This window comes from Phaseolus vulgaris, chromosome 1, assembly GCF_051622355.1.
Source record: "Phaseolus vulgaris cultivar YP4 chromosome 1, ASM5162235v1, whole genome shotgun sequence".
NCBI lineage: Eukaryota > Viridiplantae > Streptophyta > Magnoliopsida > Fabales > Fabaceae > Phaseolus > Phaseolus vulgaris.
The window spans coordinates 23641481-23713569 of NC_143498.1; the positions used below are offsets into that span (position 1 = coordinate 23641481).

General features: G+C 36.8%; 1 protein-coding gene across 1 annotated transcript; it reads right to left on the bottom strand.

The window, feature by feature from the left end:
- Positions 1 to 34240: 34240 nt before the first annotated feature.
- Positions 34241 to 35285, bottom strand: LOC137815467 (uncharacterized). Its single transcript, XM_068618586.2, has one exon. It carries the CDS (start codon positions 35179 to 35181, stop codon positions 34486 to 34488), a length of 696 nt encoding a protein of 231 aa, XP_068474687.1. The 5' UTR covers positions 35182 to 35285; the 3' UTR covers positions 34241 to 34485.
- Between the last annotated feature and the right edge of the window lie 36804 nt (positions 35286 to 72089).

The following is a 72089-nucleotide window of genomic DNA, read 5'->3' on the forward strand; positions in this document are numbered from 1 at the left end:
AATCAACCCCTCCCACCTTTAAAAGAGTCAAAACCAGAGCTGTAAGGTCTGGAGGAAGACTTGAAAGCTGGTTTTCTGGTGACACCGATCTCATTGAGAAGTATAGGTATGAAACAAGTGTCAAGAAGATAAACAACCCCAAGGTTGTGTGCTTTGATTGGCTGAAAATTCAAAAGCTTGACAAAGTGAGGAGGCTTCTCAAGGACCAATCACTCAGAAAATTTCTGGAGCTAAAAGGGAACATATATCTAGATTTGGTGAGGGTATTCTACACCAACTTGAAGTTTGAGGGAAACAACTTAGTCTCTCATGTGAAAGGTGTGGAGATGGAAATAACTCGTGAGGTTTGGGCAGCTGTTGTTGGGCTTAAGTTCTCTGGATTAAGAATCAACAAGGGAAACCTTGATGTGGTGGAAGATTTCAACAAAATCCAGTTCTACAAAAGTTGCTTGAAGAACAATCAATCTCAAGTTAGCACATGCTCGGTTGGAGGTTTGAAGCTTGATGAGAGGTTGCTTGCTCTCATTGTAACTTGGATTCTAACTCCAAGGGGGAGTAATCACTCTGTGTTGACTGAAGAAGATCTGGTTTACATCTTCTGCATCACCAAGAAAGTGAAGATCAATTGGATTCACATAATCAAAGAACATATGCAAAAAGCCATGAGGTTAAGCGATTACCACTATCCCTATGTTGTTTTAATATCTAAGTTTCTACTCTATTTTGAAGTTAATCTTGAAGATGAAACTTCTGAGCTGGTCAAGTCAACTCAAGAGTTGAACAATGGATCACTCAGCAAGATGGGCTTTACAAAAGTAGGTGGAAAGTGGATAAGTAAGGATGGTGATCATGGTGCCTCATCTAGTGGTGCTGCTCATCTTGAACAAGATGAACCTGCTGATATGGATGTTCAACATGAAGATCCAGTTGAAGATTTTCAAGATGCAGGACCCAGTGCTGATGATGGACATCAAGGAGAAAGAATGCAAACCATGTCTCCTTTTGAAAGACTCATGGTGAATAGGCTAGATAGCTTTGCTGAAAATCAAAGGAGCCTTCATGATCTGTGTGTTAGTAACTTTCAGAGGATTGACACCAGGTTTGACAACATGGATGCGAGGTATATGACTCTGGACGAACATATTAAAGCTGTCCAGAATCAAATCTTTGATCTTCAGTTTGCTGATGAAGAAGATTGAAAGAAAAACAACCGATTGGTCATCAAAACAATCGATTGTTTTTTAGCTGTTCTTTTCTGGTTTTAAAATTTCTTTCCTTCTGCTGTTGCTGGTTTATTCTGATGTAATGGAAACAATGTCTTATTTTATCTCTTATCTTTGTCTATTTGTGAAGACAAATAGGGGGAGATATATGATGTGTTTCCAATTTGTTTTAAGTTTCTGTTTTTCAAGTTGTTAAAAACAGTTTGGGTGATGTTATTTGGTTCTGATATTAGATGTTTTAAGCTTTAATTGTTTATCTGTATGCTAACAGAATATCAGAAGTTCAATGTATTGCTCAAAGTTCTATTGCAGGAATTGCTTCAGATTTAATCAAGAACAACAGAAGCATCAGGGATTTGTCTTCATCAAATAGGGGGAGATTGTTGAACCAAGTGGTGTTCAATGTTTTGAAGAATCCAAATCCTTTGAAGGATGATGAAGCCTCTGCTTTGCTTGATGCTGTTGTGCTGGTTTAAGCTTTGTTCTGGGGTAGTTTAATGTTGTAATCAACCCTTAGATTAAATCTCAAAGCAATTAGTATCTCAATTTTAATAAAGCAAAATGTTTTTCAAACTAAGTTGAAGCAACCGATTGTTTTGTCGAAACAACCGATTGTTTACACTTAGGTGTTTTGAGAAAGTTTGAAAACTGTTTTTGAATGGTGAATTTTGTTAAGTAACAAAACAATCGATTGATTTGAGGAAACAATCGATTGTTTGTTTTGAAACCATAACAGAAAAACTGTTTTCTTTGACTGAGCTTTAAATGCTTTAACTGAATACGCTCCAGTCATTAAATGCTTTGACCAATCTGTTTTAAATGCAATTAAGAGTTTGTTAAGATTTGATAACAAACTATATTCTTAGATATATTCTGAAAAACTGTTTTATGTTTTAAGAATCTTGAAGCAAAGTTTTGATCTAAGAATTTTTCAAAGAGTTCTGAGATTGCTTAAGAGTTGAGAGATTGATCAAGGTGCTGAATAGGATTCTACTTGTATTGATTTCAGATATTCATCTGTAACAAGTGAAATCTTTGTAAACTGCTGAACAATTCGTGTGTGTGTTTTGCTGAGATTGGTTGTGTGTTCTTGAGGTGTTCAAGATCAGCAATCTTAGTGTTGGCCAAGGAGAGTGTGTTTCTTGAGGTGTTCAAGGTCATTCTCTTGGTTGTGGTGTAAGTGAACAAGTGGTGATTGCTTAGTGGATATCCTCAGGTTTTCTGAGAAGACTGGATGTAGCTCTTGTTTGGAGTGAACCAGTATAAACAACTGTGTACAATCTCTCTATCCCTAACTCTTTAATTTCAGTTTGTTTGTTGTTTGCTGGTATAAACAACTGATTGTTTCGAAGAAACAACCGATTGTTTTTTTTTCTAGTATTACAGTTTTGCTTGTTGTTTTGGCTAACTGAATTGCTGAATCAATTGGTTTCTGAAATAAGTTCATTCTAGCTTTGAAAAGTTTGTGAAAACCTCTTTAAACAATTCACCCCCCTCTAGTTTAAAGCCATCTTTTCTATCACTTTTAAGATCAATCTTTGAAATTATTTTTGAACCATGTAATTCATCCAACAAATCATCTAGTCTAGGTATGGGATGCCTATACTTAATTGTAATGTTATTGATGGCCCTACAATCCGAACACATTCGCCATGTGCCATCCTTTTTAGGCACTAATATGATAGGCATAGCACAAGGACTCATGCTATCTTGAACCCTCCCTTTCTCAATCAAAGCCTCAACTTGTTGGCGAATTTCCTTGGTTTCACTTGGATTGGTCCTATATGCTGGACGGTTTGGTAAAGAAGAGCCCGGTATCAAATCAATTTGGTGTTCAATCCCTCTCAAAGGTGGAAGTCCTTTTGGAGGATCTTGAAACACATCTTGAAACTCTTCTACCAAATTTAAGCAATGAGGACTATCAACAAGTGATTCTACTCTAAGAGTTCTAGGGATGGCTAAGAAAAGAGGATGATGAGCCACTATTTCCCTTTCAATTTCATGCCTAGACACAAGGAGTGTAGGCTTAGAACTCTTATCTTTTTTATCTTTTTCACTCTCCCTCTTTTTCTTCATTATGACTTGGTCCTCATGGACTTCTCTAGGAGAGAGAGATTTTAAAGTAACCTTGTGACCATGGAATTCAAAAGAAATTTTGTTGGTAAAGCCATCATGTAAAACTTTTCTATCAAATTGCCAAGGCCTTCCCAAAAGAACATGAGTGGCTTCCATGGGCACAACATCACATAATACCTCATCTTTGTATTTTCCAATTGAGAAATGGATGAGGACTTGTTTATTTACAACTATTTCTCCTACTTCACTAAGCCATTGTAATTTGTAGGCTTTGTATGAGAGATAATAGGCAATCCAAGCTTATCTACTACTCTTGTACTAGCCACATTTGCACAACTACCCCCATCCACTATCAAAGAACAAATGTTGTTTTGAATAAGACATCTTGTATGGAAAATATTTTCCCTTTGACTTTCATCAAAAGGTTGTGAAACTTGGCCAAGAAGTCTTCTCACAACTAACAAATCCCCTTCAAGTGGACATTCACTCTCTTCCTCACTAGATGCACTAGAATGCAATGAATGCTTAGGAGAATCCGAATCATGCTCACTCACTACAATGCCTTCATGCATGTACATACTTCGTTTAGAAGGGCAATTAGCAGCTATGTGACCATAACCCATACATTTAAAACATTTAGTATTAGACGTTCTAGTGGGTAATTTAGGCCTAGAAGTAGATGGCTTAGTTTCCTTGGGTTTGAAAGAAGAATCTTTGGAAGGAAATTTAGAAAAAGACTTTTTGTTTCTCCAAGACTTGTTGTAGTAACCATCATTGGAAGCATTTTTGAAATAATTTTTCTTAGCAAGTTGGGCTTCCACCTTCATTGCAAGATGAACTAAAGAACCCAATGATGAATACTCTTATAACTCAACAATATCTTGGATATCCTTCCTTAGACCACTCACAAACCTAGCAATCAAAACTCTGATACCACATGATGTGATTCCACTAGTAAAATTAGAATGATTCTTGACATTCTTAGGAATCATCTTGAGTTGGTTATGAGATAGGCACTTTATCATAGAATTGGATCAAGGTTCTATGAACAAGAACTCACCAAAACTAGTGCCAAAACACAAACTCATATGGAAGTTCCACATATTGTCAAATTGAACCGATTGAATTGAAAGAAAAGGCAAAGGCACCGATTGAACAACACAAAAACTAAATTGCACCGAACAAAAGACTTGAATTGAAGAAGAAGAGATGAAGAACAACTAAGAACCAAAAGCACCGAAGCAAAACTAAAAGAAAGCTGAAAAAACCGAACAGAATTTCAAGAGAAGCAAACTAAGACATGAACAAATAAAGAGAAGGAAGGAAGGAGAAGAGAAAGCTCATGAAGATGGAGGAATGGTTGGATGATCACGCCACTAGGAGGATGGAGACTCCAAGATAAGTGTGCAAGCCGCCACTTGAGGTAACCATGGAACCATCAAGATAAGACTAGTGAAGAAGGCACAAAGCTCTCCAATGCTCTATCAAAAATTGAGTATAGTTTCTCTAATTAAAATTCAAATCTAAAATGTACAAGGGCAGCACCTTAATTTATAGCCTAGAGGTGCTGAAATGCAAGCTAAAAGAATTCAAAATTCCCTCCTAAATTCAAATGCAACCGGCACCAACTAACGCACCAACCGGTGTGACCTTCTTTCTCACTTTGGCACCTCCCTAGTTACTCCTACACCTATCTACTAACGCACCCCCCTCTAATACTCCTAACTAAGGACCTAAAGATGCTTTAACAAAAGAGGTTTCTAATGTTTCCCTCTTAAGCACCTTCACACAAAGAAATTACAAAAAGAGAAAATAAACGTCCCTTAGCTCCTAAAGCTTTGAACATGCTTCTTGTAAGCCTTTGAGGTGGGCTTTGACCTCCATGGGCGTCCTCCACTTGAGCCTCAACCTCTTCTTGCTCTTGATGATTGGCCTCCATGTCCACTTGAGCTTGATCTCCATCAATTTGCCACATAAAAATAATGTTCTTAGTACTTTAATCTTGAAAAGTGAATTGCATTCAAATTGTTTTTGTATTTTTTTTTATGGATTTAAAATGTCCACATTCTTGACATGCATATTTTTACTTCACTTTCAAATTTTCATAAATATAGTTGGATTCAATTCATATGATCACTTGAATTCTTTATTTGAAACTAAATCAACTACCACTGAAACAAATTCTAATTACTTTTAGCTATTCATAAGTAAAGTTAAAATAAACGAAATGGATTTTAAAGACTCCTAGAACACAAAGAACGTAAGACTCAAGCAAGAAAAGTAAGGAAAGAATAAAAAATAATAATTCAAAAGCATAATTCAAATTGCTTAATGAATAAAAAGGCAGAATGGTAAATGACAAGAATATAAAGGTGGAATTGAAATTGGTTGAAGATAAAAGCAATAATTGAAATGTGCTAAAATTTAAAGGCAGAAATCAACTCGGAAAAGATAAGCACATATTAAAACCATGCTCTCAATACCACATGATGATTTTAGATTGGCACATTTTAGAGGTCACTCTTTGGTTTATGATTTTTGAGATTAACAATTTAAGGTGGGAACCCAAAGAAGACTCCCACTGGACACGAACTTAACCAAGTGGTTAAGTAAGTGTGAAGGTTCACTTCTAGAGGGCAAAGGAAAAAACACAATATGGTGATTATGATGATGAAGGTAAATTGCGGAAATGGAAAGAACATAAGATGAATAATGAAAGTGATAACCAAAATTAAAAGATAAACATGATATCATAAAGAGGAATGAAATGGATGGCACAAAAAGGAAGATAAAAAGAGGAAGGGATGAAGAAAGCTTATGGAAAAAGAAGGGATGTCACACCACTTGGAGAAGGAGGTACTCCTAGATGAGTAGTGAAAGAGACGCCACTTGAAGTGCTCACACACTCAACATAAGATCCACCATGAGAACTCTGAAGTCTCACAAAAACATTGTTGCAAAGTTATTCAAATTCAATGTGTTATTTACAAGACGGGAAGCACCCTATTTTTATATATGAGTGCCTTGGAGTGGAAAAGAGGAAGGGTAGGGGTGTAAATGACTACAAGTTTCTATAAACAAGGTCAAATGTGAGCACATGGGGGAGTCTTCTAGAATCTAGGTTAAAGGTGAGCACATGGGTGAGTTTCTAGAAGCTAGGTTAAGGTGGGCTTTGGCACAAACTCAATTTACTAAGTACACCCTCTTCTAGCTTATTTTTCTAATTGAAGCTCAAAGTAAGCCCAATTTATTTACTTAACTGGTCTTGTAAGAAGACTAGAAAGAAGAACAAATGATATTCTTGTTCTTGTCCAGTTCTCCCTCTGTTGAGGCTCTTCTGAGATTTAGTGGGGCTTGGCCTTGTATATTGAGATGACTCACCTAATTGTGAAGTGCCTGCTGTGTCTTTAGTCATCTGCTTGCCGATATGGTTTGTATCAAACATGCATCAACAAACAACAATAATTCCAAAAATATCACATTGTAATCCAATCCCAACAATATAGATTTAACAACTCATAATAAAATCTTACAGTAAAGCTTAGGATGAGAAGCTAAACACAACAAACATGGATCCTTGAATATTGTTACCATCTTAGCTTCAAGATTCCTTTATCCATAGACTGTTTTCACTTCTTTTGAGGTTTTGGTCTTATAGGCTTATTAGATTATGAAGTTTAAGACTCTTTAAGTCTAAATCAACAGAGTCTCTTTATCTAAACCTCTTTTTAGATCTCACTTGATCCTTCTAACCTAAGTGTCTTAATGTTTCTTCATTTCTATAATGCCAAAGCTTCTCAGCACTTTGTTCTTCATTATTTTCACTTCTCCTTTTTGGTCTTTTTCCTGTTTCCTAAATTTTTTTTCAAACAAACAAAGATAGCATAAATAAACAATAGAAAATATAAACAATATTGGTTTGCCTCCTAACAAGCACTTGTTTATGTTATTAGCTTGACGCCTTTTCAGTTATAGGGAGATATAAGAGTAAGACTCTCCCTATCTGTTATCTTGAAGAAAGTCCTTTGAGGTTGTGGTTGATGATGATTGTTCCAGAGATGTAGTACCAAAACTTCATTTTGTATTTGTAATTTGACCTTCCCTTTATCCATATCTATTATCATCCTTATTATTAGGAAAAGTCTCGCTAAGATCAGAGGGGCTTCTTCGTATTCTTCTATATCCATGACCACAAAGTTTGTAGGAAATGTAAACTTATCAACTTTCATTAGCATGATTTCAATGATTCCCAATGGTTGTTGTACACTTCCATTTGTCATTTTCAAGGTTATTCTAGTGGGATTCATGGTCATCTTTCCTAATCTTTTCATGAGATAGGGGTATTAGATTGATACTAGCCCGTAAATCAAGTAATGCATTTTATACTTGAAGGTTTCCTAGAGTCACAATGATTGGGAAGCTCCCAGGATTCTTTTCCTTTCTTGGTAGGGGATGTACCTTCTCATTGTGGTTTGCCCTTGTCTCTCCCACGCTTTTCAATATTTATTTTATTTTATTTTTTCAAAAAAATTTCCCAGATAAAACCTTCTCCTTCAGGATTAGATTGCTGAAGTTTTTTCCCCTCAATCTCCATACCTCGAGGTTCTAAGACATTGCATTTCTCTTTAAGGCTTACCTTTATGTTGATTGTAATCCTTTATCTTGATGTTTTGATAGTTGGTTGACCAATTGCCCCATATGTGTTTCCAAGTTTTTTTTATAGAAGCTTATGTATTTTTTTGATTCATCGAGGAGGCCTGCATAAATTTCTCCAACGTATCCTCTAATTTTGATGTTTTGTCATAGAGTGAAAGATAACACAATTGTTGATATGGCAGGTAGGATTGATTATTTTTGGCGGAAACATTTTGTTTGTACCAAAAGTTTTGGTTTAGGTTTCTCCCTTAGGCTCTTTGATTATTCAAATACTGAACTTCTTCTGATGTAGTGTCGCTATAGGAATTTGGGAATTGATTTTCCCCAAAGTTTTCACATGTCTTTGGCTGATTAGAATGTTGGGGAGGATTGATGGGATGTCGTTGTTAAGGCAACTTTGACATTTTGTTTTTCTTTTATCTGGTGGTTTAGAATCTTGCTTTGTGCCAGAAATGTGTCAATTGTGTTTAGTTCTAACACTTCTTTCTTGTTACCAACAATTTTCATGTTGAGCTTGATAGTCCGTAGAAATCAAAGTGTTTATGATTCTTATTGCCTGCTCAGCATCAACATTCATCATGGTTCCCCCTGCAACTGCATCTAGGATCATTTTTGTTTCAGGCCTCAAACCATTATGAAAGATACTTAGTTGAGCCACGTGTTCAATACCATGATTAGGGCATTTTCTTAATAGGATTTTGAAGCGCTCGCATGCTTTGCATAAATGCTCGTCTAGTCCTTGCCTGTATATGGAGATATCATATTTGGATTTAATAAAATGATAGAGTGGAAAAAATATGTTTAGAAATTTCTCCTCAATATCATTCTAGTTATCCAAGTCGTGATTAAGGTAGGATTTAAGCTATTCTTTTGCTTTTCCAACTAATGAGAAAGGGAATAGTCTTAGATACACTGATTCCATATCACTTTCTTCAAATCCCATTGTACCTATCAATTCATAAAAAGATCATAAATGTGTATAAGGATCCTAATGATCCATTCCTGTGAATTGATGGTTATTGATTAAAATAAAAAATGTTGGCTTCATCTCTAATGATCTTGTTACAGTGGGCATGACTATGCTTGAAAAATGTCTTGGACCTTGTTGAATAGCATAGTCTCCCAACATTCTTCTCGAAGGATTAACAATCCTTTTATCTTCGTTGTTCCTGTTTTCAACCATCTTTTCTGTTTGGGTTGTGTGAGACTGAGAGTTAAGTGAGGTTTGATTCTCTTTTTTTTCTGAATCTTCTTGGTTTTGTTTGAGCTTCTTCCTTTCAAATCTCAAATTTTTTTCAATGTTTTGCTCAAACAACAAATCTTTTGAAGATGGCTTGGCTTTTGTTAACATGCAAGTGCAACAAAGAGATTTTTTTTTTCAAAAATAAAATAAAAACATAATTTCAAGTAAAAAAATAGAGAGTTAGTGGTTAGAAAAAGGTTAGTCTAATCTAAGAAATAAAAAATCAAACCTAAATGTACAGTTAAAATGTTAGTTATTCACATAGTTTACAATATATACTTCTTCAAAATAAAAGATACAAATACCTGATACCAATTAATTCCCCGACAACAACGCTAAAGAACTGGGTGGTGGGCTAGGATATATCAATTTTAGTTCAATCAAATCCCCACTCTTTTACTCGGCAAGCGTACTGAGTCAACTGTAGTACAGTTGAGGATTGTCGTATCCACGAGGAATTAATTATTAAAGTATAATTATATTTTACAATGAAGTGGTGTCTGATTTTGAGATGATCTTCATATAATATTTATAGATAATAACTATAGTAATAATAACACTAATAGATATTTAGATCGAGAGGTGAAGTGTTAGACAAATCATTGAAGTACGAAAGTAGCAATTTAGCACAAATGTTGGAATTGGAATAACATTGTGAATCTCCTTTGTTATTGTTATTTATATATACAATGTTTTGTTCAAAAACCATGTTCTTGATTTGGCCAAACCAAGTCAATTCCTTCCGCAAGGTTATCTAGAGCAACAATAAGCCATTGTTATGACTTACCTATGCATTAATATGGAACAGTTCACTAAAGTCTCAACTTCGTGCTTTGCGACCATTGAATCCTATGGCTAGCTTAATAAGGTTCAAAAACATGAAATCATCTTCTGATTTTATTCATGCCCTATGGACAATCAATGGTCATTCCTCACCATTGAACATTAAGCACACTACCAGCCCCAAGGAATTTGAATATAAAAGAGAAACATGCACCTATAAACAATAGTAATTCCAGAAATATCACTTTGCCATCCAATCCCAACAATATAGATTTAGCAACTCATAATAAAATCTTATAGTTAAGCTTAGGATGAGAAGCTAAACACAACAAACATGGATCATTGAATGTTGTTAACAACTTAGCTTCAAGATTTCCATCTCCAGAGCTTAGTGTTCACTTCTTCAGAGGTTTTGGCCTTGTAACCTTATTGGATTATGAAGTTTAGACTCTTTGAACCTAAACTAGTAGAATCTCTCTATTTAAACCTATTTCTAGATCTCACTTGATCCTTTTAAGCTTTGTGTTTCTCTATCTTTTGATACCTCTCTATTTCTCTTCTTCCCTCTTGATCCTCTTCTTCCCTTTTAATGCTTAAAACGATGCCCCCAGTTCCTTATTTATAGATTTTAGAAATAGGATTCATAAGGATTCAATGAGATTTTTTATTTACTCAGTGCAGGCCAATCCGTTGAGCGGATTAGCTTTCTTCATTCTTAAACTTTCTTTTTGGGCTTCAATCTTTAATCTTTGGGGTTCATGAGATTTTAGAGTCAAGGATTTGTTAGAGATTTGCTTCAAATCTTGCCAAGCACTACTAAATCTTGTCATGAGTTATAATTGGCTTGCATTAGGCTCCAAGCGAAATTCTTTTGATCCCAACTTTGGTGCAATTTATATTAAGCCTTTGAGTGAATATAGGCTTTCTTCATGGTTAAGAACTCTATTTGCTTAGCCCTTTTGGTTTCCCTCAACCCTTTGGTCTCTAGAATTCTTTGATGGTTTGCCCTCAATTCGCTCAACATATCCAAATGCGTTCAACATTTTAAGTATTTTCAATCTGCTAAACCCTTTTTCACGAAGTGGGAAAATTGTCTTTGATGCTTCATCCTTGTTTGTTTTCTTTTCTGCACAACTCTCTACATTTTCCTTTTTATCTTCATCTTCTTCATGTGCAACTGTGGTTGGAGTGTTTTAGTATGCTTTTTACTAATATTTGTACATATTCTTCCTAATTTACATGGATTTTTATCTATGAATTCTATTACATTTAGACACTTATCAGGGAATAAACCTTATACTGTTAATCCTTCACTGGGTGAAGATAATCCTGTGAGGTTTTACTGATTGCTCTCTGTTGAGGGTGTTTCTCAATTGTGAGAGATCTTGGTCTCAGAAGGAGATTATGACTATTTTTCTATAGAGATATTCAATATTTATTACCTGGAGAGGTGAATAATAGTTGTTACTTGGAGAGGTGGATAATACTTGTTAATTGGAGAGGTGGATAATACTTGTTACCTGGAAAGGTGGATAATATGTACCTGGAGAGGTGAAGAATACTTGAGTTGATAAAGGCTCTTAAGCGGGTAGCTTAAGGGGACTGAACGTAGCTCAAGTTATGGGTGAACTAGTATAAATTATGTGTGTAATTTTCTTTCTATCTTTTATCTTTTATATATTGCTTTGCTTTGAAATTTTTGCAAGTACCAAATTATAGTTCTTGCTCTATTCAACCCCCTTCTATAGCCAACTCTATCTTCATGAAAACTTTAGATACAATATTTCAACGTACTTATGCTTTGAATTTGCCTACAGAAACAAAACAAAAAAGCATTTGCAATATATGGTAGTTAATGCACTTAACACAAAAAAAGATTTTGTTTCCATTCAAAGAGGATCATTAGACCATTGGCTATTAAAATGTTTTTAAAACTAGATTATATATTTGTTGAATAAAACATTTTCAGAACTTGTTTATTTGTCTAGAAAAGCGTTTAAGCATGGCATATTTAACTTATCAAATTAGTTTTAGCTTATAAGAACTTTTAGTCTAATAGACTGTCTAATTTGAGATATGGGGAGGTGAGTTGATTTTAGAATTGCACATTTTAAGATTTGAACTTTTTTTATGAGTTTTTTATTTAAGCAAAATATGGTGAGAAACCCAAAGAAGATTTCCACTGGACACGAACATAACCAAGTGGTTAAGAAAGTATGAAGGTTCTCTTCTAAAGGGCAAAGAGAAAAACACAATTATGTGGTGTTGATAATGATGAGTTGTGAAATTAAAACATATAATGGAAAGCAACAAGATAGAAAAACCTAAAAAAGGAAAAGAAGAACACAAGAATATAAGAGGAATGGAAATGGCGCAAGGAAGGAAGAGATGAAGAGATAGAGGAAGCTTATGGATGATGATGGTGGTCACGCCACTTGGAGTGGAGGAAGACTCCAAGATGAGTGGTGAAGAGCCGCCACTTGAAGTACACAAACACCCAAGATAAGACCCACAAAAAGAGAGCACTCAAGACTTACTCAACACTCTGACAGAGTTTCTTTTCTATTCAAAAATCAAGGTCCACTACATGAGGCAAGACACCCTATTTATAGGAGAGGGTGCTTTGGTTTAGGGTAGATGAGAGGAGAGAGGAAAAGAGAGGAGAGAGGGGTGGCCTAGAGGTTGACTCTAGGACAATGCCGCCCCCTTAGGCCTAGTTTCTAAAAAGTAGGTTAAAAACCTTAATCCTAGGTGCATTGTCATGAAATGTGGGCTTTGGCACAAACCCAAAATATACTAAGTGTACCCTACTCTAGCTTATTATTCTATTTGGATCCCCAAAGTGAGCCCAATTTATTTACATAAACTTATCTTTTAAAAAGACCAGAAGAAAGAACATTGATGCTTTAGCCTATGTTCAGTTCTTCTTTTGTTGAGATCCTTTTGAAGTTTGATGAGGTCTTGTCTTGGATGCTAAGATGACTGACTTAATTGTGAAGTGTTTGTTGTGTCCTTAGTCATCTTCTTGTCGAGGTGGTGTGTATCATATGATGTAGACTCTGTATGGTCTACTATATACTACAATTTCACAAAATACTATTGGGACGTTTAGATGATATAACCCACATTCAATACTTGAAGTTATTTTTTTATCATCAAAACTTCATAGACTTCATAGATGATCTATTGTCATCGGATCGTCTAGTGGGGTATAGATTGTCCAAGGTCTCAACAAAGACCAAGGGGTACATGTTAAAGGGGAGTTATTAAGGAGAAATGAAATCAAGTTCAGGGGAAGCAATGTTGCTTGAAGATCTGAAAAGCTGAATGGTTCAAAAAATTTGTTATTTTGATCCTTTTTTCCGCATGATGAGATGTAACAAGTTAACATTTAAACTATGGTATTCATGTTTGAACAAAATAGTAGGTTTTTTATATTGTATTTGTTGTAATCATTCTTGAACTTCCCTTGTAACCAAATGATTAAGATTGTATCTCCTTTATATGCTCAAGCTAATGAGAATTCAAGTTATGATTCAACACTTTGATAATCCATCAAACTCGCTTTTTAAATGTTCATATATATGTGTGTGAGAGAGAGAGAGTTTGATGTTAAAATTGTTTTGTGAAAATTTGATTTGTTGAACCTGATTTTGAAAATATAGTTTTTAAATTGTATTATATTAAGCACTATAAAAAGAGGGACACTGTTATGGAAAATCTCAACACCTATAATTTTGATTAAGTGCTTAAATACTACAAAGCATAAAACATGGTCATGCATTGAGACAATGCTTTGTTCAAATTGTAGATCGTGTAAGATACATGTATTTCATGTTTCAGGCGATACAACACTATGCAATCTTATCTTTATGTCTAATAAACATAGGTTGATGCTCAGACGATACACACATATTTTAGGGTAACCGCGTACCTCTCAAATATTTATGCACTTATTCTATGTTATAGGTAATGTTTGTTGCTTTCATCTCTCAAAAAGAGATATGTTCAAACATAAATCACATCAAGTGACCTCTTGGATAAAGAGTTAAAGTTTCCTTCTTCAACAACAACCTAACACAAGTGTTGTTGAACTTTATCTCAACTATCTACCTAGTACAATGTGAACTCTTACCATAGTTTGATGCAAAAGGTTATGCTACCTTGGGAGATAAGTATTGTCATCTATATAGGATGTTGTGTAAAGAAGAAATAGCATTTAAAGTTGCATAAAGTTCATTTAATGCACAATTCACTATCAAACTCGTCATACACAAAAAAACACATTCAAGTGAGGTGTAGAGGCACAATGGCTAGAAACGGTTTTGCAATGGCTATCTTTTTTTAATGCCTATATAGAGTCTTTCATCAAGAAGAAAAAAGAAGAAGAAGAAGACTACAGTGGATAATGCAAAAACATTGTTAAAATTTGTGTACCCTAAAAAGCTTCTTAAGATAACATCGTTCGTGTTCAACAAACAAACTAGAAGAGAGTGCACAAACCTTGTATATGTCACAAATGATATTTCTCTCTAGTGAGAAACCTTGTGATTTGTTGATAACTACTCGGATAATCTTCTTATCTTACCTGAGTGGCTGTTTGGAAAATAATACTTGGTTAAACCATAAGTGACTTGTTGAAAGAATTATTGGTTAAGATAGAAGTGACTTGTTGAAAGAATTCTTGGTTAAGCTAGAAATGATTTGTTGAAAGATTATTTGACTTAGCCAAAATTGGCTTGTGCAAAGAATGCATGGATAAGGCAAAATTGACTTGTTGAAAGAATACTTGGTTAAGCCAAGAATGACTTGTTGAAAGAATACTTGGTTATGCTATAAGAGTGATGAGAATCAAAACGATGTTATCAATAGAAGAAATGGACAAGGGTCAAAGCATTTAAAGTTCTTCTTATTAGTCTTTGCAAAAGATGAGGCCCAAGCCCAAAGGCCAAGCCCAAGTCCAAACCATGAGGGGCACGACCAAGCATTAAATAAAAGAGCATCATTTGAATTACTTTTGTATAGTTGTAGGAGGTGTGAATATTAAATAAAGAGTGTGAATAGTTAGGGGGGTGTAGACGCAATTTTAGGAGGTGCTAAAAATAGGAAGTGGATCACACTTACTTCATGACTAGGTGGCACCAATTTGAATTAGATTTAGAGGGAAATTTGAATTTCATTAGCTTTACATTTCAGCACCTCTAAAGGTTATAAATAGAGGTGTGTGCTCTTGTAAAACTCAGATTGGAAAAATAGAGTAGAGGCTTATTGAATTGGCTTAGTCAACTATTAAACCTATCGTATGACTACGAAGTATTAGACGATACTTATGAAAAATTATGAATTTTTCTAAACACAGTTCAAACCCTCTATTCTTGTGTTCTTCATGTTTTCACAATTTTCTTGTTAAAATTGTTATGACTGTTTTTGTTGTTATTGTAAAGCATTGTTATTTCTCATTTGATATTAGTCCGGGTTTTCTTCACCAATGTCAAGATGATAATTTTTAGGTGAATGTGAAGAAAGAAAAATTTATTGACATTTGTCATAGTTATTTTTTTGTTATATACAATTACCCTTTTTTTATCATTTTATCTGTTAATAATTGAGGATTTCGTTTTTCTAATGTTAGCTATGTTAGCTTATAAAAAATTTATAAAATCATCCAGTCAACATCATAAAAATAATTTAGATTGATGTGAAACTTAAATAATTATAGTTATAGAAAACAATATGAATTGATCTTAATTAAGAAAAGAACTAATGACTTTTTTTATCATTCTATATGTTTATAATTTGAGGATTTCGTTTTTCTAATGTTAGCTTATAAAAAATTTCTCCAAGATATTAACTAAGATTTTCTACCATTATCGAGAAATTTGTCAACTAACATCGATAAATAAAATACCCAGATAAAATCCTCCAATCAACATCATAAAAATAATAATTTAGATTGATGTCAACTTAAATAATTATAGTTAATAATCATATAAAACAATATGAAATGAATTTTAACAAATATGTTGGAGATAGGGTTTAGGGTTTAGGGTTACATCGACTAGAGATTATGACATGTCATTGTATATAAGTGTGTGCAAATCTCACCTCATCAGCCGGTTTTATGGGGTTGAGTTAGGCTTAAAGTCCACTTTGTAATATAATATCAGAGTCATTTAAAGTCTATCCTAGTGAGTATTTGTTGGCTTATCAGGCCACCACCCATCATATGTTATCTCACGTACGAGTTGCACCGTTATCGGACCACCCATAATATCCTGTGAAATAAAATATTTGAAAAATAAAAGGAGATGTATTGGAATATCTCCGAAAGTGTGAAATATCTTATTCAAATACAATGTTTAATAAGGCTTGCTATTATTACTCTCAGTGATGAGTCCAAGTGAGCAAATATGGAAAGCATGTGAGAAGAATGAGAAGAGTGATTTGTTTGAGTGAGAGTGGTCACTTTCTGCGGCAAAATGCCTTGGACGGTTGCGCAAGTGTGAAGGGTGAAGGAATGGGTTAGTGGTTTCTCCGGTTTTGTTGGGTTGGGGAGCACAAATTATCTTCATGCTGGGTTTTTCCCATGCCATTAGCTCCACAATTTACTTCTTCCAAGACAATTGGTCTCACATATGTCACTTCCATGCCCTTCTTCATTCTCATTCTTTCGCCCTAAACATGGGGGAACATGTATATCACTCACCACTCATACCTAAACCTAAGGGTCATCACACACTCAGATAAACCCAGCACCATATATGATAGGAGACACCTACTATCAAAATTAAATTCATCCAACATATATAGTAAATTTTTAGTAAAAGATATAAAAAATGCATTTGTACACAGATAAATTAAAATGTATTGCCTACACCCATAAATTAATCGGCATATTTAAAACAAAATTAATCTTCGACCATGGGACACCCTATGTAACCTATTCATCATGTCTTTCTCCAAGCAGTTTTTCGCTACACCTCTAGGCCTTGAGTCTTCGTTTTCACTCTGATATTTAGGGATTGGTTTTGGTAGGGTGTACCTTAATTGGGAAAAAAAGTTTAAAGAACAGCAAAATTAAATTACCTATGTTATGGAACCACATCTTACTTATCAAAAACGAGGTTCAAGTTGCATGATTGAACCATTATGGTAAATTCAAGAATAAATACTTATATACGTTGACTTTTATTGGTTTAATATAGCTCAAGCGTCAATATCATTCAAATATCAAGACTCATAATTATACACGAAGTAGATAAATATTTCCTTACACGTAAATAACTTAATATATATATATAATCATAATTATATATATTCATATCATAGCTAACTAGATTTTATTAATTTTTGTATATATCAAGCCGTCTAGTAGACATAGGAAACCAACAACGCATAGTAAATTTATATTAGTTCATGTTGTTATTAATTCAGATTTTATTATTATTAATTCTGATTTTATTACCCTTAAACTATTTTACCGTTATATTGCATTAATGGTCAGTTTACAAGCATGGTAGTATTCCTATTTTATACCTTCCAGTAATTGTAATTTTATTACATATGTGATTGAGTAAATCAAAATGAATAATATCAGTTTTGCAATTTTGTGCAATTACGTTCAATGAGTTGCTACAATATTTTGCCTTCTCTTATTTCCTTCAATTAGTTCCTACAACTGGTATCAGAGCTAGTCTGTTATCATGAACTCTACCCAATTATCAGTCTCTATCCTTGATGGAAGAAATTACAATCGGTGGTGTGTGCAAATGAGAGTTTTGTTTGATTATCATGAGTTATGGGATGTCGTTGAGAGTGGAGTGTTTGCAACTGAGACGCAACGAGTAGCGCATCATGATCAGAAGAAGAAGGACAATAAGGCTTTGTATCTCATCCATCAAGGGATGAATGACGAGACGTTTGAGCAAATAGAAGGAGCAACAACTGCCAGTGAGGCTTGGACAATTTTGTCAACCAATTATAAAGGTGATGACAAGATCAAGAGGGTGCATCTTCAAACCCTAAGACGCCAATTTGAACTATTGCAGATGGAAACCACAAAGACTATTGATGTCTATATAAATAAAGTTTTTGCCTTGACAAATCAAATGAAGACCAATGGTGAAACACATTCGGAGCAGGCAAAGGTGGAGAAGATTTTGAGATCTTTAACTCCCAGATTTGAACATGTTGTTGCCGCAATTGAAGAGGCCAATGACATTTCAAAAATGACAGTAAGGTTATTATCTGGTTCTCTACGAGCGCATGAGCAGCGGATGAATGACAATAAGATTGAAAAACCAATTGAACAGGCTTTACAAGCACAAGCCTCAATTGGTAGCTCCTATCATAAACATGGTAGCTATTTCAGCAAAGGTCGTGGTGGTCATAATCATGGAGGCGCTTGGCGCATGGAATGTGGTCGTAGAGGACGAGGAGGCATTTATAATAAATCAAATGTTGAGTGTTATAATTGCCATAAACATGGCCATTATGCAAATGAGTGCAGATCAAAAGGTGATAATCATGCTTCCAATTGTGCTCAAGAAGATAGTAATCACGAACAAGATGAAGAGGATCATGAAGTATTAATGACAACCACATCAAATGAAACTCCAAACAACCAGACTTGGTATTTGGATACAGGTTGCATGAATCATATGTGTGGTCAGAAGGAGCTGTTTGCAGATTTGGATGACTCATTTCGCACCAAAGTGAAATTCGGTGATGGCAGGTTCGTTCCGGTGACTGGAAAAGGGCGAATTCTTATTACATTGAAGAATGGTAATCACAGGTACATCTATGATGTTTTCTATGTACCTGACATGAAAAGTAATCTGTTGAGTGTGGGACAACTGGCCGAAAAGGGTTACGTGATGCACATAGTTGAAAATAAATTCTCAATTTTTGATAAAAAAGGTAATTTGATTCTTAAAACCTTTTTATCAAAAAATCGCATGTTTCCAGTAGATATTCATATGGGTGATTTCAAGTGCTTGAATGCAATAGTGAATAAAGAATCGTGGTTGTGGCATTTACGCTTTGGACACTTAAATTTTCAGAGTTTGGAAAATCTCTCCAAACGAAACTTAGTAAATGGTTTACCCCATATTCATCACCTTGATCAATTGTGTGAGGCTTGCATTTTTGGAAAGAATCACAGGATACCATTTGTTAAGGAGCCTTGGCGTGCAAAATTTCCTTTGGAGCTTGTTCATACAGATGTTTGTGGCCCGATGAACATATCATCAGTTAGAGATAATAAGTATTTTTTAACCTTTATTGATGATTTTTCAAGGAAAACCTGAATTTATGTATTGAAAAGCAAGGATGAGGTATTTCACTGCTTTAAAATATTTAAAGCATTTGTTGAAAGAGCGAGTGGCAAACAAATTAAGATGGTGCGTAGTGATGGAGGAGGTGAGTACAAGTCTAATGAATTCAAGAGGCACTGTGAAGAACTTGGGTTGCAACATAACATAACTTGCCCCTGCACACCTCAACACAACGGAGTTGCTGAGAGAAAGAATATAACAATCATGGACATGGCGAGGAGAATGCTTAAAGCGAAAGGTATGCCAAATTATTTTTGGGCTGAGGCCGTAACATGTGCGGCATATTTGATAAACAGATCACCCACTCGGAGTGTTCCTAACACAACTCCGATTGAGGCATGGAGTGGATTCAAACCCAATGTGTAGCACTTGAAGGTATTTGGGTCTATTACTTATGCTCATGTTCCCAAGGCACCAAGATCGAAGTTTGATGATAAGGCAGTGAAGACCATTTTCATTGGATATAAGCATGGGGGATACAAACTGTACAATCCAATGACAAAGAAGGTGATTGTTAGTCGTGATGTTACATTTGCCGAAGATGAGGAATGGCAATGGAATGCAGCAGTTGAAATGGATTCAAAAAAATGATATATTTACGTTTTGAACGATGATATGGAAGATGGAGTCACTCTTGAAGCACTTACAGTTCAACCTGAAGTTGTAATTCAACCTGAAGTTGCAACTCCAATTGCAACTATGATGGAGCGACCAAGAAGGCAACAACGACAATCTGTACATCTTCAAGATTGCGAAGTAAATCTTGATGATGAAGTTTATGACAATGAAAATTTGGTTCACTTTGCTTTTCTTGCAGAATCAGAACCTGTGAGACTTGATGCCATTCAACACCCCAAATGGCAAAAGACTATGAATGAAGAATTGATGGCGATTGAGAAAAATAATATCATGACTCAAATTGGGAAAGTTTCCAAATCAGAATTAAGGGAGGATGTTGGTTATTAATTCAAATTTTATTATTATTAATTCTGATTTTATTACCCTTAAACTATTTTATCGTTATATTGCATTAATGGTCAGTTTACAAGCATGTTAGTATTCCTATTTTATAGCTTCCAGTAATTGTAATTTTGTGCAATTGCGTTCAATCAGTTGCTACAACCTTTTGTCTTCTCTTATTTCCTTCAATTAGTTCCTACAGTTCACTCATACTCACAAGTTACGTCCAATTCTCCCTTAAAATAACTTTTTAAGGGGTTCCACTAAATTGTTAACACATCTTAATCTCCCCTTTATACTAAGACCTCAAAACAAGTAACAAGAAACTCTTTAAGAGATGATAATTTAAGCTCATTCAGTTGATTCACATAGTGAAGTATCGCAAAGGTTTCACTCAACAACAAAGAACACATAAAAGCTTATGAACAATAGAAAGTTGTATAACACTTGTGTGTGTATCTGTTATTCTTCTTCTTCTTCTTGATACCTTTATGTAAGACTTTGAAGGTTGATGCTCAGATTATTTAAATCTCAGCAAGCGGACCGAGTCAACTATAGTACAGTTGATAAGGGAGTTGTCATATCTACAGGAGTTAAGGAATACCAAAATAGTAATTTCTTTGAATATGAAGTGAAAACACAATAAAAGTTGAGTGCATATGTGGTGTAGAATAAATATGATAATTCAATAGTAACTAATATATTTAGTGAGATTGAAACTTGATAAAAACAAAGTAAAAGAATGACAATTCAGAACAAGTGTTGCCATTGAGTAACTTTGTAACTCTTTTTGTTGTTATTTGTAAGATCTCTTTCTATTTAATTTTCTGTTTCAACAAACTAAATTTTTCATTCTGAAATTCTCTGCCATGATCATTGCGATGACACATATGTTACTGCCGTTTTTATTTTGTAACATCTTAGCAAGCTGCAAACAAAACTATCACTCTTGGATTCAAGAAATAAAGTTCATGTAAACTTTGAGAAATCATCAACAATAACAAGAGAATATATTAGACCCCAAATTATTGTTGACAAACTAATATTTAATATCAAATAAGTATGAAATGTATTTATAAAATCATAGATAAGAATAAAATTATTCATAACTCTTCATAATGATAATAACACTGTAAAATACAAAACTATTTAAAAATAAACAACTGTCACTAAAATGTTTTATTTAAAAAAGAAAAAAAAAATATCATCTTTAGAAAAGCAACACAAAAATATAAAATATAAAAAAAATACTTAAATACATATATTCTAACTAATATATTTACTTTATATAAGGTTAAAAAAATCAGGAAGGCCAACGCCCCTACAGCAAAGCGTGGTTTCGTCTCTACTAATTTTGGTCGAACTGAGTATGTTTTTAGAATTGAAAGAAATCATAATAGACACTTCTTTACGTTTTATTAGAAATCTGTGAAGGACTTATTATTTATTGATAAACATATATAATTGTTTTACAAGTGACATTTTTACATAATGAAATATAGCATAGTTTCTTCCACAATTATTTTATCTCCACACAACACGTTTCAAAATATTGTGGAGTCAATGCATTACCAATATAACAATCATCCACCAAACATAGTCATGATGCTGAACTACTTATAATATTCTATACAGAAGAAATCACAATTATGAGAAGATATAGTTTTATAACTAAATTGGTTTCATGTTCATCAATTCTCTTATTAAAGAACATAATTGCAGAAAGAAATTAGGAAGTTAAGAAGGAGGATTTTGCTCCCTACACTATATCATTTTGCAACATGCACTTATCACTTAGGTAAAATGAGAGGAATACCTTCATAAGTTTGTTCTTTTCCTTTGCACGTTGGGGAACACTCTTTCGGCGGCTATGGAGTGCAAGTTTTGGACATATGAATTATGAGTGTTGGTGGTGGTTCATCATGATTTGCGGTTGTTTTCCGATGGTTATCGGATGTATCAGACAAGGTTTGTAAGGAGAAGAAAGGTGATATACAACTTTTTTTTTGTTTTTGGATTTTGATGTTAAAAAATTTACCAGATTTTGGTATCATAGTCTTATTTGAAACCGGTATCAAATTATATTCCAGAATATGGTTTTTCATAATACATTTTTTCATTTTGATGTGCAAAAATTTCTTGGACTCTAGTATCCGTAAACGTATTTGAAACTGATGCCAACTTTCCTCTTTCAGAATTTGTTTTCCAAATTCATAACTAACATTCCAATTATTTTTTTCCAAAATACCATTATAAAATCACTTCCGGATTTACACTTTTGGAAAGAAAAATCAACCTTCCCATTTTTCCGTTGCAAATCAAAATTTCAACAATAATTTAGACATTAAAAAAAGTTATATAGAGGTCCCAAATAATAATATAGGGTAAGAAGTAAAAGCCTAAGAAAGAAGGTCACATGAAATCCAAGGATATCTTTGCAGGCTTTGGTCTATAAGTCCACTCGTTAAATGGTCCTTTTTATAATAAGCTTGAGGCAATTTCTTCCTGCACCCAACACTTTTGAACCTGCATCCAACACAATTTTAAAAAATTCGAAAATACCCTTTATTCTGGAAATTAATGCATTCTGGAAAAGTAGATCCAGAAGAGATTATTGTGTTCCGGATATAAAAATCCTAAAAAAAAAAATGAAAATTCTATTCTGGATAAAAAAAATTCATAATTGAAAATAATACATTCCAGAAAAATTTATCCAGGAGAGATTATTGTGTTCCAGAAAAGGAGGTCCGGAATATAATTTTATATGTACCCATTTATGATTTAGAGTTTAGGGTTTAAGGATATTTTTGTCTTTTACCATGTAATTGGATACAAGAATATGGTGCAGGAAGCAATTCCCTAAGCTTGAGTATTGTTCTTCCTCTAGCCCTTGTTTCTTCTTCCACTCTAATAGTTATAATGAATTTATTAAAATACTTGTCTATTATTTTAAATAAAAAACCTAATTTCTTTTCAGATACGCAAAGATATTTTAGATTATATGCATAGGTAAGTTATGTAAACTATGGAAGAGTCTAAATGGAAATACATTCCAAATTTTTTGTTTCGATAAACTTGCATCATTGTTTCAAGAATGGTTTACAGACTAATTAATCTCGAATAGTCTTTTCGAAACTATATTCTAAATTAAGTAATCTATAATTATATTTCAGACTTCATACACAATCTAAAATATTTCTAAATTACACAGTTTAAAAAATTTATGGATTATATAATTTAAAAATATATTTAATTTAGTTTTTATAATTTAAATTTATATTTTGTATTATATATATACGTAAAAAAATGGATTTATTTATGCTAAATATTCGTAGGTAACTACAAAAGTTCATAAATAAAAAATATTTTAGTTATTTTTTATATTATTAGGTGGAAAAAGAAAGAGTTTGCAAAGAATGAAAATGTCTAAAACTTAAATGTAAAATTTTACACACAATTTATTTGGTTAAACCCTTAGCAAATAAAAGGAGTATTAAAAAAATCCATAGCCACCCAAAATTTCAGGAGTAGTTATGACATGTGATGTAAAAGTCGACATTTTTATGAATAAAACCCTTACTAGTGAAAATGTAAGTTAATTATATTACACTTTAATGCAAATCATTTTTATTTTTATGAAATTCAAACAGCTTTATTATTTGTTTTAACTCATCATACAAAAATTATTTTATTTTACAAATATAATGTAATTAAATCACTTTTGTGACACCATGATTTTGATTTTCAATATCATATCAATTAATAACATTTTTATTTTGGTTTACCATAAGATGGATAGATTTAGATATGGAATGCTTCACCTAAATTTTGTAAATAAATTGTCCCGACCAGTTCTCGATCATCGACCTAAAGACTGACCTCAGACATCGCGCATCGATGCTTGGTAATGGAAGGAGGAGGCCACGTGAGGTGGGCCCCAGATGCACATACCAGGGGATTGGTTAGTCTTTGGATATTGGTATGCTAAGCCCCGATGTTGGAGATCGATATCGGACATCGATGGTTTGAATGTTGCAGAGGGCCACGTACAGTGGGCCCTAGAGTTATGCTAAGTTAACAGTCAAGACATGAGATGTGTGGGAAGCCTAAGTCACGAGGGATCATGCACGTGGTGTGTATAGCGCATGAAGGCACAACACGTACAAATAATCCTGGGAGGCGTTAAAGCCCATTAGGGTTAGGGTTTCCAGGGAAGCTGCATGCATGGCACATGAATACTTAGGGCACCCACGAAGCAGATGGCGCTAGAGAATAGGTGCACAAGTTGGTACCCAAGCGACCACTCTGTTATTCATTGGACTCCAGTTAAGGAAGGTTCCATGTGCTAGATACGCTAAGATTACCTAAGCGGTGCAGGGAAATTTTCCAAGGAACCCTAGATGAGGGTAACAACGCAAGGTAAACCCTAGTTTCAACCTATATAAAGGGTGCCAAGAACCCTAGCAAGGTACGCAGTTTCGAAGACTGAAACTATCTTATACACTTGGTGTTTCTTTGACCTAATACTGACTTGAGCGTCGGAGTGCAAACGACCGCTAGGGCGCCCCTTTATCTTTGCAGGTGAGAGGTTTCTTGATCAAGAAGGTACGATTCTCAGTCAAGATTGAAGGGTCAAAGCAGCTTTTGGAGTCAACCGGCGAAGCAAGTCAACCGATAAGAACATAAATTATAAAATTTGATTTTCATTACTAATCTATATTTTTTGGTTGAACAATTTACTTCTTTGTTCCGGTCGGTCGATACATGTTTTTTCTTTCACTTCTCAGATTTGTTCGGTTTACTCTTCCTTTCTCTGCTTTTATTCCTTTACTTCAATCAGACTATCCTCCTTCGTTTGCTCTCGATTAGAAAAATACCTGCAAAAGGTACTCCGACGTTCAAGTGAGTATTTGGTGCAATAAATGCATAATAATGACGTACATTTTTCTTGGAAGTTGTGTTTATTTATATATTTATAATAAACTATGTTATTGTTGGACTGAAATTAACATATTGATTGTGATGAAAGACGTATTACCTAATTTTTCATACGACTTTAATGCATTTTGAATATGTTGGTCAATTAGAACTCGATGACATTTGTGAGACTTGCCTTCTGATCATTACATTTTCCTTTCAATTTTGGTGTGTAATGTATTGAAGTTAAAAAAAACACTCTTTACAATCCTAGTAACAATTATTTTTTAAGTCATAAAAATACACCCAATGAAATAATAATACTATAAACTCTTTTAATAGTTATAGATTTTATTTTTAAAACAATACTAAAAATTATTTGAATTTCCAATAATTTTTTTTCTTCGATATAATCCCACTTGTAAGAACAAATTATTTATTCAACAACTTGTTTAGTAATTTAAACAATAATTTTTGGCCGTGTCAATCGCAATACATGCAATCTCAATATTTTTAATTATCAACTATCATATTTATTTTTCCTCTATCTTTCTTTAAATCCTTTGATTTTGGTCTATAAACAAAGTTATTTATCTGTCTAAAAGTTAAAACCAATATTTATTGTCTTATAAAAAATAGGTAAATTTTAATTTTCGTTTCCATAAAACATTTTTATTGATTTTCACCCCTCAAAAATTTGAAATTTTATTTTCTGTATTTAAAATTCATGGTAGTTATATTTTGTAAAACTAACTTAAAAATTGCTTGAAAGCTGAAAATTTACTTGAAAGTTGATTTTTTTTTATAGAAGCTACGGTATGTTAACATATTCAGTTTTTTTTTAAGTTATTGGGCTTTGTTTGTTTGACCCAACTTTCCTTTTCTGTTTCATCTAGGTCTTAATCTTTTTCTTATATATACACCATGTATTTTACTCTCTAATATACAAGTAAATAAGAATTTATTTTGTATTTTCTTTTCTCTGCTTTTCTCTCTTTTATGCTTAAGTCATTGTCTCTTTTTCATTTGCAATTAGGGTTCATCAGAACCTCCCTTTCTCCATTGCGATTTCGTACGCTCCATTTGATGCACCACATCTGACAAGGAATATTCATCTTCATTAACGGTAGTATGGTATCTTTTTTTGTTCTCTTTCAAAATCTTTTAGGCAATGTTTAATGAAAACCCTAGTCTTCATAGTCTTAATAGTAGCCACACCATTACATGCAATTTTTGTGGTAAATATGGTCATACTGAGGCTGTTTGTTTTCGCAAAGTGGGTTTTCCTTCTAGTAATTTTAAAACCTCAAAGTTTTCTTCTACTAGAAAAGTCTGCACTTTTTGTAATCGTCTTGGCCACACTGTCAACACCTGTTATAAAAAGCATGGTTCCCTCCTGGCTACAAATTCACCAATTGGACATCCCAAGCCAATAATATGATTACTACTGACACTTTTTATGAGCTTTTTCCTAAAGAACAAGATGTAAAGAGGATTCAACTTACATTACAACAATGTCAATTCCTTACCAACATTTTGCGTCAGCAAAACCTTGAGGATCTTGCCTCTCACACTCAAATTAATCAAGTCGGCACCTTCTTTGCGGATGAAATCCCCAATACTGAGCATTCTTCAACAGGTAAGTTTCTCTCTTCACTATATGCTATAAAAGAATCTTGGATTATTGATTCTGGTGCCACGGATCATGTTTGTCACAATTTGAACGTTTTTACTACTTATACTAAAATTAAACCTGTCTTAATTAGTCTTCCAAATGGCCAAACTGTTTATGCCACATACTCTGGTTTAGTACGTTTTTCTGATAAGTTTTATTTGTCTGATGTGTTATATGTGTCTCATTTTCAATTAAACTTAATATCTGTTTCTAAACTCACACACCAACTTAAATGCACTTTGACTTTCACTTCAATCCACTGCATTATACAGGACAATCTCACCCAAGAGAGGATTGGTACAGTTAAAGCCACCGCTGGCTTGTACATTGTCACTACCTTGCCTGCTTCTAGTCGTTCTAAACCGCATTGTTTTGCTCCTTTTATTAATTGTAATATCACGGATAAAACATTGTGGCATTATAGACTATGACACCCTTCACTTGAAAGATTACATGTCTTAAGCAAACAATACTCTTTTATTACTGTTGATACTCATCATGTATGTGACACTTGTAGTCGTGCAAAACAGAGAAAACTTCCTTTCACTTTTAAGTAATACTGTTACCTCTGCTATTTTTTATCTTGTACACTTTGATATTTGGGGACCATGTTCCATAATTTCTATGCAAGGTTTTCGTTATTTCTTGACTATTGTTGATGATTACTCGCGTTATACTTGGGTTATTCTGCTACATAACAAATCTGAAGTGCGTCAGCACATCATTAACTTCACTGTTTTTGTTCAAAATCATTTCAAAACTAATATCAAAACGATTCGTACTGACAATGGTGTTGAGTTTGCTATGTCAAATTTTTATGCTTCAAAGGGAATTATACATCAAAATCTTATGTTGAAACACCACAACAAAATGACATTGTAGAACGTAAACATCAACACATACTAAATGTAACCCGAGCTTTACTTTTTCAAGCAAATCTTCCTCCAATTTTTTTGGAATTTGATGTAAATCATGTTGTTTTCTTAATAAATGTTATTCCTACTCCATTACTTAATAACATCACTCCTCATGAAAAGTTGTTTGGAAAACCATATGACATTTCCTTTCTAAAAGTGTTTGGTTGTCTCTGTTATGCTAGTACCATTACTGCACATAGGAAAAAGTTAGATGATAGATCTATCAAAGGTATTTTTCTTGGCTTCCCGTAAAATACAAAAGGTTATATTATCTTAAATTTAAAGTTTCATAGCATAGAGATATCAAGACATGTAATCTTTCATGAAAACCACTTTCCCTAACACTTTATCTCTCCCTATTTCTAACGCATATAATTCTTCTTTTGATTTTTTTTTCTGATACTGCACCTCCTGCCGAGCCATGTGCTTCTACTCCTGCACCCAATATTGTCCCTCCACCAGCCTCATTATCCTCTGATCTTCCAACAAATAGTGCCTTTGCTCCTGCATCCAACATTGCACCTCCACCAGAATTATCACTGCCTGCATCTCCAGGAAGCACCTCACCCCAATTTCCAAAAGATCAGCTTGTCCTCACCGACAACCTGCCTATCTTGCGGATTTCCACATTGCAACCAACACTGTAAGTAGTAGATATCCTATTCATAATTACTTGTCTTACAATTCCTTATCTTCCAATTTTAGAAATGTTATTTCCTCAATCAATTCTCATCCTGAACCTCGGACATATAACGAAGCCTCCAAACATGCTTCTTGGCAATCTGCCATGCAAGATGAGCTTCAAGCTCTTGCTGCTAACAATACTTGGCAACTTACCCCTCTCCCTCCAGGAAAGAAAACTATTGGTTGTAAATGGGTATATAAAATCAAATACCATTCTGATGGCACTGTTGAGTGCCACAAAGCTAGAGGAGTTGTTGGCAAAGGGTTCACCCAACTTGAAGGACTTGATTTCTTAGACACTTTTGCACCTGTTGCTAAACTCACTACCCTCCGCCTTCTCCTTGCTATTGCCACTACCAAAAATTGGATTTTAAAACAACTTGATGTCAATAATGCCTTTCTTCATGGTGATCTCCATGAAGAGGTATACATGACCCCTCCACCTGGCCTCTCTCTTCCTTCTCCCCAGCATGTTTGCAAGCTTCAACGGTCTTTGTATGGCCTTCGTCAAACTGGTCGTCAATGGTACGCCAAACTTTCTACTTTTCGTTTATCAAATAATTATTCTATTTCTGCTGCTGATCATTCTCTTTTTCTTAAATATAATAACGATAAACTCACTGTTATTCTTGTTTATGTTGATGATTTGCTCTTAACTGGCGATGACACGGAGGAAATCAATACAATTACTGCATCCCTTCACCATCACTTCAAGATAAAAAATTTAGGTCATTCTTTTTGGGATTGGAAATTGCTCGCAACAGTTCTGGTCTTCATTTAAGTCAACGCAAGTATACTCTTGATCTTCTTCACGAAACTGGCATGCTTGACTTTGCACCTGTGGCCACTCCTATGACTCATACCTCCCATCTCTCTCCCGATCAAGGCTTCCCTCTTGATGTTGATGCAACTTCCCAATACAGAAGACTCCTTGGACGTCTAATCTACTTAACCAACACGCGACCTGACATCGCCTTTGCTGTCCACAATTTAAGCCAATTCATATTTGCACCCACAACTCATCATCAACAAGTTGTCTCACGTCTTTTGTGTTACCTCAAGGGCACCCCTGGTGAAGGACTGTATTTTTCTCATACTAGCTCACTTCACCTCTGTGGATTTAGTGACTCTGACTGGGCAACATGTCCTACCACACACAAATCTGTCACTGGATATTCCATCTACTTAGGAGACTCCTTAATATCATGGAAATCAAAGAAGCAACCAACTATCTCCCGCAGCTCCTCCGAAGCCGAGTATAGAGCCCTTGCCACCACCACATGTGAGCTGCAATGGTTGTCTTACCTCCTTTAGGATTTACATCTTCCTCTCTCCCAGCCTGCAACCCTGTACAAATATGCCCTTCAAATAGCGTCCAATCAAATCTTTCATGAACGCACCAAGCACATAGAAATTGATTGTCACCTCGTTCGTGAAAAACTTAACTCTGGTCTCCTCAAACTGTTGCCCATTACTTCTGCCATGCAAGTTGCTGACATATTCATCAAGCCCCTTGCTTCCGCACAGTTCTCTACTCTCAAATCCAAGTTGGGCCTAACGAATATCTACTCCCCAGCTTGAGGGGGGTGTTAACATATTTAGTTTTTCTGTTTTAAGTTATTGGGCTTTGTTTGTTTGGCCCAACTTTCCTTTTCTGTTTCATCTAGGTCTTAATCTTTTTCTTATATATACACTACAAGAAAATCATGAAATAGAAACCAATTTGTAGAAACCAAAATAATTAGTTGCAATAGTAACTAAATAAGAGACCATTTTAGAAACTAAAAAGAAATTTGATTTCCAAATTAGTTTCTATTATTTTCTATTATTGTTAAATAATTTCTAAATTGGTATCTAATTAGCAACCAAGGTTTTTGCTACCAAATTTAGAAACTAAATAATTGGTAGTTAAAACCTTAGTTGCTAATTAGATACCAATTTAGAAACTATTTAACAATAATAGAAAATAATTTAGAAACCAATTTTTTTGTTAGTTTCTAAAATGGTCTCTATTTTAGTTACTATTGTAACTAATTATTTTGGTCTCTAAAAATTGGTTTCTATTTCATGATTTTCTTGTAGTGATACACCATATATTTTACTCTCTAATATACAAGTAAATAAGAATTTCTTTTGTATTTTCTTTTCTCTGATTTTCTCTCTTTTATGCTTAAGTCATTGTCTCTTTTTCATTTGCAATTAGGGTTCATCAGAACTTCCCTTTTTCCATTGCGATTTCGTACGCTCCATTTGATGCACCACATCAAACAAGAAATATTCATCTTCATTAACGGTAATGCGGTAGTCGAAAAGTGTTAAGTAATTTGTTATATATTAAGTGTTTAGTAAAATATCTATTATAGTAGGTAATAATTATAAAATTACATAAATAAATTTATTGTAATTTTTTTATTTATAAACCAGTCGTTACAATTATATATTTTACTTTTAATTATTATATTTTTATATAATATATTTTAATACTCATATATCCTATATTTTAAGATATTTTCATTCAGATAAAAAAAATAAATTATCACAATCTTAAGTAATCAGTATACTTATGTTAATTAGTATAATGGTTAAAAAGTGTAATATAAAAAACTACATATATCAATATCTAAAAGTTTGATATTAAAATATAAAATAAATAGTATAAGTAATATAACGGCTAAAATAAATAATATCATCTAAAATATAAAAAATAGTTATTATTTATCATTATGATATTTTAGAAAAAGAAGAGAATAATTATTAAATAAGTTAAGAGTTTCAAACTCTACTTTACGTAACTTTTCAAAAAAAAAATTAAACTTCTTAAAAAAAACCTGTTTCCAAACACTTATAATAAAATAAAAATAATTATTTTAGCTAGTAAAAAGTATTAGAACTATCTTAAACATATTTATAATATAAATAAATAAATAAAGTTTATTTTAGATAAAAAAATTTGATTAAAAGTATTATGTATTGACTAGTGAGAGCACTTCAAATAATTATCTAACTTTTCATACAGTGGATAAACAATAATTTTTAAATTTAAATAAAAATTATTTTAAAATTAAAACTGCTCATTTTATATAGATTATAGATTTTAGAAATATATTTAAACCAAAATTTCTTATATCTTTTTATCATTCAATTTATTTTATACTTTTCCAAGCCTTTATTATAAAACATATTTTAGAGAAAACTGTTGCTTTCATAAGTATTTCATAAATTTTATATAAATTTAGATTTATTTATTTTTACTTTTATTAAATATTATGTATTAACGAATAATGAGAAAAAAAATTGTAAATATGAAATTTAATTTAATTCATTGGTGATGTCAATTAAATTAAAGTAATTATAATCAATAGTGATTATCTTATAAGTGTCCTGTATTAAAGAAAAAAAAAGTTGTTATTTCTACCAATAATCTCTCCAATTTGTAATTATATTTAGAACCATATGTAATTATATTAAGAACCATATGTAATTATATTATATTAGAAACTAGAAGGAGTGGAAAAACTTAGCAACAGAAGCTTGACTAATTGAAAAACATTTGCCCGCACTTTTTTCACAATTTTATATTTATTTCCCCTAGCATTTCCTTTTACTGGAACCCCTTTTGTGAAAGATTAGAACAAAAAAAATTCTTAGGAAACATGGGAATAATATAGTTATTGCATATGATTTAGAATCTCGTAATGACGTAGAAAAAATATTTATAGTAGTTTTTGCATAAGAAAAAAACTTTTTTAAGCATTTAATTAAGAAAAGAAAAAATATCCATAGAGATATTTCATCAAAATGGTGCACTTTTTTTTCATATTTACCTAAATGGAAAAAAGCAGACAAAATTACGGCAATTCTTGGTCAAAGTTGTTAATGATATAGGCAACATCAATTAAATATATTAATCAGCCTACTCTTTATTTTTTTAATTAAAGTTTCTAATTGGATTGACAACTTCAGTTTAAATAAAATTGGACATGAGATTGACAATTTCTCTCAATTAAAGTTGTCAATTCGGTTGACAAGTTGAGTTGATTTTTTTTTTAAAAGAAATGACAATTAATATTTTTGAAAATAAAAATATATAGTTAAAATTTTTATTTTAATTATAATATTAAAATTTAATTTTGTTTTATTTAAGAAAATATAAAGTTGAAGAATTAAAATTACTTTTTTATAATAATTTTAAATAAATTGGGTTAAAAATGAGTTGTGTGATAAATTAAAAATATTCACTATTTTCAAATATTGTTAAAGTTAAAAATATACTTATAAAAATGTGATATGATTTATGTATAAATTTTTAGATTATATAATATATGAAAGTATAAATTATATAATATGTAAAAAGTAATAATATACATGTATTTATGTAAAATAAATGTATTAAAAAATAAATGAAAATATTGAATAGAAATCATTAAAAGAAGATGATATTAAATATTTGATGAGAACAACATTACAAAGGATAATTCTACTGTCTAAATGGACAATTTTCTCTGTTATGACCTTCATTGTGATAGCAAGAACATTTTTTTGGCTTGTTTTGAATTGGTTGATCCATTTCATTATGCAAACTAGTTGTAATTGGTTGTCCCAAGTTTTTACGTCGCATGTGGGGTCAGGTATGAAATTTGGTCTAGTATAAGTAGACCAATAATCCTCGTTTCGAACGGGATAGAATTCAACTTAATATGTCTTTCTAATCGTGTGGATGTTGTAAACCGAATCAATGAATGTCGTCATTTGTAAATGACAAGAAGAACAAACGACAATAACGTGACGACAGGAAAGTCGAAGAGCTTGGAAGTGGTCACAATCACACCACCAATCATTTAATCTAATTGTATATGATTGATGTCGTCGACCATGTTGGGGGTGACTAATTCTTGGACATCAAATTTAGATTTTTCTACATTAAACCTTTCTACAAAACACATAGTCGAATCTTGTTGATTTTTTCTAAATAAGGCTGTGATATCTTCTGGATAATAATGACCTACATGTAACATGATATCTATTTTGAAGGCTCGCTCAACAAATCGGTAAGAGCGAGCTCCCGAACATAATTTCAATTTTTTAAAAAGAACAAAAGTATTTTTAATTTTAACATTATTTAAAAAGTACTAAACATTTTACATTTATTACACAACCTATTTTTTATCCAACTTAATTTTGGATAACTTTATTTCTTGAAAAAAACGTTTAATTTTAATTTTTTTTTGTTTTAATTAAAAAATTATTATTACATAAATTTTTTAATTTTAAAAATATTAATTATTTAAAAAAAATTAACTGAAGTTGTCAATCGAACAACTTTAATTAAGAAAATTGTCAATGTCCAATTTCATTTAAACTTAAGTTGTCACTCCAGTTAAAAACTTTAATTAAAAACTAAAAAATAAAGATTAATAAATTTAATTGACGTTGGATACACATTGTAATTTTGACCTTTTTCCCAATTAAATATGAAAAAAACTGACCTTTTTCCCAAGTAAATATGAAAAAAAAACTGAACGGGTAAAATATCCTATCTCTACACATACTTCTTGATGTATACAGTTAAAGAGAGATTAAGGGTGGGTTAAATATGATTAATATAATGAAATGAAAAATAAAATATTCCATTTATATATTACATAGTTAAAAAATTTGGATGTAGTATGAAGGCGAAGTTTGAATTTGAATTGAAAAACAAGTAACTAAAACACAGCACGTAAGTTTAGTTGGTCCGTAGTGGTGGAAAAACACCAGAAAGAAAAGAAAAGTAACGTAAAATGATGGTCATTATATTCAGCATTTTCTCGGAAGTGCAAACTCACCCAACGTAACACTCTGGAAGACAAACCCAGGTTTCCCCATTCACGATCCCAAAGTGTGATTCCACGACCCAAATGAGAAAACAACAAAACAACAAGTGAGACGCTCACACAGAGACAGACACACACAAAACTCGAAAAACTAACTATTCTAGTACACAGCATGCATCATTATTGTTTCCTAGAATAAAGTCTCAGAGGAAATAGGAGGAGATGCCCAACTCAAAAACTTGAGACTCTGCACCCACATTCTCTGACACTGTTGACATTGCGCTAAACATTGGACTAGCCTCCCAATAAAATCCACCACTCTGATGTTCCATCTCGTAACCCATGGAACTTGTAATATCCGGTGGCAATGGAGGAAGCTCCACTGTGCTCCCACTCTTCTCATTATCATTGTTATTATTATTATAATAATTATTGTTATTATTGTTTTCGAAAAACGATTGTTGGCTGAAGTGGGAAGCGGCCACGCTGGCCGAGGCATTTTCATCGTAGGAGGAAGAACCGGAGGGAAACCCGAGGAGGGAAAACGGGTCGACGGTTAGAACCGGGTCGGGTTGAGGGAGGGGTTGTTGGTCGGGGGAGATGATGGGGGTGAGGGATGAGCCGGGAGTGGTGTCAGCGTAGACGAAGTTCGTGCGTGCACGTGAGCCGCGCATGGCACGTGCAGCTCTGTCGTAGGCGAGTGCGGCCTCGTCGGCGGTGTCGAAGGTGCCAAGCCAGTGTCGCTCCTTGGTGGAAGGGTCGCGAATCTCCGCCGCGTACCGTCCCCACGGCCTCCGGCGCACGCCGAGGTACCTCCCGCCCCATGCCGTTTGGTGCGGCTCTGGTGCCGTTTGCTTCTTCTTCGTCTTCGACGATGACGACGTCGTTCGCGGGTTCATCGTAGAAGGCGAAAGAAACTGAATGAATGAAACGAAGCGTTTCGGTGTTACGGTTTTTCTCTCTTTTGGTACGGTGGGTTTGTTTTGTTGTGGTCGAGTCCCGTGGTTTAAATAAGACACACCGGGGTGAGCAAATTCTCGTTTCTGCCCTCGTTTTCTTCTGTTTTCCCATCTTGCCCTTCCCTCTATGAACCAGTGTTAACACATGCCTTTTCTTTTTATCTTTTGGAAAATGATCAGTGAAAATCTTAATTTTAAGATGTGCAGATCGATGATTTAAAGAGAAAAATAGAGAAGAAAAAGGAAAGCTACGAATGCAGTTGAGTTATAAATAATGTAACGAGTAGAAGTATTTATTATACTTTCTCTTATTGTTAAAAGTTATTAAATATATGTCAAGATCATATATAGGTAGTCTAATAATAATAATAATTAATTTGATAAAAATAAAGAGAAATAAAAAATATGGAAGAGAAAATGAATGAATCAAAATAATTAGTGTTACTTTTTAAGCTTCTTGAAGCTTTATAGCTTTATCCAGACATACATAAGTTATAGCTTTCATAATCTGCCATACAGTGGTCTCATAATTGAGTAATCTAATGTATGGCTCAGAAAGGGAAAAGGAAGCAATGAAAGGGCATACTGAGTGGCAGAATCCATCACTCACTCTTAAGGGGGCTTCAAACATTCACAAAAGTTCGTTTTATTAATGCAAAATGCAGCTTAAATTAAACATTCCTAATTTTTAATGAAAATTATTCAATTTAAAATATTTTTTATTAATGATTGCTATTTCATTTAAAATCTTGATAAGAAAAACTGTTTCTCTAGAAATGAGTTTCAAATGATGGGAGAAAAACAGGAATGAAAAATAATAATTAATAGATTATTTTTAGGTCAGAAAAGAGAGTTATATAATTTAGTGGGTGGCATAATTAGAAATCTAAATGGCTAATGATAAGCATGTTCTCCTAGATACCCCATTTCATGATTATTTCTCCAATCAAATTAGTTGTGCTTTGTTTAGAATTAGCCAAAATAAAATTTAATATTGTGTAGGAATAAACCCCATATAGTCCAAAGTTGCTGCATGTGACCCTTTGAATCAAATTATGGGATAGTACATGAACGTGGAACTTATCACAAACAAACCCTCTACACAATCTATTAAGATCTAGAATCCACATATAATTTTATCTATTAGACTTTCTCATTATTCTTGATGAACCCAAAGTTCATACGAATTGATCAGTAGCACATTCTGATGATGATTACAGGTGGGAGGAGCTCCATGTCCTTTTTTATGATTAGCCTAGAAGCTAAGATCTTTAAGAATAAACTACTTAGATTTATCATTAGTAATTATGTGGGTGTGCTATCAGTCATTTCATTCTTCATTTGGCTGCAAGTTTAGGAAGCATGCTGCTTCTACTTTTTCTTTTTAATTTAATACTCGGGAAACAAAATTTCAACTTATTTGTTTGGTAAAAAGAAGTAGTATAATGATCAACTAATGAATGGATTTTTTTTTATGTGAAGGAAAAATGAGAAAATCATGTAAAGGATCAATTAGCAATTATTTATGTATGTTAAAAAAGTTTTTTTTAATTAAAAATATAAAATACATTTTAAACTAGAAGGTAAATATACACAATAAAATTGATAAGTATAAAATTGTATATCTAGCTTAGATTTAGTGGAAAAAATATCTAAAACAACAAACAAAGTATAACCATGACTGGATTTAAAACACAATAAGAAAATAATATCTAATTAAAGTTAAGATTATGTTATTAATTAATGATTAAAGTAAAAAAAAAACTATTTTGTGACAAAAGAAATGTACTCTACAAAAAAAAAAACATTAATAAGCTCTTTCTATTGCATAAGCTTTTTGTTTACATTGCTACGTATATAGGAAATATGTCTCATTTTAAAAATTAAAAATTAAAAATTAAAAATTAAAAATAAATACTGATATTGTGTCTGGTCCTTTTTTTATCCACATAAGTTAAAATTGTGTCACTACTTTCGATGATAGAGTTTCAGATGAAAGGCAGGTTAATTAAAAGCCATTTTAGTCTAAAATAACGTCAATAGTTTATCAACTTTCTTGTAATAAAAAAAAAGGGCTATATCATACATTTGCTCTTTAAATGTTTACATTTTTACAAATTATTTTAGCATGGGAATATAGGGCTCATTTATGATGTTTTATTATATTGTTTAACGTATAATTACACCAATAATAATTACACAGATAAATAGTAATAGTCAGTTAGAAAATTGATCATTTAGTGGAATTAATTTACCAATGGCATTTATATTTCTTTTGAATGTCTCATTATTGTCATTCTTTACTTTTTTCAGTTTTATTTTATAAAATGTTGCTTTGCCATGATAATTTCATTGGCAGTTACAAAAGTGCTTACTCCATTTTGATTTCACTCTGAAACATTTACTTAATTAGCCAATATTTTTTAGTAAGAAGGTGATGATTTTCAAGGGAAATTTTAGTAGTTCATAAGATTATTATTGTTCAAGTCTAACTCATATAATATAAGCTTTTATGTATATAATAAGGTCTTTAAGGAATATCATTACTCACCCCATGTGCAACCAATTTGAGCCATAAAGTCAATGATAAGCTCCACAGTCTTCCCTTCTTTTTATCAACAAATTAATTAAAGTTCACTTTTTAGTATAATCATAATTAATTATTAATATTTCTTTCGATAATTTTGCCAAGTTTGGATTCTACCTTCAGTCCACATGCATATTATTTAAATTTGATTTCAAATGAATTAGTGAATGGAAGAAAATTGAACGAGGCAAAGCTTTGTTGGGCAGCATGTGAAAAAAGAAAAACACATAGGGTTACCTTTCTTGAGGAAAACAATGGCTAGCTAATTCTTAATTATGAAAAAATTATAATTGCAACTCCACGTAGAGGGACTTTGACCAAATGTCTGATCACCTAACAAGGTTTGCTGAATTATGTCACTCCAAAAACTAAAAAATATTAATGGATAAATTTTTTTGTCCAATCTTAGGATTTTCTATATCAGCATAACTTTCGTTAATAGAAATTAAATTATTAATATTGTTAGTTTCATTAATTAATAATAAATTAAAATTACATTAACGCTTCATAAATTTTTTGAAGTTGGCTCTAGAATGGAGCATGAATGAAGTATGAACTTAAATGGTGAAATATAAAAAGAATAAAGATAATGTTTGATATAATATAGAATAGAGAAAAGTAAACACACATTTATCATGGTTCCTACAATCTAAGTTACACTCAATCCCCTTCAACAAACTGTTTAAGAGTTTCTCACTAATTGAGTTTTAACACCTCTTTTAGTACACGGGTTTTAATACCTCTTCAAGAACGAGTATTATACACCTCTCCAAATAACTAATCATAATGATGGAGATTCATCTAAACAAAGTTAGCCACCACAACTCAGGCTAAAAGCAAAGACATAGAAGAATACTTTTTCTCACTCTAAGGCCTTGTATAAATATATAAACAATATATTAAGGAATTTCCTTCTTGACCTTGTATTTTGGATCACAAGTAAAGCAAGAATAAACTCCAACCCTAGGGGACTAGAGGCACAAAGGAAAGCTTTTAGTAACCCTAACTTTCTATACAAGAAGTTTAGGCAACAAGACAAGCTAGGGTTTTAGAGAAGTTTGGGCAGCAAGACTCAAACTCTAACCCTAACTTGCAATGCAAGCTAGGATTTGGGTAGCTTCATGAGCACGATACCTTCTCCATCCATGGCTATAAATAGAACCCCTCCCTTATGTAAATTCAAACTTGCATTGAGTAATGAAACTCTGTCTAAATTTAGACTCATTTACTTTCTTGTCTTAACTTGTTCCTTACTAGTGTTCAAGCTAACCTAGCCTAGGGATTTTTGTGTTGAGCCATTACATCCACTTCTTCATTATAAAACCTTCCCATGCCTTTCCAACTCATTTCATTACTCACACTTCCATCAAGTGGTATCATGAGCTAAGCTTCCAGTCCAACTAAGTTTTAGTTCATTTTCAACCTTTTCACTGTTTATTTCTTCTGTTTTGTGTTGTTCTTTGATGTTTGATGTATTTTAATTCAATTTTACTGATTAAAATCAAGTTTCAAACAATTGGAACTCCCTGAATCATTCACAACAGTCATGGTCTAAGCTGTTCTTGCATGTGATGTTGCGTTTTCAATGTTTTTTAGTTTCTTGCAATTTCAATGGGTGAAATTTGTTTAGATTGAGATAATTTTAAGTTTATAATCTGACCTAGTCATGTTTAATGTCATGTGATTTCAATTTTTTCACAAATTTATCTATTTTGCTCGACTATATGACATGTTTGATAAAATGCCTAAATAAAATATGCTAGGTGTTTGATGAATTGCTTATGTGATTTTTTTTTGTATAATTTTTTTGTGTGTTTTTCATTTTGAGTGATTTGTGTCTCTGACTTGTTTCAGTTCATAATTTCTAATACATCAAATCATATAATGTCTTGAAGTATTGTTCAAATTTACTTGAATTATATAGGTTTCCTTTCGTGAAATCGTGATTCACAAGTGCACATGAATGGAAAATTTGTCATGAACAATTTCTATTGAATTTAGTTGTTAAATTTTAAACCTAGACATTTCAAGACGTTTAAAATATTGTGTTAAAAAGGTGCATTGAAATTCAATATAGAAAAAAAGTTATAAATTGTAAATTTTGAGTGTGTTGTGACTTTTGTGCTCTCGAAAATTTATTTTTTGTAATTCCCTCCGTGATGGAAGAGGCCCCAACACCAATCCTTTGAGAGGCCACCAAAATGTCACTTTGAGGAAACCACTAGAGTCATGGTCAAAGAGGGGTCAATAGGACACATTTTTACATGTCATAAACTCTAGTGTGGAATAGCTTTTTAATTCTTGTCAAAGTAGTATAGGAATTTTCTTTTGTAAAATTGTTTAATTTGTAATTAGGATGAATTTTGGCTCCTAAAAAACCAACCTAAGTTAGATTAGGGTTTCTAGAAACTCCTAATCTAACTAAGGCCGGTCACTTTAGGCCTAATAGCATCACATGAGACACACCATGTCACGCTTGTCATGTGTGCTTGCATTAGGCACCAACTTCATTTCATTTGGTTTGAATTTCCTTCCCATTTGGCTATTCATTTCCGATCCTCCTTAGGCTATAAAAGGAGGAGTCTACCTCATGTTTTGACAAGATTAATTGAATAGTGAAATGCTGCCAAAAATTTTGTCATTCTCACTCCTTGCCTAAACTTTCTTAGGAATAGGCTTTTAATCTTCAACCGTCACCTACAAAGGGAGTTGGCCGAACCACTCCTACTCTTCATACTTCTCATGCACCTCCAAGGCTAACATCACTCTTAGGAGAGCCTTGTTCCACCATCAATCCATGGAGCTTTCACATTCATCAATAAAAACCACAAGAAAGGAGACACAAATCCATCACTCTGTCTGTTTCTTGACCTAGAATTTGGAACGCTACTTCCTTATTGTAATGCACACTTGTGGTTAAAATTTGGGAGTCAAATTTGTCCTAGAAAAATTTACACAAATTTTAGATTAACACTTGCTAGTGTTGTAACTAGTCCTGAACACTTGTGATCTTGATTGCAATTTCGCCTAACTTCACTGATTTGCTAAATTTGAGTTTCTTGATCTTTGTTGAATGGATTCCTTTAAATTTTTTTTGAAAAATAAGTTGGTTATGAGAAATTTTAGGTTGAATCTTTTGAGATAGACTGTTCCTGGTGAGTTTTTTTGCCTTGATTGATAGACCATCTAGCAGATCGTCTAATCGTTCGTCTGATAGATCGTCTAATTCTCCTTTCAGCTCTCAACTTTTGCCTACATTCCAAAGAAAAAAGACCACAACGACTTGAGAATTAAAGTATGACAAATTGAAAAATATTGTTACAAAATTTTGTTGCATTACTTATATTTTTCTTCAAACTCGGAAAATGCCTGAAAGGCAGTCCTCTTGAAAAAAATTTGTAATAGTATTCACGACCACTTAGTGTGAAAGCATGTCAATTGGATCTAAGTGTCAGTTGCTTTTTCACTTAGGTTTTCATCTAGACTTTATGACTTTATCACTTGCATTACTTTGTTTTTATTTCCTTTCCTCCTTGTATATTTTTTTGATTGCTTTCTAGGTCTATGTGAATCTAGGAAAGATTCACAAAGTTAAGTTGGGGAGAAGCAAAGAGTTAGGTCTCTTGCACAACTTTGCTTGAGAAGAAGCAAATAGTTAAGTTGGGCGGAGATGATAAGTGCTAAATTGTAGAAAAAAATTGTAATCAAAAGGAATGTAAAACATGTAGAATGTATGCAAATACCAGCAAGGAAGCATCCCAAAGCACTACAACTCAAGTTGCACAAGAACATGAATAAAACATGGAATATGCATAAAAGTGAAAAAAAGAAGACAAAAAAGGAAGGAGCTGTAGAGCCAATTCACCCAGTGCATGAAGAAAGGCATAGTACAATGAAAAATAACAAAACCCTGAGCAAATCTCCATCCGCTTAGCGAATTGGGCCAGTACCAAAGAAGCACCCAAAGACCAAAGCGTTGAGCGAAACGAAAAAAAAGGGCTGACCGAATAGAGTACTTAACTATGAAGAAAGCCAAAATTTGCTAAAAAAGGGGCTTAAAGCCAAAATTAGTGAAGAGAGGACAATGAGGATTTCACTTAGAGCCAAGGCTAAGCCTAACCTACCTCATGAGTAAGATTTGGCAGGGATTTGCAGGATCTAGAGTGAATCCCTGACAAATCCCTAAACTTGAAATCTCAAGAAGCCCAAAAAATGAGGATTGAAGCCCAAAAAGAGTGCTTAAGAATGAAGAAAGCCAATCCCCAGAGTGAATTATCCTACGCTGAGCGAATCACTAATTCCCATGGACCCTCTTTAGTCATACTTCTAAAAACTATCAATAAGGGCCTTGGGGTAACATTCAAAAGCATCAAGGGTGTCAAGAGACATTGAAAACTGTTGATCAAGAGTTATCAAGTGCTTTGAAGAATTCAAATTGTGCTTTAAAGAATCCAAATCCTATGTGTTTGATGCAAGGCTGTGTTGTTGCTGTGTTTTGGGAGAGTTTTGGGTAGTTTTATTTCTAATCCAGTCCTTTGTTGAATCTAAAGCTAATGTATTTTAAATCCTTTTTGAAATAAAATGTTTTTCCAACTAAGTGAAAAACAACTTGTTGTTTTGTCGAATCAACCAGTTGTTTTACTTTTAGGAGTTTTTGAAAAGGTTGAAAACTATTTAAGTTTGGTTGACTTAACTGCCAAACCAAACAATCGGTTGTTTCGTGGTTTCAACCGATTGTTTCTTTGAAAATCCTAACAGAATTCTGTTTTGGTGGTTGAATGTGCTTTAAATGTTTTCCAACTGAATACGCTCCTTCATTAAATGCTTTGACCAATCTTTGAAAAATATAAATAGTTTGTTTATGTTTTCAAACAAGTAAGAGAAACAAATTTGAGTTCTTCAATTGTGAAAGAGTTGATTCAAGATTTGAACATTCAGATCAAAGCTTTGGGTTTTCTAAAAGAGTGGAATAGGATTGCAATTGTATTGATTTCAGATTGTTCTGTAAACAAGTGTAATCTCTTCTCAACCTTCTGTATTTCTGGTGTTGTGTTGCCAAGGAGTGTTGTGTGCTCTTGAGGTGGTCAAGATTAATACTCTTGGTGTGTGATTTGCCAAAGTGAGTGTGTTTCTTGAAGGGTTGAAGGTCACTACTTTGGTGGATTGTGTGTTGTAATCTGGTTTGATTACTCAGTGGATTACCAGTGGTTTTCTGGGGACTGGATGTAGCTCTTGGTTTAAAAGTGAACCAGTATAAACTGTTGGTGTATCTTTCTCCTACCCTTAAACTCATTTAAATTATGTTTTAAGTTTTACTGGTATAAACAACCGTTTCGCAAAAACAACCGATTGTTTTTTCTGTTGCTTTGCTGTTTTCTTGCTTTTATTATTTGCTAACCTGATTTCTGTTCTGGATTCATACAAAGAATTTTGTTAAACTTTAAAAAGATTTTAAAAACCTCCCTTAAACAATTCACCCCCCTCTCGTTTAAGGCCATATATTCTAACAATAACTTCTTGAGCAATTAAGAGAAAACCTTTTAAAAGACATTTTGGTAGTTTAGAAGGATCAAGTGAGATCCTTAGAGGTTTAGATAGTGAGGTTCTGCTGATTCAGGCTTAGAGAATCTTAACTTCAAAATCCAATCAGGTTAAGTAGGCAAGAACCTTAAAATAAGTGGAAATCAATATCTGGAGAAGGGAGTTTTGAAGCCAAGCTGGCCACAACATCTAAACGATCCTTGTTGTTGTAATTTAGCTTCTCATCTTGCTTTGTACTATAAGATTTCAATGAGTTGCTAAATATATTTTGTTAGAATTGGATGACACTATGATATTTTTGGAGTTATTGTTGTTCTAGATGCATGTTTTTCTTTTGGAGTTATTGTTGTTCACCTTGGGTATGTGATAAATGCCTAATTTCAGTAATATTTTATATTAAAATATAGGCACTTATGAGTATTAATTGCTAAATTACATATAAAATAATCCATAATTTATGAATTTATACCTTTTTACATATTTTATATCTTTATTTGAATAAGAACATTTTATTTCGAAATTTGGTGTTAATTTCAGGTTTCTAAGAATGGAGATGACTGGGTTAAAAATGAATAATATAAGTTACAAGGAGAAAGATGGAAGACCCAGAAATGTACAAAAGTACAAAAAGCCCAACTCAACAGCAAAGCAACTTGCTTAAGGTATCCCATTCTCGCTTGAGCAAGAATGCTCTAGTGGCAGTGCTAAAATCGACGCCTTTCTCGCTCAAGCGAGAAAGCGCCAGAACCATTGGGCCATTTTATGTTATAATCAACAAGCTCATTAGCTCGACACAAGAAGTCACCTAACCCTAGCAAATTAGGTTAAATAGGGGGCTTGAGGCTCGATCCTTGTGTGCAAGGTTGAGAAGAAAACACCATTGAGTTAATTGTAACCCAATTGGGGGAATAAGAGGTGTTAAAAACATTAGAGGAGGCAATCGTCAATGAGACACATCCATGATTTTCTTTTCTTGCTCTCCTTTCTAGTAACAATCATCATGTGTGGCTAGTTCTACCTTTGGGATTGAGATTAATTTGTTCAAACTCTTATGTATTGAGGTGATATCTAAATACAATATTTTGTTTTTGATTGATGATTGATATTATTGTTTTGCTTATAATGCTTGGTTTACCATGATCTAAAATTTTAGATTTGATTGGAAAGTACTTTTATGGTTCTGACCTAAATGATAATGCTTAACATATTTGAATGTTGGGAATAAATTTGAAATATTAATTGCTATCAACGTCTAATCTTAATGATAAGTTATTTTTATAAATATGCGATGAATCAATATTTAGGAAACATCTTAATAATTTTATATGCGAGGAATCAATATAAATGACTTTTATGCGGGCATCAATATTGTCATGCTAATCAAAATACAAAAGAGTGAGAAAGATGAAAACCAATCCCTTCTGGGTTTGATATCTCTCCTTAGGGACATGTACCGCCCTGGTAGTCGGAAGTGATGACGTGGCATCCAGCTACAGTATAGGCGTGTTGACAAGACGCCAGGTTGGCAGAAGGGAAGGAAGTCGGGGGACTCGTGTAGTCGCCAGTTATTAAGTTGGCGTGCTCCGATCTCCAGCATACCAGAACCGGCGATCACCGGGTTAAGGATGAAGTCGCCAGATGTAAACTCAGGCGACCAAGTGATTGGAGATCGCCGGAGTAAGCACATCGCCAAAGATGAAGGTGGTGCAAATTATGAAGGCGGCCGGCAAGACCACAGGGAAGGTGTACGAAGGCACCCTAACTCGCCAGTTCTAGTAGAGATCGCGCTCCCAAGTTAGCTATGCACTGGGCAGCACCATGCATAAGTAACTTAGCCAAAAGAGAGTCAGAAGCAGCGCCCAAGTCAAGGAGGCTCCAGATGATGGCACGTGTACGACTGGATGCGAGCCACGTGTCTAGCTGCGTAACTGCCAGGAGAGAGAAAGTGACCAGGTATTTAAGGGTTTCCCAACGAACTTTCGAGGTACGCACGTTCAGATTATACTCTTTACGCTTGCGAGTTCTTGAGCATACTGTGAGAGAGAACATTGCACGGTTCCTTGAGAGTTCTTGAGTGTTATTGCTCTTAGAATTTGGTGGTTCAGTCACTGACTTGGGCGTTGGAGTGCGATCGGCCGCAGCGGTGTCGCTCTGTTCTTTTGCAGGTTCTTGAAGTGGATCGCGACGAAGGACAGAGGTAGAAGCGGTGCACACGTCGATCCATTGACGAGGCAAGTTCCAAGGTTCTGGTCAACAGGCAGGATCATCAGGCGCCCACCGTGGGGCCGTGTAAAACCTGTTCCCATCCACAGCGTGAGTTCTTGGAGGTTTTCGTAGTTTTCTGCGTGGTTGTGTGCTGGAGCAACCATTGTTCGCTGTTCGTTTAAGATTTGTTCGGTGATTTCGCGTTTTCCTCCGATCGTTTGGGTTTTTGTTCGGTGAAGTGAAGTTTCCTGCTGTTTACGCGAGATTTGTTCGGTGAAGTTTGAGTTCTTTGGCTCGTTTTGTTATCCGTGGGAGAAGCGGTGGTTTCTGGTGGAGTTGCAGGTCTCTGTGGAGGTTCGCTGTGTTCTTGAGTTTTCTTGCGGAGTTTGGCGCAGTTTTTACCGATTGATCGCTGAATTGATCGTAGCTGAAGTAAGTGTTGTTCGCTGCATTCTGTGATTCGTCAAGTTTCATGAGAAAAATGAGAAGCAATCGTTCAAGTCCAGTTGCGCCCGTCGCTGCTGAAGGCGCCGCCGCCATGACCATGGCGCAGATGGTAGAGATTATGCGCTCGTTGCAGGCCACTGTAGAAGCCTCGCGCATAGAACAGGCGAGAATGCATGAGGACCTGGCCGCCTCTCGGGCCAGGAATGATGAGCTTAGCAAGGTGACTGAAGAGCTGCGTCAAGCTCTTCAGGAGCAGCAGGGGCGTCCTATTGCTGAAGAGGTCGCGCCGTCGTCGCCACCTCGTGTTTTTCCTATGCCTTTCGCTCAGGCGATTACTGACACGCCTATTCCTACGAGTGTGGTTCCTGTCAAGGCTGTTTTTACCGGCGTGGAGGATCCTGAGGCTCATCTCACCACGTTTCATACGCAGATGATGCTGTCAGGAGGGTCAGATGCTGTATACTGCAAGATGTTCGTGAGCACACTCCAGGGAACGGCGTTGGAGTGGTTTGTGAGCCTGCCTAACGGTCACGTAACCAATTTCCAACAGTTCTCGAAGATTTTCGTCGAGCAGTACATCGTGAATAAGGCACCGCCCAGGGTGTCTTATGATTTGTTTGATATAAGGCAGTATCAGGGAGAGTCCCTCAGGAACTACCTGAATCGCTTTGGGGCGCAGATGGTCAGATCGCCGGCCAAAGACGAGGAAATGCTGGTATATGCATTTAAGAAGGGTGTGCTGCCAGGACCATTCTGCGAGGCACTGATCAGGGCTCACCCCGCCACGTTTGCTGAGGTTAGGCGACTTGCGGTGGCCCACATCGCCGACGAGAGTGAAGTCGCCGAGAAGAGAGGAAGCGTGGCTCCCACTAGGCCACGCGCCCAGACCAGGATCCAGCCACAGAGGGTGCTAGAGACAGCGGCGGCCAGAAGGGATCAGAGGACTCGCCATCCTTATGATCCAAGGAAGAACAAGGGCAGAAGCCAAGGGCGCCAGCAACCAGCACGCCGGGAATACAATCGCCCGCCTAAGCACAACTTTGTCATGGGATTGGCGGACCTGATCGCCATTCCCAATATATCTGCTATGTTGAAAGCGCCAGAGAAGGTGGGCGACAAGGTGCTGGGACCAAAGCCAGATGCCTGGTGTGAGTTTCACCAAGGCTTTGGCCACACCGTGGATTCGTGTTTAGCTTTAGGATACCAGCTCGACGATCTGGTGAAGAGCGGGTTCCTAAATGACTATTTGCTGGACAGAAGGACGGGGGGCGCGTCGAGCTCCCAACCAGCAGGTGGAGAAGCCCAGCAGCACGAGATGCCTACGCACAGGGAAATCCACACCATTGCGGGAGGTTTCTCAGGTGGTGGATGCACCGCATCACAGAGGAAGAGGTACGCGAGGTCTGTGATGATGGTAGATATGTTTGAAGACCACTCGCCGGAAGTGGACATTACATTCACCAAGCAAGATCTTCGGGACGTTGTGCCTCATGACAACGATCCCATAGTAATCTCGTTGATCACAGCGGGAAGAAAGGTCCACAGGGTGCTGGTGGACCAAGGAAGCTCGGCAGACATGATGTTCTGGCTGACTTTCACGCAGCTGGAGTTGCCCCTTGACCAGCTGAGGCCCTATGGAGGGTGTTTGTATGGTTTCGCTGGTGACCAGGTGGAGGTCAGGGGGTACATAGAGTTAAGGACTACGTTTACAGATGACGCGGGTTCGAGAACGGAGAAAATCAAATACCTTGTTGTAAACGCTCCTTCAGCATACAACATCCTGTTGGGAAGACCCACGCTCAACAGGATAGGCGCCATACCGTCGACTCGGCACATGAAGGTGAAGTTGCCGTCTATGGAGGGGGTGGTGATCACCATCAAATCCGATCAGAAAGAAGCAAAGAAGTGCTATGAGAATAGCCTGAAAAACAAAAGATCGGTGAGTTACGTAACAACCACCCCGCCTCCCGGCGTGAAGCCCAGATCGACGGTGATAGAAGAGACCGCCGAAAGAGACGTAGAGATGGTGGATGCTGATCTGGGAGAGGGGAACGCCGGTCTGGAGGAAGAAGAGGCAAGGAATCGCCCTGAGGAAGCGAGAGAGCTGCGAATCGCCAGGGCGGTGATCGCCAGAGAAACCAGACCAAAACCCGTCGAGCAGTGGCTCGAGAGAGAGATCGGGGGAAAGATCTTCAAGCTGGGAAGATCCCTGGAGGTTGAGCTCCAAGACCAGATCGCCAAGGTGATAGAACGGCATCTGGATGCGTTTGCATGGTCCGCTTCGGACATGCCCGGGATCGATCCCGACTTCTTGTGCCATCATCTGGCGATGGACAACTTGGTGAGACCGGTGCGACAAAGAAGAAGAAAGTTCAACGAAGAGAGGAGGCAGGCGATTAGGGACGAAACACAGAAACTCCTCGCTGCAGGCCACATCAGGGAAGTTCAGTACCCTGAATGGTTGGCCAATTTCGTACTGGTGAAGAAGAGTAATGGGAAATGGCGCATGTGCGTCGATTTCACTGATCTGAACAAGGCTTGCCCAAAGGATTCATATCCTTTACCAAGCATAGACGCCCTGGTGGATAGTGCTGCAGGGTGTAAGTTGTTGAGCTTCCTGGATGCCTTCTCGGGGTATAATCAGATCAAGATGCATCCCATGGATGAAGAGAAGACTGCATTCATGACTGAGAGGTCGTGCTATTGCTACAAGGTGATGCCGTTTGGGCTGAAGAACGCGGGGGCCACGTACCAGAGGTTGATGGATCGAGTACTTGCACCGATGCTGGGAAGGAACGTGCAAGCGTACGTCGATGACATGGTCGTGACCTCGCCAGAGAAAAGCAAGCACGTTGCAGACTTGGAGGAATTGTTCACGACGATCGCCAAGTTCAGGCTGAAGCTGAATCCAGAGAAATGTATCTTTGGCGTGGAGGCTGGAAAATTCCTGGGATTCCTCTTGACTGAAAGAGGAATAGAGGCCAACCCGGACAAGTGTGTCGCCATCTTGGCGATGAGAAGCCCGACCACTGTGAAGGAAGTGCAACAGTTAACAGGTCGGATGGCAGCCCTGTCTCGCTTCGTGTCAGCTAGCGGAGAAAAGGGACATCCCTACTTCCAGTGCTTAAGGCGCAATAACAAGTTTGCTTGGACGAAGGAGTGCGAGGAAGCCTTCGTCAAGCTGAAGGAATATCTGGCGAGCCCGCCGGTTTTGTGCAAACCGCTGGTGGGAACCCCTCTCAGGTTGTATTTTGCTGTAACTGAGAGGGCTGTGAGTACGGTGCTCGTCCAGGATCAAGATCAGGCTCAAAAGCCTATTTATTTTGTTAGTAAGGTGTTGCAGGGCCCAGAAACGAGATATCAGGCCCTGGAGAAGGCTGCGCTGGCTGTGGTGTTTTCGGCGAGGAGGTTGCGCCACTATTTCCATAGCTTCACAATTTTGGTGATGACCGACTTGCCCATCCAGAAGGTCTTGAAGAAGCCCGACGTTGCGGGAAGGATGGTGAAGTGGGCAGTAGAGCTGTCAGAGTTTGATATTAAGTATGAGCCCCGAGGCCCGATCAAGGGGCAAATCTTTGCGGATTTCGTGGTCGAGCTCTCATCTGAGGCGACACGAGTTGAAGGGGATGATTTCCATTGGGTGCTCTCGGTGGATGGATCATCGAACCAGCAGGGCAGCGGTGCTGGAGTCATTTTGGAAGGACCCAACGGCGTGCTGATCGAACAATCTCTGAGGTTTGCCTTCAAGGCCAGCAACAATCAAGCAGAATATGAGGCGCTGATCGCCGGGATTTTGCTGGCAAAGGAGATGGGAGCGAGGGTGTTGATGGCTAAGAGTGACTCGCTGCTAGTCACAGGGCAAGTAACAGGCGAGTTCCAGGCTAAAGATCCACAAATGGCGGCTTACTTGGAGTATGTGCGGGAATTGAAGAGTTCCTTTGCCTCCTTTGAAGTGGTGCATGTGCCCAAAGAGCAGAATGCCCGAGCTGACTTGCTAGCTAAGCTCGCCAGTTCAGGCAAGGGGGGTAGGCAGAGGACGGTGATTCAAGAAACTCTGAAGACGCCGAGGGCATTTGTAGCAGATCACCTGGTTCTTCAGATAAGCAGGTCGACGGAAAAAGCGGCAAGAAGTCACAGGTCTTTGACGCAAGAAACATTGAGATCGCCGAGAATTAGAGCGTGTCGGGGAGAGAGGGTGAACATGACGCAGGTCTGCGCTACTCATGAGCCAGACACCTGGATAACACAGCGGTGCCTGGCAGATGGCCTTCTCCCGCTGGATCCGACAGAGGCTAGGAAGGTAAAGAAAAATTCTAGCAAGTACACATTGATTGATGGCGATCTGTACAGGTTTGGGTTCACTCACCCACTCCTGGAATGCGTACATGGCGAGAAGTGCACGAGAATCATGGCAGAGCTCCACGAAGGAATATGCGGAAGCCACGTCGGGGGTCGAGCTCTGGCCGCAAGGACTCTCCGTGCAGGTTACTACTGGCCAACGATGAAAGAAGACTGCAAGAGGTATGCACAGTGTTGCAAGCAATGCCAACAGCACGCCGATTGGCACAAGGCGCCTCCCGAGGAGTTGAAGTCGATTTACAGCCCTTGGCCGTTTCATACTTGGGGAATCGACATTCTGGGACCATTCCCGCTGGCGATCAGGCAGATGAAGTACTTGGTGGTGGCGATTGAGTATTTCACCAAGTGGATCGAAGCAGAACCAGTGGCCCAGATCACCGCACACAAGATCGAAGGTTTCGTGTGGAAGAACATTGTGTGCCGGTTTGGTGTGCCCAAGCGCCTGGTGTCGGACAATGGGACTCAGTTTGCAAGCCACCTGTTGAAGAAGCTGTGCGAAGGGGTGGGAATTCAACAAGTGTTTGCATCCGTCGAGCACCCTCAGACAAATGGCCAAGTAGAGTCAGCTAATCGGGTGTTGCTGAGAGGGTTGAAGAGAAGGCTAGAGAAAGCCAAAGGAAGCTGGGCTGAGGAGGTACCCCGTATAGTCTGGGCGTACCACACCACTGAGCAGTCAGGAACCCATGAGACCCCGTTCAGCTTGGTCTATGGATGCGACGCAATGATTCCAGTGGAGATCCAAGAGAGCTCGCCGAGATTCCAGAACTTCGTAGAGGAAGACTCGAATGAGGAGAGAAGGCTGAACCTGGATCTGCTGGATGAAGTCAGGGAAGAGGCGAGATTGAAGGCTGAAGCAGTGAAGAGAAGGGTTGAACGAAGATATAACTCGAAGGTGATGCCGAGACAGTTCAGAGAAGGCGACCTGGTGATGAGGAAAGCCCACCAGTACGAGATGGAGAATAAGCTGTCGCCCAAGTGGACGGGACCGTTCAGAATAACCGAGGCGCTCAGGAACTGCGCCTACCGCTTAGAGACATTGGAAGGAGGGGCGATTCCTCGCACTTGGAACGCCACGCACCTCAAGTTATATTACAGTTGAGAACTTTGTAAGTAAAGATAAACACGAAGTTACATTACAATGTCTCTGTTAAAACAGTTTGAAGGGGGCGCTCTTTTTTCCCTAAGGAGGGTTTTTAACGAGGCCACCCAATAAAGAGAAGTTTTCAAAAGTTCAAGTTGTTTCAGATTGCATGCCTGTTGTTTTCAGAAAGTTTTGAAGAAAGACCTTGTCACTTATACGTGACTTAAGGCAAGTTAAAGATATATTGCATGCTTTCTAAAAGGTTTTAAGTCCTCATCGTCTTTCGGCGATCGGAGGCACCAGTTAAAGTTTAAGTCCTCATCGTCTTTCGGCGATCGGAGGCACTAGTTAAAAGTTAAAGCCCTCATCGTCTTTCAGCGATCGGAGGCACCAGTTAAAAGACCTCAACGACCACGCGCGTTCTGAGGCGAAATAAAGACCTCCTCGCCGTCGAGCGAGTGCAGGCGAGGAAGAGCGAAAAGTCCTCAGTGTTTCTGGGGGCGAGAAGATGTAACCCCTGGGGCAATGTAGAGGCACCAGTGAAAAGTCCTCAGTGTTTCTGGGGGCGAGAAGATGTAACCCCTGGGGCAATGTAGAGGCACCAGTGAAAAGTCCTCAGTGTTTCTGGGGGGCGAGAAGATGTAACCCCTGGGGCAATGTAGAGGCACCAGCGAAAGTCCTCAGTGTTTCTGGGGGGGAGAAGATGTAACCCCTGGGGCAATGTAGAGGCACGATTTAAAGACCTTCTCGCCGATGAGCGAGTTCAGGCGAGTTTAAAGACCTTCTCGCCTATGAGCGAGTGCAGGCGAGTTAAAAGACCTTCTCGCCTATGAGCGAGTTCAGGCGAGTTAAAGACCTTCTCGCCTATGAGCGAGTCCAGGCAAGAGAAAATCCTTCTCGTCTCGAACGAGTTCAGGTATGGTGTAAAGGGTGGAAGAAGTTTGGAGGGTGGCTAAGGTAGGTTCGAAGAGAGCGCCTAGCCACCCGATCTCTTGTTCTGAAGCTCAAGGAGGTAGAGAAGGATCCGAAAGGCGCCTCTACACCCAGATAAAAGAACAATGGCCAAGGCAGGAAGCCAGAAAGAAGCTGACGTCGCCAAGTAAGTCCTTGGCGACCAGAAAAAGTTCAAGCAGTGGCGAGAAAGTTAAAGACCCGTTTTTGATGAAGCAGATCGGGTGAAGCGATGTTTTAAGCCAGTAGTTGAAGTTAAAGTTCGTCGTTTGAAGAATGATTTTACGCTGAAGTTCTTTGCATTGAGATTACAAGTTGTTAAAGTGGTTGTTATTTGAAGTTGAAGTGGTTCGAAGCAGTTAAGTATATGATAGTTAATTTCTTGAAGCAAATTGTGCAAGGAAAGTTAAAGCAGCTAAAGAAGTTACAAGAAGAAATGCAAAGGTCTTGACATTAAGTAAATATCAGTTCGGGGTACATAAACAGAAAAAGAAAAAAGTTCATTACAAAATACAAAGAGAAAGCATAAAGGTAGTGGATGGAGGAAATTGATCAGTCTTCAGCGGGAACCACCTTCCCATCCACCACCTCGTTGTTAAGGGACACCATGCTAAGGTCCAGATCGGGGAACAAGCAGGCGAACTGTTCCCGTGCAGCCTCGAATCCAGCAGCCAGAATTTGGGCAGAACTCAGATTAAGCTCTTCGATTTGTTTCTTGAGTTCTTCAGTTTGTTCCTTTAGCCCCTTGTTCTGCTGCTCCAGCTCTTCAGCTTGTTTCTTGAGTTTTTCGATGGTTTCTTGAGCCTGGAGAAGGTCTTCAGCAACCTTCTTGGATTCTGCCTGCACCTGGCCCAATTCAGCAGCGATTTTACCCTTCTCTGTGCTGGCTTCAGCAAGTTTCGCCATGGTGTCGTCCCTTTCTTTTTCCACCTTTCCCAGGAAGATCTCCCGATCGACTGACCTTTGCTCCAGTTTCTTCACCTTGGCGGCGTCAGTTTTTATTAAGGCCTCCAGGTCAGCCACTTTGACGCGATAAGGTACAATCTTGCTCTCCAGTTCAATCTTCTCTTGAGCCAGAAGCTGCACCTTATGGCGTAGATCAGTGGCCTCCTTGCGCGCCAACCGGAGCTCGGTGCTCATCGCATTTTCTACTCGGGAGTGTTCAATCTCCGCGAGTGTCAAACTGAAGGACAACTTCTCCACCTCAACCCTCATAGTGCTATTCTCAGTTCGAAGGTTGAAGAGGTCATCCTGGAGCTTCCTGGTGGAGCTCTCCACAGCTCTAGATATAATGGTGGGGAAGTCCTCTCCTATCATCTTCAGTTTGGCCGAGAAAGGCTCCCACATCCTTGTGACCTCGAGAGAGAGGCTTGCTGGTGGAGGCACCGGGTGGGCTTGTTGTTGACTCTCGCCGCCACCTTCTTTAGTTGGTTGCTCAGCAGGTGCTTCTGGGCGTGGTGGCGACGTCGGGGATTCAGTAATCAGAATTGGAGAGTTGTGGGCAACCTCATCCCCGATTGGAGCAACGTCTGCGGATGAGGCATTTGAAGGAGGACCCCCTCCAGCTGATACATAAGGCGTGGAGGCGCTCGGGGGGTCCTCCATGAAGTCTGGCTCGGGGGCCTCAACCGCAGGTGGCGCAGACGCCAATGGAATTGCTTGGACTGGTGAGGCAGGAGCTGGCGGAGGAGGCAATGTTGGAGGTGGTGCAGGCGTAGATGGCGGTGTTGATGTTGGAAGAGGGGGTGGAGCAGGTGGTGAAGAAGGTGCCACCCTCTTCCTCTTCGTGACGAGGCCATCTTCAGTTGCCTCGTCGTCTTCCTCTTCCTCCTCGTGGACTACCTGGGGGGCTTTCCTCTTGGGTCTCCTGAGGACAAGCTTCTGGCGTTGGATGGTGGGTTGGACATCGGGAGGAGTTGGGCCCTTGGGTGGCGATCTGCCCTGAGCAGCGGCGATCTCCACCACAGAGTTTGGCACGGTTTGGGAACCCGATGCCAACCCGTGGGTTCGAGCGAGCTTCCTCAGTTCAGTGAGCTTGCCCTGGCCCAACATATTATCTGCATAGAGCGAAAATGCATGGTTAGCTCGAGGAGAAAATAAATGCATAAGGCAGTATGCAGCAAAGCAGATAAATGGTGCAGAAAATAAAACCAAAGTCTTGCGCACAACGCACAAGACGCCCAGAAATAGTTAACAGAGGTAATGTTAGAATAAAGACTTAGACGTTCTAACCTATGCGAATTTCGAGTTGGTCCTCGAAGAATTCGAAGCAGATGAGCGTGGTGGTGAGGAAGGTGATGTTGGCATCTGCCACGCTCTTCCAGAAGAAGCAGAGGTCTCTGTCCAAGGCACCCATGCTATCAGGGCTTCTTGGCCTCCTGAAGCTGCTCTTGGACTCTTTGTTCCCCTTGTTTACCCAATACAAGGGGAAACCATCGAGCAGAGAGGCGTCCTTCTCGTTGGGGCGCACCTGGACGAATTTACCTTTCCAGTCTTTGTAGGATTGCTGGAAGATAGAGAGGATCGACCTCCCAGCAATCCCATTCAAGCTTACCCACAGGCGATCTCCTGGGTGCTTGGCTTCGAAGAGAAATAAGAAAACATCTACTGATGCTGGCAACCCCAGATGGTCGCACATGACCTGGAACGCCCGCACGAACGCCCAACTGTTGGGATGAAGCTGGGCGGCGGCGATATCGAGCTCGGTGAGAAGCTCCCTTTCAAAACGGGTGAAGGGAAACCTGAGTTTCACCTTCTTGAACAGGGTTGTGTAAACGAAGCAGAAGGGTCCACCGTTGTTCCCCTTGTCGTCGGCACAAACTGGCAGGTCGGGGGGGCAAGGCAGCACTGTCATCTTTTCGTCGTGCTCCTTATGGAATGATTGGTGAGGCTCATCCCCTTTCTTTAGTCGCATAACTGCCCCCGCAGAATTTACAGAAGACGTTTCCCTCAACAAAGTCGAGGTGGCCCAGGGGTACAGTTTTTTGAAGTCTGGGGAGGGAACAGAGGCACCTCCGGCAACGGGTGGAGTGGCCTGAGCCAAGTTGGGGCGGGAGGGTGCAGGCCTCTCAGCCTGAGAAGACGAAGCGCCACGTACTTGCGGTGGGTCGTGTGCTTGTGAAGAGGGGTTTCGTGATGAAGGAGGAGGATTTGGGGTGATCTTTGAGCGAGTCATTGCGGAAGCTGCAGAGGAAAAAGAAAAGGAAAAATGATCAGGGTTCGCAGAGGCTGACTCGATCATGAGAAAAGGGTGAAAAACGAACGAACGTAGGTTCGTTGTGACGCTGATGGAGCCCTAAGTTACGAGAAAGGAGAAATGGAGAAAACAACCCACAACGTATGCACCAGACAGTTAAAGGATGATGCGAATCGGTCAAAATGCAGGAAAAATCAGCAGAAGGAGGAAAGGAAGTACCTTTTTATGATCGGAAGAGCGATGAAGGAAGTTGGTGATTCGGGAAGTTGAGGAACGTCGAGAGCTTTTTTGCAGAAGAGAGTTGGAGCGTCTGAGAATACGAAGAAAGTGATGGAACAGTGGAGCGAAATGGGTTTAAGGGTTTTTCGAAATGGGTTCGAGAAGCGCAAACGTTAACTGAAGGTAACCGTTGATGAAGACACGTGTCGAACGATGGGGAAATGTTTGGTGGAGCGTCAGAGGAGCAGAAAGTACAACCGCTTGGAATTCTGCGCCAGTGCCACGTAGATGACGTGACTCCTTTAGTCTTTTCGCTGGACAAGTCTTCACTTAAGACTGGGGGGCTTGTGTACCGCCCTGGTAGTCGGAAGTGATGACGTGGCATCCAGCTACAGTATAGGCGTGTTGACAAGACGCCAGGTTGGCAGAAGGGAAGGAAGTCGGGGGACTCGTGTAGTCGCCAGTTATTAAGTTGGCGTGCTCCGATCTCCAGCATACCAGAACCGGCGATCACCGGGTTAAGGATGAAGTCGCCAGATGTAAACTCAGGCGACCAAGTGATTGGAGATCGCCGGAGTAAGCACATCGCCAAAGATGAAGGTGGTGCAGATTATGAAGGCGGCCGGCGAGACCACAGGGAAGGTGTACGAAGGCACCCTAACTCGCCAGTTCTAGTAGAGATCGCGCTCCCAAGTTAGCTATGCACTGGGCAGCACCATGCATAAGTAACTTAGCCAAAAGAGAGTCAGAAGCAGCGCCCAAGTCAAGGAGGCTCCAGATGATGGCACGTGTACGACTGGATGCGAGCCACGTGTCCAGCTGCGTAACTGCCAGGAGAGAGAAAGTGACCAGGTATTTAAGGGTTTCCCAACGAACTTTCGAGGTACGCACGTTCAGATTATACTCTTTACGCTTGCGAGTTCTTGAGCATACTGTGAGAGAGAACATTGCACGGTTCCTTGAGAGTTCTTGAGTGTTATTGCTCTTAGAATTTGGTGGTTCAGTCACTGACTTGGGCGTTGGAGTGCGATCGGCCGCAGCGGCGCCGCTCTGTTCTTTTGCAGGTTCTTGAAGTGGATCGCGACGAAGGACGGAGGTAGAAGTGGTGCACACGTCGATCCATTGACGAGGCAAGTTCCAAGGTTCTGGTCAACAGGCAGGATCAGGACACATTATTATTTCTGACAACGTGGTGCACTTGTAGTAAAAAGTCATCAAGTTTTTTGGTGCCGTTACCGGAAAATAACTGATTTTTGGAATAAATTTTTAAATATTGTGAATATTCTAACTATTTTTATTTTTTGTTAATATTTCTAAATTTGTTTTATATTTGTTTATTGTATTTATATTTTATTACTGTTTTTATTTTATTTTATTACAAATTTGTTTTGTTTTGATTTTCTTTTAATTTGCAGATCTAATTTTATTGTTTTAACATTTATTTTGAATTTATTTGCTTTTATTTGTTTTTATTTATTTTTAGATTTATTTTTCTTTTAATTTATTTTCAGATTTTTTAATTTTTTTTTATTTTCACATTTATTTTAAATTTATTTTATCTATGTTAATTTTAATTTTTTTAAAAAATGATTTTATTTACTGCTAGTGAATATTGTCAAGTTTTTATTTTTTTATGTGAATATTTTTAAAGTTTTTTCATGTGAAAAAATATTTTTTTTTGTTTTTGTTTTTTTTATCTGTAATTTTTGTAAAGATTTTGTTTTCTTTTTGTTTTGAATATGTTTAAAGTTTTATTTTTTTAAATTATTTTCTTTTTATGCTAATTATTTTTTAAAAAAAATTTCTTTGTTTTTTTTATTGTATTTTTTGTTTTTTTTTTATATTTATTTTTGTTTTTATTTTTTATCTTATTTTGATTTGGATTTTGTTTTATTATATTTTTTTTTAGTTTTTTAGTTTTTACGTTTAGCTTACGTAGTTTTATTTAGGGTCTACGTAGTTTTTATTTATTTATTTATTTTAATTAGTTATTTATCATTACTACTTTTGTTTTATATTTGTTCCAGTTTTTTTTCTTAGTATTTATTTATTTATTTATTTATTTATTTTATGTTATTTTATTTCTATTATTTTATTTTATTTCATTCTTAGTTTTTATTTTACGCAAGTTTTTTTTCATATATATATATATATTCTGTTTTGGTTTTTTAGTTAGTTGGTTATTTAAGTCTGTTTTATTTTATTTTGTATTTTTTTGGGGTTTTATATATTGTTCTTTTTTATTTTATTTTATTTTCATTTTTGTTAAAAAAAATTAGTTTTATTAGTTTATTTTATTTTTAGTTTTTATTTAAGTAAGTTTTTGTTTTTTTTTTATTGTTCTGTTTTTTGTTTATTTATTTATTTTTCTTTCTTTCATTATTTTAAATTTTGTGCTTTTCTTTATTTTATTTTATAAAAAATATTTGTTTTTTATACTAATTCTTACTTGAGTTGTCTTATGATATTAAGAAGATAGGTTTCAATAGATCAACTATAGTTAGATTGAGAAATTAAGAAGACAACTTGAAAGAATAGAAGTTAAAAATAAAGAAAAAGAAAAGTAAGGAGAAAATAGAAAAGACTGAGAGGTGACGATGACTGTACCTATCATAATGATAACATATGTCTTTAATGATATTGAAGGGGTTAGAGAGTTTTGTCTAGCCAACACTCCGATCAAATAAGTCTAGTTGGGAAATCAGGTAGAATTTCAAGGAAACACATGAAGACTCTATCTCAAGTTTGGATGGTATTTATGTTGGCCATCATGGTGCCCATTGGTCATGTGTTAGACTTAAATATTCCCAGGTGTCATCTTCTCTACTGGCTCTTGAAAAAAAGAAGAAGATTATTCTGTTGATGTTGCTAAGGGTATCTATCATGAAATATATAAATTTGTTAGATTAGAAATTAGCCAGAATAATTAGAAAGTAAAAAAAAAAAAATCCTCAAAGGGTAACTCAATCCTTATACGTCTACCGATCAGTTTGAAGCTTATGTATTTTTGATGGAAGAGGCCCAAGCTTAGACCTTAGTTCAAACCCAACAACTAGGTCCATGGCAAAGAGGATTCAAGAAGATTGGGACTCTGCTACTGATGGCAGAGAAACGTTTCTTTATATGTTCAAAGAGGACCACAAGAAGTAAAGCCCAAGCCATGAGAGCCAATTTCTTTATTTGTAATTTCAGTAGAATAGGGTTCCTTTAACATAATGGGGAGGGGGTGTGCTTATCATTGTAGCTTGAGTAAAGCCTTTTAGGGTAAGAAGTTAACCTAGCTTCTAGAACTTTGCTCCTAAGGTGCGACATTGACTTTAGTCAAAACCCTAGCAGCCGCTCTTTTGTGTATTCCCCTTCCTACCCTTGCTCCTTGTTCTCCAAGGCACTTGAACCTATATAATGGGGTGCTTGGCTCATGTTTTAATAAGATCAATTTTATGAGTAAATTGCTTCCAAATATTGCAAGCTTCTACTCCCTTGTCTAGTCTATCTAGGTTAGACACTTTGATCTTCACCTCCACCTTTCTTCAAGTGATATGGCCCAACCAATCACTCTCCATACCTTTCATGCACCTACAAGGAACCCATATCTCTATATGAGCCCTCCTTGATCCATCACATCCATTGCTTCCGCCACCCTTTTCAAATCTCCAAGAAGAACAACCCATCTTTTGGTATCAACCCATCTTTTGTATCTTATGACAAGGATGAGTTCCAAAAAGGGGAAGATAATATAAAAGAAAAATCTCTAGAACCTTCCCAAGACCTATCCAAATATGGGCATATCTCACACACTCGAGCTAGAGAAATTCAGTGTTTTAAATGTCTTGGTAAGGGTCATTTAGCATCTCAATGCCCCAATGAAAAAACAATGATCTTAAGGGACAAAGATGAATATAGTAGCTATGAAGAAGAAACTAGTGAAAGTGAAGAAAATGAGAAAAAAAAGAAAGAAATAGAAAATCAAGAAAAAGCCCTTAGGGAAAAAGCTGAGGCGTGGGAGATGAGTGTTCCTTCCCACAAGGTCATTCAAAAAGAAGAAAAATTCGAGAATAAAATTGAAAAGATACTTCTATCTGAACAACCTTCAGACCTCCTTCTTTGTAAAGGAACATTTACATGCACTACCACACTTGCTGAAGTTTGTGAACTACCTCCTTAAGTCAAAAGACTTTTAAAAGAATTTGGTGATGTATTCCTTAAGGGAGGATCCATTGGACTTCTATCTTTTAGGGGTATAGAACATCAAATAAATTTAGTTTCGGGAGCTAGTCTACCAAATAGACTGGCTTATACAACTAATCCTGAGGAGACTAAGGAGATAGAATCACAAGTTCAAGAATTGTTGGAGAAGGGCTGGGTTCAAAAGAGTCTAAGTCCTTGTGTTGAACCTATTTTTTTGATGCCTAAGAAAGATGGCAAGTGGAGAATGTGTTGTGATTTTAGAGCCATCAATAACAACACCATCAAATATAGGCATCCAATTCCACGACTTGATGATATGCTTGATGAATTGCATAAGTCCACTATATTTTTCAAGATTGATCTTAAAAGTGGATATCACCAAATAAGAATCAAAGAGGGTGAGAGTGGAAAACTACTTTTAAGACCAAATTTGGACTATATGAGTGGTTAGTGATGCCTTTTGGACTCACTAATGCACCCAACACTTTCATGAGGCTTATGAATCACGTACTTAGGGATTGCATAGGTAAATATGTAGTAGTTTATTTTGATGATATATTAGTCTATAGTCAAAGCCTAGATTCCCACCTAAGTCACCTTAGGGAGGTTCTTTTAGTGCTTAGGAAAAATAGTTTATTTGCTGATATAGATAAGTGTACTTTTTGTGTTGATAGTGTGTTTTTAGGATTCATAGTCAACAAAAATGGGGTACATCTTGACCCCGAGAAAATCAAAGCCATCCAAGAGTGGCCAACACCACAAAATGTAGGAGATGTTAGGAGTTTTCATGGTTTAACAAGTTTTTATAGGAGATTTGTTCCTAACTTCTCAAGTCTAGCTTTACCACTCAATGAGTTAGTGAAGAAAGACACTCCATTTTGTTGGACGGGGAAGCATGAGCAAGCCTTTCAAAAGTTGAAAGCTCAACTCACCAATGCACCCATTCTAGTTTTACCAAACTTTGCAAAAACTTTTGAGCTAGAGTGTGATGCATCGGGAGTAGGAATAGGTGTTGTGTTGTTACAAGCTGGGCACCCAATCGCATATTTTAGTAAAAAACTTCATGGTGCCACCCTCAGCTACCCCACCTATGACAAAGAGCTTTATGCACTTGTGATGGCTCTACAAACTTGGGAAGACTATCTAGTCTCAAAAGATTTTGTCATACATAGTGATCATGGGTCTTTGGAAGATTTGAAGGGTCAACACAAGTTAAAAAAAAGACATGCAAAATGGATGGAATTTCTTGAGCAATTTCCATATGTTATCAAATACATTCGTGTATTTGAAAACATGCAAGAGCTTTATAAAGAAAATCCAGATTTTGCACCCATTTTTGCTAAATGCCAATATAGAGCACAAGAAAGTTTTTATGTTTTTGAGGGGTACTTATTCAAAGAAGGAAAACTTTGCATACCCCAAGTAACACATAGAAAACTCCTTGTAAAAAAATCACATGTTATGGATCTAACCCCTTTTGCAGGTAGTGAAGATGAAGAGGCAGAAGCATGTGATTTGAGGACAAATCCTTTTCAAGAGGGAGGGGATGATGGAAGAGGCCCAAGCTCATGCCCTAGTTCAAGCCCAACAATTAGGTCCATGGAAAAGAGGATTCAAGAAGATTGGGACTCTGCTACTGATGGCAGAGAAACGTTTCTTTATATATTCAAAGAGGACCACAAGAAGTAAAGCCCAAGCCATGAGAGCCAATTTCTTTATTTGTAATTTCAGTAGAATAGGGTTCCTTTAGCATAATGGGGGGGGGGGGTGTGCTTATCATTGTAGCTTGAGTAAAGCCTTTTAGGGTAAGAAGTTAACCTAACTTCTAGAACTTTGCTCCTAGGGTGCGACATTGACTTTAGTCAAAACCCTAGCATCCGCTCTTTTGTGTATTCCCCTTCCTACCCTTGTTCCTTTTTCTCCAAGGCACTTGAACCTATATAATGGGGTGCTTGGCTCATGTTTTAATAAGATCAATTTTATGAGTAAATTGCTGCCAAATATTGCAAGCTTCTACTCCCTTGTCTAGTCTTTCTAGGTTAGACACTTTGATCTTCACCTCCACCTTTCTCCAAGTGATATGGCCCAACCAATCACTCTCCATATCTTTCATGCACCTACAAGGAACCCATAGCTCTATATGAGCCCTCCTTGATCCATCACATCCATTGCTTCCGCCACCCTTTTCAAATCTCCAAGAAGTACAACCCATCATTTGGTAACAACTCATCAATTTTGGTCTGGGGAGAGGTTATATTATTCAAGGGGACAGATCCAACAAATAAAGCAGGATCATCTACTACATATGAAAATTTTAACACGGAGCTGGATAATTTCTTAGGAAGAAAGGATTGATTTATATTTCTAATTTCTTTTCTTTTCAGTATTTGAATTTCGTTTTATTTTTCTGTTTTTTTTTGTTCTCGCCGGTTGACCTCAGATGGATTGAATAGGCGAGCTCCACTTCTGACTTGTCTCCAATTGGTGCTCCGAGATGCTACTCCACTAGGACAAAGGGGGTTCTACCTGTTGATCACACTCAGACGATCAAGTCAGTGAGAGAATACAAATAAATATTCAGTTCCAGTCTTAAGTATTAAAAAATAGTGTACCTTTTACTCGGGGTCTCAAGCCCCTTTTATAGATATCCCTCCAACAGCTTTTTCTGATGAGCATATAATCTCAACAAAAAGCATATAATCATAACATAAAAATATTATGCTTACGTGCAGCTTTATTCTCGGGTGCTAACAACAAAAAAACACTCTGTTCACAGGTCACCTTTATTCTTGGGCCGAGCTCATAACCCGCCTTTTGGGCCCAAAATCGAGTTGAACATACCCAAATGTGTAGACCAAGGTCCCGAGCACTTCTGTCCAGTACACAAGCCCCCTAAGCTGGAACCAAGCTCGAGTAAGTGAAGAGGCTTACTAGCATTTGGCGGCTGACATGACGTTTTCCCCAGTAGGTAGGTGAGGCGCGGTTACCGAAGTTTTTCCTGACGAGACATCTCACTACACTAAATCTGAGACATCTACGTGGCACGAGAACGGCCAGGAAGCATTGCCGCTTCATCTCCTTCTTTCAAACAATTAGAAACCCATTTCTTCCTCACTTACTTGTTACACAATCTCCCTTCTGTCCAGAACTTTCATGCTCTCAAAACCTCTCTTACACCAAAACTTCTTTCGCACTTCTTCTCTTCCATTATCATACCAGGTATTTTCTTCCACTAATCTCTATTAGCACATATTTATTCATCTTACCGATAGCATTGCCTGAACTATGATTTCCTGTTAATTCGTCTTCTCTGCTTGGCTTGAGCTGTGCTAGTATCTTGTTTGTTTTTATGGTTTTGTTCTAGCTATTTATGCAATGGATTAGGGTTCAATGTATTCCTGTGCCAAAAAAGAGCTTCAAAAAGAGATCTCTTATTACACCACCCATTTACGTATTAGAGAGTTAAAAGAAAACGGGTGTATCATGAGTAAAAGATACGAGGGTAATGTCAAAACTGTAGAGTGTAGAGAGGGTGAGCCCATCTGCTGTCACGAGTCGTCGAACCCCGGTGGTCCATTTTGTTTCTTTTATGCCACGTTTTTCAAAAAGGTTCTCTTGCGTCTCCCTTTATCCATTTTTGAAAAAGAGCTATTAATCGAGCTCAATGTTGCCCCTGCCCAACTACACCCTAATAGCTGGGCATTTATTCGTGCTTTTATCATTTTGTGCTCAAAGTTTTGCATCTCGCCATCTGTTGAAGTTTTTCTATATTTCTTTGAGGCTAAGAACACTAGCCGCCAACTATGGGTGTCCTTAAACGGTGCCCCTGGAAGAGGTTTGCTTACCCTCTTCCAGTCTTCATATAAATTTTTTAAAGGAAAGTTTGTTAAAGTTCGAGCTTCAACAGGAGATCCGACCCTATTGGAGGAATTTCCCCTTTACTGGACTCCTGGACCTAAATTCCAAAGTGCTCGGCACCTGGAAGATTTTTCGCCAAAAGATCAAGGAATCTGCGAGTTCCTAATGAGCTTGAAGGTTGTTTTTGACACCTCCTACTTGTTGACCAAAGAGTACATCCTCGATGCTCTGAAAGCGTACACTAGTACTCCACAACCTTGGTGAAAATAACTCTGCTACCGTTATTAACCACTTGTTTTCTTTGCAGAGAGGATTTTGTCTAACATTAATAAGGTAGAGCTAGCCGAGCTAGCTAAGAAGATGAGGGCGGCTGCTAGCCTGCCCAAGGAATCTTTGAAGTAGAAAAGGAAAGCCCTGGCTTTGATCACTCAAACCCCACCGAACATGATGAGGAGACCACCTTCGGGCTCGTCTTCAAGAGGAAGAGGAAAATGGCTACTCCCCACTGAGCACTCTCAATCAGATGGTCGAGCCCCGCATCAAGACGTTGTTCATTCAGATGGCCATGCTCCGCACCAAGATGTAATCGTCATCCAAGAATGCAAAGATGAGAGCTCTAAGGGGAAGAGTTTGTGGGATCCAAACTTCAACATCCCAACATATGGTGAAACGACCTTCCTGCCCAGTGAGGACAAAGATAGGCTCATTGCCCACGACGAAGATCATTTGCTTCGTGATGCCATGAAGCAATTTGGGCAAGCCTTTGCCATGGGTTGCTTGGTCGTTTCTAAGAAGAGAGATCGGAGAGCAATGTTGGACTAGAGAATCCAAGAGAATGTGGAGCTTTGCAAAGAGATAAAACGCCTTCAATCTGAGCTCAAACATTCAAATGGTTTACATCAAGAAGCTGAACGACTTCGAGCTGAGAAGACTAAAAAGACATCAGATTAAGCTTTAGAGGCAGTAAGCCTAGCCGAAGAAAGGAACAAACTCTTGGCCGAAGTTGACAAGCTAAAGGGGGAGCTGAATCACAAAGATGAGGACCTTGCCAAGGAAACATATTCCTTCAAACAAGATGTTGCCCAATCCTAGCTTGTAGGATTCGAGGCAACTCTTGAATAGGCATCATCACTCCATCCTACTATGGACTTCTCAAAACTCAGCCCGGGTAAAACCGTGGTCGATGGAAAACTAATGGGGGAATAACTTGTAAATTTTATGGGTTGTAAACTTTATTTAATCTTAGCTTTCTTATTGCTTTCAACTTTGAACAAAATTAAACTTTTTGAAACTTTAACATTACTAGTTAGCCCCTCGATACTCTTAAATATCGTTCTACGACTTAGAAAAATTTACTTACCTTATTACAAATGCCTTTACAGAACTACTATCAATACACACACGTATACTTTATCGCTTATACTAATTCATATCTACATCCTGAGCACGAAGTAATAAGTATAATGAAAATATGACTTACTTAGGCGAAGTTAAGCATGAAAAACCGTGGAATTCCCACTTAACAGAGAACTAACCTTTCGATGAACCATATTCCCATAGCTAAAATGAGCCTACACTAAATCTCGATCTGTATAGCTTTGTTTCACAAACTTGGCCAAAGTTCAGCTATCAGGACGTCTCTTAGCCTTACTTTGCAGAGCGCCTACTTGAATAATCGTACTTGCTCCGAGCTCGGTCGTCTTATGTTGCAGCAAGAATGATTCACTTGTTTTAGCACTTATTCATCTCTCAAGGCACCTAGACTCGAATAATCATTCATACACTGAGCTATCCCAAATTACCATGTATAATTGAATGATTTCACTATGTAACATTTATTCATCTCACAGAGCGCTTAAACTCGGGTGATCGTTCACACACTGAGTTAGCCAGATTTACCATGAACTAAATCTAACAAACTCAACACTACAGGGCGCCTGCACATGGATGACTCGACTCACTCCGGTCTAGGACGTCTTGCCATGTGTGTGAATGACTCTATTCATAACAAACCAATTCGCAGAGCGCCTATGCTCGGGCAGTTGCCCTTACGCATAGTTAGGTCGTCTTACCTTGCATTGAGTCAAACAATTTATCCATAACAAATCAATTTGCAGAGCGCCTATACTCGGGTAGTCATTCTTACGTCGAGTTAGGTCATCTTACGTTGCCAAATAATTCATCTATACCAATTTTACGCACAGGGCACCTAGGGTAATCACTAGATGACCTCTTTAAAAAACCCCTTTAAGGTAAAAAGAGCATCACCTTAAACATCATATTGTTCAAAAGGAAAGCATCAAAACGAAATATCTTAACTTAAGTAAAACTTGAGATTTGCCACGTTCCAAGTTCGTGGGATGGCTCCCCGCTCCAGGGTTTCTAGCTTATATGCTCCATTCCCAAGCACCTCGACTACGCGAAATGGACCACTCCACTTTGGAGATAACTTGTTTTCCAACTGGTAGGGATGGGCCTTTCGCATCACCAAGTCGAAAACCTTGAACTGCCGAGGTTTCGTTTTGGCCTTTTTCTTTAACTCCACCCTTCTCTTTATAGCCTCCGAGTTAATACAGGAATGTTCACACACCTCGTCCAACAAATCTAGGTTTACCTTCCTTCCTTAGTTAGATTCATCAACAACAAAGCTTTGGAACCGAGGAGAATTATCTTGTATTTCTACTGGTATCATGACATTTGACCCATATACAAAACTGAAAGACGTCTCTTTGGTTGTTGATTGCGGGGTGGTGTGATAGGCCCACAGGATTCTCGAAACTTCTTCTGACCAAGTTCCCTTTTTCTTTTCTAGCCTCTTTTTCAACCCTCACAATAAGATTTTGTTAGCTGACTCAACCTGACCATTCGTCTAAGGGTGTTCTATCGAGGCAAACACCTGTTTTACTCCAAGCTCCGAGCACAGATTACCTAACTGTTGGCTAGCAAATTGGGTTCCATTGTTGGACACTAGGTGACTCAGAATCCTAAAATGGCACACAATGTTCTTCCACACAAAATGTTGTACCTTGTGAGCAATTATTTGTGCAATTGGCTAAGCTTCAACCCACTAGATGAAGTATTCAATGGCCATAATGAGATACTTCCTCTGATGTATCGCCAAAGGGGAAAAACCTAAAATGTTTATTCTCCATGTATAGAAAGGCCACAAACTATAAATTGACCACAACTCCTCAGCTGGTGTGTGGCACCAATCAGGGTGCTTCTAACATTGCACACAACGTTGTGCATATTTTACACAATCCTCCTTCATGATCGGCCTATAATATCCAGCTCGGATGACCTTCAAGGAGAGAACTCGTCCTCCTATATGATTACCGCAAATGCCTTCATGGAGCTCGACCATTATGCGAGAACATTTATCTTCACTTACACATGTGAGGATTGGGTGGGTATAACCCTGACGAAAAAGATTTCCATCTATCAAGGTATACCGACCTGCATTCCTCTTAACAATTTTGGCTTCCATGGGTTCAACGGGAAGTAACCCATCAGCAAGGTAACACTTGTTAGGTGTTATCCAAGTCTCTGTGGTGTCGATCTGCAAAACTCCAAGAAACTCATCCCCCAATAACCCATAAGTGGTTATTCTTGGGGCTTTCAGGGTTTCTTGAATCATCGACCGATGCCTTCTCCCCTGATACAAACCAAGCCAACAAGGAGATAACCAAAGATGCACACTATGAGAAGTCATCTAAAAAATCAAGTGAAGACCTCACCAAGGATTTAGTAGACCTCACCAGAGGAAGAAATGGACACAAACCAGAGCATCTTATGTTCTTCCTGCTGGTCTTCTTAAAGAATAAAACAAGTTGTAAATAAATTAGGCTCACTTGAGGGGTCCAAATAGCAAGATAAGATAGAATAGGCGCCTTTAGCATAAATAAGAGTGCTCATAGCGAAATAGGCTTGATCCAAGCCCACTTTTTAAAGACAAGGCATCTAGAATTAGGCTTTTTGACCTAGTTTCTAGAAGGAGAGCCTAAAGGTGCGGTTTTGACATTGGTCAACCCTCATTGGCCGCCTCTCCCTTATTTCCCATCCTACCCTTGCCCTTCTTGGCCACCAAGGCACCCATTCCTATAAATAGGGTGCCTTACTCCATGTATGACATGTTGAATTTTGAGAAGTAAAGAAACTCTGCACAAATTGTGTGAGCTCTTAGTGAGGCTTATGTCCTCTTAGGTTTGAGGTCTTATCTTGAGTGATTTGGGAAGCTCTCAAGTGGCATGACTTTTCTCACCCACCACCATAAGTTTTCTCATTCCATTTCCTTCCATTTCTCCATTCCATTTATGTTTTTGTCTCTTAGTTTTCTTATTTGTTGTTCTTGGGTTTCACTCATAATTATGAGTATGGTGCATCTTTTTGGAGGCCATGATCACCATTGATGTTTACCTTGTGCCCATTTCAATTCCGCAATTGCATCTCATCCTCACTATATTTTATTTTTCATTTTTGCCTCTGTGAAGTGAACCTTCACACTTACTTAACCACTTGGTTAAGTTCGTGTCCAGGGAATCTTCCTTAGGTCCTCACCATTAATTGTTAAAATCCTAATCTTAGGTAAAAGGGTCACCATAAATGAAAACATCTAAAAATCAACTCACATCATGTGGTTATCAGAGCTTAGGTTCTTGAGCTAATTTTGCTTTGAGTTAATTTGGCACTTTACTTTTCTTGTACCTTTAATTCCTTGTCTTTACATTCAAGCACCTTTAATTTCTTGTCTTTATATTCAAGAACATTTAGTTTCAGCCCTTTATTTTCTAGCTTTTCAATTCGACATTTATTTTATCAATTAGCTTTGTTTTCTCTTTTAGATGATAAATTGTGTCTTCTTTTGTTATTGCCTCTTTAGCTTTGAGTCATATGTTCTTTAGTGTTTCTAGGAGTCCTTATATTTGTTTCTACTTACTTTGCTTTTAATTGTGAAAGTTTAAAAGTAATTGAAAGTTTGTTTTAGTATAAGTAGATTTAAGTTCCAAACAAAAGATTTCAAGTGATCAATTAATTTGAATCCCAAACTTTTTGTGATAATTGGAGGTCTACGAAAATATGCATGATCAAAACTACGGACATCTCATTTCCATAATCCAAAAACAAGTTAAATATATATATATATATATATATATATATATATATATATATATATATATATATATATATATATATATATATATATATATATAGACACACACACACACAAGAGGAATGGCACAAGCTTTGGTTGCAATCTCTTCAAATAGCAACATTTCAAATAGTGGGTTCATCTTGATTGGCAAATTGATTTCAACATTGTCGAATTTTTATCCTTTTGCTTTAAGAATTTCTAAAGAAAGGAAAATTTCATTGTTAAAAGTTTAGTAAGTATCTTAGAGTCTTTTTGTGTGCCTTTTCTTGCTTGTCTTTCTTTAAAAGTTTTGTCATACATCTTTTCTCAAACTTGGTTTAGCTTTCTTGTTTTGTGTTTTTCTTGTATAGGAAATGATGGCTTAAACAAGACGGCCGGGGGGGGGGGGGGGGGGAGGTGAATTGTTTTATAAAAGATTTTCACAAATACTTGGTGTAGAATGAATCTTTAACAAACAACTCAAATAAGCAGTTAAGGAAGGCAATCAAACAATCCAAAAGAAACAAATATCAGAATTTTAACCAGTTAAAACTTCGTTTTAATCGATTGTTTATAGTAGCAAAATTATCAAACTATTAAAGAGTTTGAGAGAAAGAAAGATTTACACAATGGTTTTATACTGGTTCACTCAATCCCTGAGCTACATCCAGTTCTCAGACAATCCTCTGAGTTTCCACTAGCAATCACTACAGATTACAACACACACCACAAATAGGTGACTTTGAATCCCACAAAGTCACCCCCTTTGCAACACTTAATACCTCAAGACAGAACAACCTCTGTCTTTACAGGATTTCAACAACAAATAGTATGTAAACAAAGTAAAATTACAAGACACTAAGCAAGGACAAAAAACACCTGGAATTACAGAACCAGAGATCCTATGATCAACACTTGTCAGTACAACAAAGCTTGAAAAGCAATCTTGCTCTTTCTGAAAACTCTTTCAAAAACCAAATCTCTTTCTCAAATCTGAATCAATACTTGTTGTATTTGTTGTATGTAAATTGATTTGAGCGAAAGCTTTATTTATAGCCTTTGAAAATCAGTCATTGTAGGCAATTTTGAACAGCCAAATCAGTTAAAACAAGTTTTCAAAAAAGCTTTTATGAAAACACACATTTAACTGGTTGAAACCACGATTTAATCGGTTGAATCAGTCAAGCAGTTGCACAACTGATTCAAAAAGAAATTTCAAAACATCTAACCAGCTAAGTGATAAACAACCGATTATTTCGACAAATCAATCGGTTGTTTTCCCTTTGCTTGGAAAAACACTTAGTTTCTTAAAACAGTTTTGATCAAGCTTTGCATAGGCTTCAGGACTGATCTTAACAAAGATTCTAAACACCTAATCTAAGCCCAAACCCAGAAAGCAGCACAACTTCAGGCTTCATGTGGATTTGACACATCAAAGCTTCCATGTTCCCTTAAGTTTTGTTGTGGTCATATTGAGATCAAGTGATTAGGGCTTTGTCCTTTTTCATTTGAGAGATTTTAACACCAAGATAAACATTTGTTGAGGGGAAACTTTCTTTTTGAGTGCTATGTGTCTTATCCTCTCTGTTTTACACAAGAGTGACACAAGATTGAGGGAGAGTGATCTAACTTTTCTTTGACTAATTGTTTGTTCATTCTTTGTATTTTATGGCTCATCTTTCTTCAGGAGAATCATCAAAACCTCAATCTCCCCAAAAGGCTTTCCTTATGGGTGAGTTGACGACAACAAAAAGGTCCCTAACACAAAAGGAGGAAGAGACGAGGTATATAATCTCAACATAAAGCATATAATAATAACATAAAATCATTATGCTTACGTGCACCTTCATTCTCGGGTGCTAACAACAGAAAAACACTCCGTTCACAGGCCATCTTTATTCTTGAGTGCTTGCTACTTAATTCCTAACAATTTTTATTTATATTTAATTAGCACATATATTATAACCAATATGAATATTCTCTCTATTTTTAATTATCTTTTTTCGAGCTGACCACCAATATCTGGGCCGAGCTCATGACCCGCCCTTTAGGCCAAAAACCGAGCTTACGATACCCAAATGCTTAGACAGAAGTCCCGAACACTCCTGTACAGTACAATTTTATTTTTTATTTTTTGGTTGTTTTGGTTTTTTTTTTATTTTCTTATTTTGTTTTTTATTTTTTTTATGGTTGAATTGCTATTCTTGAATTATATGCTTAATTTATTTTTAGTTTTAATTTAATTCTTTTCTAGTTTTATTTTTGTTAAATAAAAAAGAAATGGAATTTTAAATTTGAATTGTGGAAAAAATAATTTGTGTTTAACTATTAAATAATGAGATGAATTAGACAAAGTTTAGAAAAGAAAATACGATTAAATCTCTATTCAAATGTAGTTGAAATTGTGATACATGAAAATTTAACAGGATGATTGATTAGGATAGAGAATGCAAAAGAAAAAAGGAATGAGACCATGGAGATGATTAAGGCATTTGTGTTAATTAGAGAACCAGGGATAAATAGCCAACCTTTATCTTATTAGAATTCGTTTTTTTTATATACCCCCTTTGAGCCAAGAATTTTTGTTATTATTGCACCCTAAACCTTTGATGATATATTTTCCTACCCTTTGGCATGTTTAAGGAAGGAGAACATAAATGCAATATACATAGACAAGGGAATGGTTGATTCTAATTGTGAAAGTTCAAAAAGTTGAAAATAGGAAGAATCTATTCCCATGGATAAAAAAAAAGAAGAGAAAAAAAATTCTCAATGAAAAAAAAAAGAGAGAAAAGACCATGTTGAAAATCATGAATAAGTGAAAAAAGAAAATGAGGAAAAGTGTGAAGTCAAACGAAAATGGTGATTAAATAACATATTTGCTATAATTGGATTGTAGGTATTTTCTTCTTCTTTAAAATGTGCATTTTGTTATCTGAAAAAACAATACATTTTGGAAGCCCAACCTCATTGTAACCTCAGAAAACACCTCATGATTCATGTTTCTAATATGTTTGTGATATGAAGATGAAATGAAAAAGAAACTTTGATTTGTTACGATTAAGTGAAAATAGAGAGAAACCCT

What these genes read in the sequence shown, in the direction of transcription:
- LOC137815467 (XM_068618586.2), bottom strand. Translation starts at nt 35,181, where the DNA reads ATGAACCCGCGAACGACGTCGTCATCGTCGAAGACGAAGAAGAAGCAA.